Source organism: Henckelia pumila, chromosome 2 (assembly GCF_033568475.1).
Source record: "Henckelia pumila isolate YLH828 chromosome 2, ASM3356847v2, whole genome shotgun sequence".
Taxonomy (NCBI): domain Eukaryota; kingdom Viridiplantae; phylum Streptophyta; class Magnoliopsida; order Lamiales; family Gesneriaceae; genus Henckelia; species Henckelia pumila.
Window position 1 is genome coordinate 33,492,948 of NC_133121.1, and position 72,089 is coordinate 33,565,036.

General features: G+C 36.9%; 2 protein-coding genes and 1 long non-coding RNA gene across 25 annotated transcripts; 2 read left to right on the forward strand and 1 right to left on the reverse strand.

The window, feature by feature from the left end:
* The first annotated feature begins 32,371 nt into the window (after positions 1 to 32,371).
* Positions 32,372 to 39,247, forward strand: LOC140884067 (uncharacterized). Of its 23 annotated transcripts, XR_012150530.1 has the most exons (6): positions 32,372 to 32,706; positions 34,563 to 34,634; positions 35,019 to 35,069; positions 35,157 to 35,209; positions 35,871 to 36,671; positions 37,213 to 39,247. It is a non-coding gene; the product is annotated as an uncharacterized lncRNA (long non-coding RNA). The 23 variants fall into 23 exon arrangements; XR_012150537.1 differs by having other exon boundaries at positions 34,563 to 36,671; positions 37,213 to 37,369; positions 37,788 to 37,854; positions 37,934 to 39,247; XR_012150540.1 differs by having other exon boundaries at positions 34,563 to 36,671; positions 37,213 to 37,369; positions 37,788 to 37,854; positions 39,038 to 39,247.
* Positions 39,248 to 42,373: 3,126 nt separating this feature from the next.
* LOC140883552 (large ribosomal subunit protein eL28z-like) lies at positions 42,374 to 44,251 on the forward strand. The gene is made up of 4 exons (XM_073290072.1): positions 42,374 to 42,432; positions 42,509 to 42,674; positions 43,323 to 43,483; positions 43,998 to 44,251. The coding sequence occupies exons 2-4, from the start codon at positions 42,527 to 42,529 to the stop codon at positions 44,118 to 44,120; spliced, it is 432 nt and encodes a 143-aa protein (XP_073146173.1). The 5' UTR covers positions 42,374 to 42,432; positions 42,509 to 42,526; the 3' UTR covers positions 44,121 to 44,251.
* Positions 44,252 to 58,496: 14,245 nt separating this feature from the next.
* LOC140884433 (anoctamin-like protein At1g73020) lies at positions 58,497 to 63,494 on the reverse strand. The gene is made up of 16 exons (XM_073291184.1): positions 63,138 to 63,494; positions 62,766 to 62,835; positions 62,545 to 62,660; positions 62,287 to 62,413; positions 62,113 to 62,213; positions 61,674 to 61,765; positions 61,469 to 61,573; positions 61,113 to 61,382; positions 60,405 to 60,537; positions 60,215 to 60,328; positions 59,889 to 59,959; positions 59,678 to 59,808; positions 59,491 to 59,573; positions 59,283 to 59,390; positions 58,858 to 59,016; positions 58,497 to 58,777 (listed from the first exon to the last, which is right to left on the reverse strand). The coding sequence occupies exons 1-16, from the start codon at positions 63,315 to 63,317 to the stop codon at positions 58,649 to 58,651; spliced, it is 1,989 nt and encodes a 662-aa protein (XP_073147285.1). The 5' UTR covers positions 63,318 to 63,494; the 3' UTR covers positions 58,497 to 58,648.
* Between the last annotated feature and the right edge of the window lie 8,595 nt (positions 63,495 to 72,089).

The window sequence follows — 72,089 nt, forward strand, 5'->3', positions numbered from 1 at the left end:
ATACTTAAGCTAAAACAACATCTTGAACATATCAATCAAAGAATCATATGATCATATAGTCAATCAAGGATACCAACATATCTGTAAGTACCACATCATATATTGAAAACATATTCAATACAGACCATAATACAAACCAAAGAAGACAAGTAACATTTACATAAATATTCTGAAAATTCAAGAAAATAGCTATCTTGAATAATATATCTCACCTATGTAAACGTAAACAATAACATATATGAAAACATGCATGTATGTGATTTTAGGCAACTCGATACACAGAAACAATCTCGAGTTATTCTGCCCATCTTATTAATGTCTATTCATACCTGTGATCGGGATTCAAACATCTTGAATCATTGCAAAGTCTTGCAAATGCTGATCAATAACAACTTGCCAATTCTGTCATCAAAATCTGCTCATTTCAATCAGTGCTACTTGAAGGTGTTTTTGATTCCACTTCAAACACTTCAAGTCATTCGAACTCGAACTCGTCGATTCGAATTCGATAATCTGTACTTCAAATCTGAAATAGATTACAACATAACTAAACATCAATTTCCAATCTGAATCGATATTTCTTTAAAGCTTATACAGTTCAAATTGTGCTAATACAATCAGAATTCAAACCGATGTCGCAACTATTCGAGTCCGATAAATCTTTTAATTCAAATATCATCATATCTACATTTTAAACTCAATCTCATATTCAATTCATCCACAATAAACTTGAAGATGAGCTCTAGACCTTTAGAATGCATATCAATTCAAAATCTTGAACCGACGACGTAACGGTACGATTTCGGTCTTTCCAAAAGCATAAACATCATCTTGTTAATAATTTAAACTCAATATCATCACCAATTAAATAGCATAATCTCGAAATCATCATCCTCATAAATTCAGAATTTCAAAAAAAAATTTAAAATTTCAAAACATGTCCAAACGACGATCTTTTCTCGATCTGTCTTAGATATGCTATCGTCGTATATGCTAGAACATGTTTATACAATCAAATCTTAATTCTAACAACTTAAAATTCAAACATAGTAGAACTTCATAAAACTTATGTCAAAACGTAGCACTCAGAGCTGTGATCGCAAATATATGGTCAATCGGAAATTCTACCGGGCGGATCAAAAGTTATTGGAGATTGAAAGGGACAAAAATGGTTTAGGGAACGTTGCTGGTTCTCTTCCTTTCCTTTCTGCTGAACACACGTGAAATGCTAGGAATAATGTGCAAGTTCTGATAAATATTAGCCTAATTGCAACTTAGTCCCTGAAATCTTCAATAATTGCAATTTAGTCTCCGGACAAGCGATTTAATTCAATTTCAATCCTAAATAAGAATAATAGAATTTAATTCTAAACTCTAAATATTCTCAAATTAAATATTCTCAAATTAAAATTAAATCATTTCGGACCTTATCGCATTTTAATCCTTGAACTATTCAATATTTGCAAATGAGTCCTTACTCGGATTTCATCCTCAAATTCAATCCTTGATATTTATCATCTTGGACTTCACATCTTAAATTCCCCATAAATATCAATTCAAATATTTTTAATCTTTTAATTTAATAATTTCGGATATTAAAATCTTAAAATTCGAAAATCCTCAAATTAAATATTTCTGACCCGAAATTGAAATCTCTAATTTCTTAACTTCTTCAAATAACTCGTTTCTCATTTTTGGAATTTAAATCTTAAATCCCGTAATTAAGAACTTAATATTTTCGGGCCTTACATATAAGTTGCCCTACATTTCACTAGACACAGTGGTTGTTGTTTCTACCTCGATGGGTCAGTCTGCATCGGCTAAGCGTCTAGTGATGGGTTGCCCTTTAGAGTTCAAAGGGAAAGTCTTGATAGTGAATCTCATGATATTAGCAATGGAGGATTTCGATTGCGTTTTGGGAATTGATGTGTTAACTACATACCGAGCTTCAGTGGATTGTTACCAGAGATTGGTAAAATTTCATCCGGTTGGCGATGATAGCTGGTTCTTTTACGGTGAGGGAGCGCGACCTCAGATGCCATTGGTATCAGCTTTGAAAGCTTGTCGAGCTTTGGAATCTGGCGCGGAAGGCTACCTCATCTATGCAGTTGATAAATTCGCTGGAAGTGTTGGTATATAAGCTATTCCTGTTTTGAATGAATTTCCAGATGTATTTCCAGATGAGATTCCAGTATTTCCTCCAGTGCGCGAAGTTGAGTTTGGCATTGATCTGATCCCAGGGACTTCGCCTATTTCTCGAGCACCGTATTTTCTGGTTCCGTCAGAGATGCGTGAGTTGAAGCAGTAACTTCAGGATCTATTGGACAAGGGTTACATTCATCCCAGTGTTTCTCCATGCGTGAGGAAAAAGGATGGGTCTATGCGACTGTGCATTGACTATCGCTAGTTGAATAGGGTAACAATCAAGAATAAGTATCCTTTGCCACGTATAGATGATCTGTTTGATCATTTTCAGGGTACTTCAGTCTAATCGAAGATTGATTTGAGATCGGGATATCATCAAATGCGAGTTCGAGATCAAGATATATCCAAGACAACATTTAGAACCAGGTACGGGCATTATGAGTTCTTAGTAATTCCATTTGGGTTGACTAATGCACCGGATATATTCATGGATCTGATGAATCGAGTATTCCGAGAATTTTTGGACAAGTTCGTCGTTGCATTTATTGATGATATCTTGATGTATTCACATGATGTGAATGAGCATGCATGTCATTTGAGGCTGGTGTTACAAACTCTGAGGGATAGACAGTTATACGCCAAATTGAGTAAGTGCGAATTTTGGCAAGATCGGGTGGTATTTCTTGGCCACATTATATCCAGGGATGGAGTTTCTGTGGATCCGAGCAAAATTGAGGCTGCAATGAATTGGTCACGTCCGACGACAGTAGCTGAGATCCGTAGTTTTCTGGGTCTAGCAGGATATTATCGTCGTTTTATCGCGAATTTCTAGCAGCTAGCTCGACCTTTGACACAACTTACTCGAAAGGGCGTGAATTTTGAGTGGTCCTCAGAATGTGAAGAGAATTTTTGTGAACTTCGTAGACGGTTGACTTCTGCGCCTGTGTTGGCTTTGCCGTCTGGATCTGGAGGGTATGTAGTGTACACGGATGCTTCTCTTCAGGGACTGGGATGTGTCCTGACTCAAAATGGGCATGTGATTGCATACGCCTCTAGGCAGTTAAAAGTTCACGAAAATAACTATCCAGTGCATGATCTTGAGTTATCAGTCATTGTATTTGCGTTGAAGATATGGCGTCATTATCTTTATGGAGAAAGATTTGAGATCTTCACAGACCACAAAAGTCTCAAGTATTTGTTTACTCAGGCAGAATTGAACATGAGACAGAGACGTTGTATGGATTTGCTTAAGGATTATGACTGTGAAATTAAGTACCATCCAGGAGCTGCTAATCTCACTGCTAATGCTTTAAGTCGCAAGGTGCGAGTGTCTGCACTACAAACTTGTTATGTGACAAGTGCAATTGAAGATTGTTGTTCTTCAGGGTATACCTTCAAGCATAAGAAAGGTATGCAGAGTATCCAGATGTTTGCGATATTATCTGAGCCTGCTTTGTATTCTCGAATTCGAGATGCTCAGATGGCTAATCCGAAGACCCAACATTTGGCTTGTTTAGCCAGGGATGATAGTTCGTCTGGATTCCACTATCAGTCAGATGGTTTTCTTTGTTTATCTGGTCGTATTGTTGTTCCGGAGGATGATACTCTGAGGGAGGAGATTTTATCCCAGGCTCATCGTTCTAAGTTGAGTATTCATCCGGGAAGCAACAAGATGTACAAGGATTTGCGTTCTAGGTTTTGGTGGAAAGGAATGAAAAGGAGTGTGTATCTATATGTTTCTAAATGTTTTGTGTGTCAGCAGGTCAAGGAAGAGAAACGACGACCTGGAGGGTTGCTTCACAGTTTACCTATTCCTAATTGGAAATGGGAGTTGATCATGATGGACTTCGTGACCCATTTACCGGTGAGCTCGAGGAGTTGTGATGCTATCTGGGTTGTGGCAGACCGACTCACCAAGTCAGCATATTTCATTCCTTATAATCGGGACTACAGTTTTGACATGATGGCATGGTTGTACATCTAGGAGATTATTCGATTGCACGGAGTGCCTGTGAGCATTGTCAGTGATAGAGACCCCATGTTTACTTCCAGGTTTTGGGGTAGTCTTCAGTGCGCTATGGGTACTACTCTTAGCTTGAGTACAACATATCACCCAAAGACTGACGGACAGTCAGAGCGCATGATCCGTACTCTTGAAGACATGTTGCGAGCATGTTCTATGGATTTTGGTCCAGCATGGCAAGATCAGTTGTCATTGATTGAGTTCGCGTACAACAATAGTTACCATCGCAGTATTGGGATGGCTCCGTTTGAGGCGTTGTACGGGCGACGATGTCGTACTCCACTATTATGGGAATAAGTGAAGAGCGACAGGTTGAGGTACCAGATTTAGTCCAGCAGGCTGTTGATATTGTTGGAAAGATCAAGAATAGAATTAAGGTTGCGCAAGATCGACAGGCTAGCTATGCGAATGTTAAGCGCAGACCTTTGCAGTTCGAAGTGGGAGAGAAAGTGTTCCTGAAAGTTTCCCCATTTCGCAGGATTTTGAGATTCGGTCTCAAGGGTAAGCTATCTCCTAGGTACATTGGTCCATTCGAGATTCTAGAAATTGTTGGAGATCTGGCTTACAGGTTTGCGTTACCGCCGTATTTGTCAAGTATCCATGACGTGTTCCATGTTTCACTGTTGCGACGATATGTGGCAGATGAGTCTCATATCTTACAGACATCTGAGGTATAGTTGGACTCGGATTTGACCTATGTGGAGAGAACTTTGCGTATCTTAGGTCATAAGGATAAGGTGTTACGCAACAAGACCATTCCTCTTGTTCTAGTTCAGTGGCAATGCCGAGGCACTGAGGAGGCCACTTGGGAACTTGAAAGTCGTATGCGTACAGATTATCCAGAGTTATTTTGAATTGTCGTATTTTCATATTGTAACTTGTAAAATGAATCAGTTTGAATAAAAGATGTTTATTCAGTATTTAACTGCATTCAGTACTTAAGATTGTTTGAGGACGAAATATCTTAAGTAGGGGGAGAATGTAGTAGACCGGTTCCATTTTACAAGATTAAATGATTTTAAACATGTTAGAAAATGACATATAATTTTAAAAGTGTCAAACCATGTTTCAGGAGTCCTTATTTGGTAAAACTGAGTGGAAAATCAGATCCGGAATGTCCAAAAATGGAAGGAAAGGTCCCGGGGGTCTCAGACAGTCCAGAAGCAGCCAAACGAGAACGTTGCATCCGAAGCAGAACATTGCGTCCGATGCCGAATGGACGCAACGAACCACCAACGGGCGCAACGTTCCCTATCAGGGACAAATGTTCGATTTGCATGAAATTGTTGGAGAACGCGGCGATCAGATCAATCAGAATTGATACCCGGTGCAGCGGAAGTTTAAAATTTTTATATGGAACGATTCCATAATGGGTATCAAAACTTAACGATTAAATTGTGTGTGTAAAAATTAAATAACAATTATAAATTTTTACCTCCAATCTCGAATCGAGATTATGGACACCAACAGATTGCTCTGCCCTTGTTGTATATCCCTGGAACTGATGAACGAACTTTTCTTCAATCAGGTCCACGAACGGATAATTAATCCCTCTGATAGATTGCACTAGAAAATCTATCAGAAGTTTCTACGAAGAGAATTAACGAATTTGATCCGTTAAACCAGACTGTAATTCAAAATTCACAGACTGGATTTTCACGAGCAGAGGGGAGGGGGCGGCGGCCACACTAAATAAAATTAGGGTTTTCGAAAATTATTTTGTGACTTATTGTGTGTAATTTCTGTACTGCAATAACTTATTTATAATGTAGGCCGCTAACAGCTTAGGGCCCATTAGTCATAAGTTCAAGCCCGACAAGCAAAGCCCGCATGTTCAGAAATTAATATAAAATTCATCATGACTCCGATTGATAAACCGATTTCACCAATGTGCACAGAAACCATTTCTGCACCTTTTAAAGTCAAGATAAATTTTCCTGAATCCGAATTCAGTGATTTCCAAAAATGCTTATCCCTATGTCATTTTAGGAAATCTTACTCCTCTACTCTTAAATAAGAAGTCCAACTTCTTTGTTCATTAAATTTAACTCTTTAAATTTAACTATCTCAACGGGGATTAAAAATCCATTACTCTGTGTGACCCTCAATGGTTCAGGGATACAGCTAGCCGTGGGCTCACAACTCCTTGTGACTCGGAACAACAATTTCCGACTTGCCCATCGAATCATGGTAAGAGCGCCTAGCAACATCGCCCCATGATTCCCTAGGTATCACTGATAGTGCCTGCAAGAACCAATAGATTTTGGTTAGCGTACAGTACGGTCCCTTCATCCATATATCCCGATCGAATCAACAACCATTGGTAAATCGAGAGTCGTTCGAGATTCGATAACTATGCAATACATCTTGAAGATCAAATAGTGACATCGCATATGCTACTAAGAAACCATTTCTTAAAACACATCATGTACTCTGGCCAGAGATTCGTCACACTAATATCTCCTCAGATCGCATAGGATATCCACACTCGCAAGTATGTGGTGAATCCTTGACAAAAAAGCATCGACTCCTATATGTGTTGTAACTGTACCCAATCCCGACACCTGATGACCCCAATAGAGTCGGTAAACGAGTCAAAGCACAGTACTAGCATATAGAGTCTCAATGATGTTTCAAGTAGTAAGGACTAATGGTGTACAACCAAAACCGCGGACTTTATCCACTCGATAAGTGATAACCACTTGGAAAGTCCGGATAGGGTAGTTCGATCATTCATCATATGAATATCCATTTGCATGCTTCGAACATCTCTATGTTCCTTACCAATGAAACGTAGTACTCTGCATCGCAAATGCTAGTCTCAAACTCGAGCGATCCTTATCCTTATTATCGGACGGCTCAATCGACTAGGAACAGTTTAGAATATACAGTGACTATAAGATGTGTTTCATGATAGACATCCTCATGTTCTACCACATCTTACATACACTATAGTATATTCAAGGTCTTTATCAAAACAACAATAGTATATCACAATATAACAATATGAAGAAAGATAAAGTCATTGCCATTAATAAAAGTGTAAATTATATTTAAACAAAAGATTGTTTATACAAAGAGTCATCAAAGCCCTTAGCCACAAGTTGGCTCACTGGGCACCCACTCTTTCAATCTCCCACTTGCCCTAAAGCCAACTAGTCATACTATGTAGACCCATTGCTTCGCGATGTTTGTCAAATAATGGTCCTGGCAAGGGCTTAGTAAGTGGATCAGCGATATTGTCTGCAGAGGCCACTCTTTCGACAGTGATGTCTCCTCTTTCCACAATCTCCCGGATGATGTGGTATTTCTTCAGTACGTGTTTGGATCTTTGATGAGACCTTGGTTCCTTTGCCTGAGCAATGGCACCCGTGTTGTCACAGTACACCGGGACTGGACCAACAACTTCAGGAATGACGCCCAACTCTTGGACGAAATTCCTCATCCAAACGGCCTCTTTAGCAGCAGCTGATGCTGCAATGTATTCTGCCTCAGTGGTGGAATCCACTGTGGTGTCCTGCTTGGAACTCTTCCAAGAGACAGCACCGCCATTGAGCATGAACACAAATCCAGAGGTTGACTTCGAGTCATCCACGTCACTTTGGAAGCTAGAGTCGGTATAGCCTTCCAATTTTAGTTCTCTTCCTCCATATACCATGAACATATTCTTAGTTCTTCGTAAGTACTTAAGAATGTCCTTCACGGCTTTCCAATGCATTTGACCGGGATTAGCTTGATATCTGCTCGTGACACTCAGAGCAAATGCTACATCCGGTCTGGTAGATATCATCCCATACATGATACTACCTATGGCTAACGCATATGGTACATGTGTCATTTTCTCTATCTCTTCATCAGTCTTGGGACACATAGACTTGGATAGAGAAACTCCATGACACATGGGTAGATGTCCTCTCTTGGACCCATCCATTGAAAACCGTTTCAATATGGTGTCGATGTAGGTTGATTGAGTGAGTCCTATCATTCTCTTAGATCTATCTCTATAGATCTGTATCCCTAGAATATAGGATACCTCACCCAAATCCTTCATCGAGAATCTACCTGATAACCATATCTTTGTTGACTGCAACATCCCTACGTCATTCCCAATGAGTAGGATGTCATCAACATAAAGTACTAAGAATGTCACAGCATCCTTAACTACTTTCTTGTACACGCATGGTTCCTCCGGGTTCTTGATGAAACCAAAATCCTTTATTGTTTCATCAAATTTCTGGTTCCAACTTCTTGATGCTTGTTTTAGACCATATATTGATCTCTGAAGCTTGCATACCTTATGCTCGCTTCCCATGGATGTGTACCCCTCAGGCTGCTTCATATAGATTTCTTCCTTAATGTCTCCATTAAGAAAAGTAGTCTTCACATCCATTTGCCATATCTCATAGTCATACCAAGCAGCTATGGCAATAAGGATTCTTATGGACTTGAACATTGCAACTGGTGAAAAGGTTTCATCATAGTCAACTCCTTGTCTTTGAGTATAACCTTTCGTCACCAATCGCGCCTTGTAGGTCAATACCTTACCATCAGGCCCAAGCTTTCTCTTGTAGATCCATTTACACCCTATTGGAACAATTCCATCGGGAGGATCTACTAAAGACCAAACTTGGTTTGTATGCATCGAATCTATTTCCGACTGCATAGCTTCAAGACATAAATTTGAATCCGCATCAGAAATTGCTTCCTTGAAGTTTCTTGGATCACATCCAACATCGGGTTCATCTTGATCCCCTTCAAGAAGAAGACCATATCGAATAGGAGGTCTAGAAGTCCTCTCGGATCTTCTAGGTACAGGCGTGTCTATCAATGATTCCTGAGGTGTAGGATCGTTATTTTGTATTTTGGGTTCTTCTCGAATTTCTTCGAGTTCCATCATCTCGCCTTTCTTATCCAATAAGAAATCCTTCTCCAAGAAGGTGGCATTCCTTGAAACAAACACCTTTGTTTCAGCAGGATAATAGAAATAATATCCGATTGAATTCTTCGGATACCCTACAAAATAACATAAGGTGGATCGACTATCCAACTTATCTCCCACTGTCTGCTTCACGTAAGCAGGACATCCCCAAATCCTCAAGTACGAATACTTAGGAGCTTTGCCATTCCATAACTCGTATGGTGTTTTGTCCACTGCTTTAGTGTGGACGTTGTTCAACAACAATACCGCCGTTTCAAGCGCATAGCCCCAAAACGAAGGTGGAAGCTCAGTGAAGCTCATCATGGATCGAACCATGTCCAACAAAGTTCGATTACGATGCTCCGATACACCATTCAGCTGAGGTGTCATAGGAGGAGTCCACTACGAGAGAATCCCATTCTCTTTTAGATAGTCCAAAAACTCGGTACTCAAGTATTCTCCACCTCGATCCGATCGAAGTGCTTTAATACTTTTACCTAGCTTGTTTTCTACTTCAGCCTTGAATTCTTTGAACTTTTCAAATGCTTCAGACTTATATTTCATTAAATATAAATACCCATACCTAGAATAATCATCAGTAAAGGTAATGAAGTAGGTGTGGCCATATTGAGTACCAACTCTAAATGGACCACAAACATCTGTATGGATCAAATCCAACAGATTTTGACTACGCTCAGGTTTCCCCTTAAAAGGAGATTTAGTCATTTTTCCTTTTAGGCAGGATTCACAAGTAGGTAGAGAGTTAATATCAAACATATCAAACATGCCCTCTCCCACTAGCTTGTTCATCCTCCTTGAGGAAATATGACCTAGCCTAGCATGCCAAAGGTTTGCCGGGTTTTGGCTATCGATTTTCCTTTTGTTTGTTGTTGCCGGTTTATCAACATAATTTATTGGAACGTCTTTTAGTTTTAAGTTATATAGATCATTTTCAAGTTGTCCATTTCCAATCAAACATTCATTCTTGTAAATATTGCAAATCTCATTCACAAAATTGCAAGAATAACCATCTCTATCAAGCATAGAAACAGAAATAATGTTTTTAATCAAATCTGGAACAAATAAAACATCTCTCAAAAGTAACTTAAAACTGTTCTGCAAAATTAAATAATATCTCCCACAGCTTTAGCTTCAACTCTGGAACCATTTCCGAGCATCAGCTGGGTCTCACCCATTCTAAGCCTGCGACTTCTTGTCATCACCTGCAAATCATTGCAAATGTGAGATCCACATCCGGTATCCAATACCCAAGAAGTAGTATTAAGTGAAACATTTATTTCAATATAGAACATACCTTTCGCAGTTCGCAACTGCTCTAGATATTCCTTGCAGTTACGCTTCCAATGACCGGGCTTCTTGCAGTAATGGCAAACATCCTTGGACTTTTCCATGTTTGAAGCCTTTGTCTTGTACTTCTTCTCGGGTTCGATTTTCTTGGGTGGGGCAGAACGTTTCTTACCCTTTGTACTTGGCCCCTTCTTAGCAGAAGAAGAGGAGCCCACCAAGAAAGCCGGTTTATCCTTCTTTAAAGTGGATTCATATGTCACAAGCATATTGACCATCTCTTCAAGGGAGGCCTTTATCTTGTTCATATTGAAATTCACCACAAATCCGTCAAACGAAGAAGGAAGAGATAGAAGTAGTAAGTCCACGTTGAGTTCATGCTCCAACACCAAATCAAGGGTTACCAACTTCTGTATGAGCCAAATCACTCGTACCCCATGATCACGGACCAAAGTCCCTTCACGCATGCGACACGTCATTAGCTCCTTTACAGTAGCGAACCTTTCAGCCCTCGATTGAGCCCCAAAAAGTTCCTTGAGTTGTACGTGAATGTAAGCAGCATTCACGGTGTCCTCAAATCGCCTCTGGAGTTCATCAGACATCGAGGCTTGCATATAGCATTTGGCCTTGATATCATGGTCCCACCATGTATCAAGTTTGGCTAACTCTTCCGAACTTATGTCAGCTGGTGCTTCCTTCGGAGGAGATTTTTCTAACACGTAGAGCATCTTCTCCGAAGTCAAGACAATCTTCAACTTACGGAACCATTCCGTATAGTTTGCGCCAGTCAATTTATTTTGTTCGAGGATCGAGAAAAGTGGATTACGTGAATTCATCTTTATGAAATACTGAAAAGAAACAAACAAATATCAGTGATTGTTTAAGTAATTTACTAAGACATAAAATAGGCAAAATTTATTTTATGAATCTCACTCCCACTATTTTAACGATTTCACTACCCTCTAGTGAAAACGGGAAACTATTTTCCTTAGTGAGAACATGGAGTCCAATTGACAAACTATGGTCCCGAATAATATCAGCCAACCATAATTTTCAAAAGGTAGAGCCCAATTGCTTCCAAAGCAATCTCCACGTTTTTACCTCATGTCCAACAAGGGCCCAATAATATGACGCCGTTTATTGTGACATGTCAAGATGACCCATCAATATTAAGTTGTGATGGACGGTCGCCATGTGGATCCCCCAATAATATGAGCCGATCCCATGGGAGTTCCACCCAACTTACAACATGTGTCGATCCAATGTACAGCTTTCCGACGAACGGGCCCCCCCAATAATATGAGCCGGACCGTATCCGCGGGTAGCATCTCATACATTGATCGTTAATGGAAGGTAGGAACATTTAAAAAAATTTAAATTTCCTTTATTTATCTTGATATCAATTTTAAATCATATTTAAAATGAGGGATTTTAATTTTGAAAATTTGTCTCATCATTTTTAAAATTTTGTATGCTTGCCGGATTCACACAATTTTGTCTAAAACATGCATACAACAATAATATCACATATTATATAGGATGATCGATTCCATTTCTAATCGACCCGTGGTTGCCAATCACGAGTCTTAGTCCAATCCTAGGTAATATGCAGTATGCAATGCAATCCTATTACATTGAGCTTCCAATTTACATTTCTTCTGTCTTTATTGTCTGCTGGGCCCACCACCGTCTTCAAATCTTCATCTCCCACTAAATCTAATGTATTTACAATAAATAACAATGACAAGTAGGGGATACATTTTTAAGGGGTGGGAACGGGCCATAAACCAAGCTCACTTTTATTACATATGACAATTCATATTGGGCCATAAACCAGGCCCATTAATAAATCCAACAACAATAAAAACAAATGTAAATTCCTAACATACACCTACAAAATTGGTCATGGCAATCGATCATCCTTATCCAATAACATTTAATTCAAAATTAATTTATTGGATAAAATGAAATGGCAATTTAAATTTAAAAGGATAAAATCATATTTCATATATAAAATCTTATTTTACATACAAAATCATATTTTATCTTTTTATCAAATAAAATCATATTTTATCTATAAAATCCAATTTTATACATAAAATCATATTTTACTCAATATATCCATAAGATCATATCTTATCATCAATTGTACCAAAAATAATTAATTTCAAAATTCAATTTAATGGATAAAATATTTAAATTTTCAAAAAATTCAAATTTATCCAAAAATCAATTTTAAAATTTTTGGACTCGAACAATTTGATCCGACGCCTCGTGGACCAATCAAAAACAATTTTCGATCGGACCAAAAATAGAATTTTAACATATTAAAATTTTAATTTAAAAATTAAAAATAATTTTTCGCGGGCCGCCCGGGACACTCCCGGGCTGCCCGCGCCCCAAAGGGGCTCGGGCCGGGCAGCGACCATCGCTGCCCCCCCGGGCAGCGATCCAATCGCTGCCCTGGATCGCTGCCTAGGTTTTGCCCGAAAAAAAAAAAATTTATTTTTAAAATATTTATTTTGTTTCAAAAACCGAGGCATAAAAATTTTTGTACAATCGATTAATTTAATCGCTTGATCTGAGCAACCTGGCTCTGATACCACTGTTGGAGAACGCGGCGATCAGATCAATCAGAATTGATACCCGGTGCAGCGGAAGTTTAAAATTTTTATATGGAACGATTCCATAATGGGTATCAAAACTTAACGATTAAATTGTGTGTGTAAAAATTAAATAACAATTATAAATTTTTACCTCCAATCTCGAATCGAGATTATGGACACCAACAGATTGCTCTGCTCTTGTTGTATATCCCTGGAACTGATGGACGAACTGTTCTTCAATCAGGTCCACGAACGGATAATTAATCCCTCTGATAGATTGCACTAGAAAATCTATCAGAAGTTTCTACGAAGAGAATTAACGAATTTGATCCGTTAAACCAGACTGTAATTCAAAATTCACAGACTGGATTTTCACGAGCAGAGGGGAGAGGGCGGCGGCCACACTAAATAAAATTAGGGTTTTCGAAAATTATTTTGTGACCTGTTGTGTGTAATTTCTGTACTGCAATAACTTATTTATAATGTAGGCCGCTAACAGCTTAGGGCCCATTAGTCATAAGTTCAAGCCCGACAAGCAAAGCCCGCATGTTCAGAAATTAATATAAAATTCATCATGACTCCGATTGATAAACCGATTTCACCAATGTGCACAGAAACCATTTCTGCACCTTTTAAAGTCAAGATAAATTTTCCTGAATCCGAATTCAGTGATTTCCAAAAATGCTTATCCCTATGTCATTTTAGGAAATCTTACTCCTCTACTCTTAAATAAGAAGTCCAACTTCTTTGTTCATTAAATTTAACTCTTTAAATTTAACTATCTCAACGGGGATTAAAAATCCATTACTCTGTGTGACCCTCAATGGTTCAGGGATACAGCTAGCCGTGGGCTCACAACTCCTTGTGACTCGGAACAACAATTTCCGACTTTCCCATCGAATCATGGTAAGAGCGCCTAGCAACATCGCCCCATGATTTCCTAGGTATCACTGATAGTGCCTGCAAGAACCAATAGATTTTGGTTAGCGTACAGTACGGTCCCTTCATCCATATATCCCGATCGAATCAACAACCATTGGTAAATCGAGAGTCGTTCAAGATTCGATAACTATGCAATACATCTTGAAGATCAAATAGTGACATCGCATGTGCTACTAAGAAACCATTTCTTAAAACACATCATGTACTCTGGCCAGAGATTCGTCACACTAATATCTCCTCAGATCGCATAGGATATCCACACTCACAAGTATGTGGTGAATCCTTGACAACAAAGCATCGACTCCTATATGTGTTGTAACTGTACCCAATCCCGACACCTGATGACCCCAATAGAGTCGGTAAACAAGTCAAAGCACAGTACTAGCATATAGAGTCTGTTGGAAAACTGGCGTTCAGATCAATCACGATTGATACCCGGTGCAGCGGAAGTTTAAAAATTTTATTATGGAACAATTCCATAGTGTAGGTATCAACCGTTTAACGATTAAATTATAAGTATGTGTAAAATTAAATAACTATTATTAAATTTTACCTTCAATCTCGAAGCGAGATTATTGGACACCACACAGATTTCTCTGCGCTTCTTGTATCTCCCTGGAACTGATGAACAAGCTTTCCTTCAATCAGGTCCACGAATAGAGGTTTAATCCCTCTGATAGATTGCACTAGAAAATCTATCAGAAGTTTTCTACGAAGAGAATAAACGAATTTGATTCGCTATTCCAGACTGCAATTCAAAATCACAGACCGGAATTTCTCACGCAGAGAAGGGAGGGGCGGCCGAATTTGAGAGAGAGGAGGCTAGGGTTTTCGAAAAAACTGTCTCAAATTATGACCTGTTGTGTGTAATTTCTGTACTGTAATAACTTATTTATAATGCAGGCCACTAACACCTTAGGGCCCATTAGTCATAAGTTGAGGCCCGACAAGCAAAGCCCGCATGTTCAGAAATTAATATAAAATTTATCGTGACTCCGATTGATAAACCGATTTTACCAATGTGCACAGAAACCATTTCTGCACATTTGAAAGTCAAGATAAATTTTCCTGAATCTGAATTCAGTGGTTTCCAAAAATGTACATCCCTATGTCATTTTAGGAAATCCTACTCCCTTACTCTTATTTAAGAAGTCCAACTTCTTTATTCATTAAATTTAACTCTTTAAATTTAACTATCTCAACGGGGATTAAAACTCCATTACACTGTGTGACCCTCAATGGTTCAGGGATACAGCTAGCCGTGGGCTCACAACTCCTTGTGACTCGGAACAACGATTTCCGACTTGCCCAACGAATCATGGTAAAGCGCCTAGCAACATCGCCCCATGATTCCCTAGGTATCACTGATAGTGCCTACAAGAACCAGTAGATTTTGGTTAGCGTACAGTACAGTCCCTTCATCCATATATCCCGATCGAATCAACAACCATTGGTATATCGAGAGTCGCTCAAGATTCGATAACTATGCAATACATCTTGAAGATCAAATTAGTGACATCGCATGTGCTACTAAGAAACCATTTCTTAAATCACATCAAGTACTCTGGCCAGAGATTTGTCACACTAATATCTCCTCAGATCGCATAGGATATCCACACTCGCAAGTATGTGGTGAATCCTTGACAACAATGCATCGACTTCTATATGTGTTGTAACTGTACCCAATCCCGACACCTGATGACCCCCATAGAGTCGGTAAACGAGTCAAAGCACAGTACTAGCATATAGAGTCTCCATGATGTTTCAAGTAGTAAGGACTAATGGTGTACAACCAAAAACCGCGGACTTTATCCACTCGATAAGTGATAACCACTTGGAAAGTCCGGATAGGGTAGTTCGATTATTCATCCTATGAATATCCATTTGCATGCTTCGAACATCTCCATGTTCCCTACCAATGAAACGTGGTACTCCGCATCGCAAATGCTAGTCTCAAACTCGAGCGATCCTTATCCTTATTCTCGGACGGCTCAATCGACTAGGAACAGTTTAGAATATACAGTGACTATAAGATGTATTTCATGATAGACATCCCCATGTTCTACCACATCTTACATACACTATAGTATATTCAAGGTTTTTATCAAAACAACAATAGTATATCACAATATAACAATATGAAGAAAGATAAAGTCATTGCCATTAATAAAAGTGTAAATTACATTAAACAAAAGATCGTTTGTACAAAGAGTCATCAAAGCCCATAGCCACAAGTTGGCTCACTGGGCACCCACTCTTTCAGAGTCTCAATGATGTTTCAAGTAGTAAGGACTAATGGTGTACAACCAAAACCGCGGACTTTATCCACTCGATAAGTGATAACCACTTGGAAAGTCCGGATAGGGTAGTTCGATTATTCATCCTATGAATATCCATTTGCATGCTTCGAACATCTCCATGTTCTCTACCAATGAAACGTGGTACTCCGCATCGCAAATGCTAGTCTCAAACTCGAGCGATCCTTATCCTTATTCTCGGACGGCTCAATCGACTAGGAACAGTTTAGAATATACAGTGACTATAAGATGTATTTCATGATAGACATCCCCATGTTCTACCACATCTTACATACACTATAGTATATTCAAGGTCTTTATCAAAACAACAATAGTATATCACAATATAACAATATGAAGAAAGATAAAGTCATTGCCATTAATAAAAGTGTAAATTACATTAAACAAAAGATCGTTTGTACAAAGAGTCATCAAAGCCCATAGCCACAAGTTGGCTCACTGGGCACCCACTCTTTCAGAGTCTCAATGATGTTTCAAGTAGTAAGGACTAATGGTGTACAACCAAAACCGCGGACTTTATCCACTCGATAAGTGATAACCACTTGGAAAGTCCGGATAGGGTAGTTCGATCATTCATCATATGAATATCCATTTGCATGCTTCGAACATCTCTATGTTCCTTACCAATGAAACGTGGTACTCTGCATCGCAAATGCTAGTCTCAAACTCGAGCGATCCTTATCCTTATTATCGGACGGCTCAATCGACTAGGAACAGTTTAGAATATACAGTGACTATAAGATGTGTTTCATGATAGACATCCCCATGTTCTACCACATCTTACATACACTATAGTATATTCAAGGTCTTTATCAAAACAACAATAGTATATCACAATATAACAATATGAAGAAAGATAAAGTCATTGCCATTAATAAAAGTGTAAATTATATTTAAACAAAAGATTGTTTATACAAAGAGTCATCAAAGCCCTTAGCCACAAGTTGGCTCACTGGGCACCCACTCTTTCAGAAATTGGATCGACATGTGGCAGGACAGGTGGAGAACGGATGCAACGTTCCTAGAACGGACGCAACGTTCTCCGTCTATAAATAGGGGTTCCGAGAGCCACATTTTCACACCAAAATCATCTCCTCTCTCTCGGTTTCTACTTAGTTTTAGGAGTTTTGGAGTGTTTCCAGCCTTCCTAGGCTTTGTCCGGAGGTTGGCCAGGTGCTCTGGGGTTGCGGCGGAGCAATGCCCAAGTTCTGGGGCAGTCGTCATCAGCGGGCTGACGACGAACGCAGGTATAGCTCTGGCTCCTTATGGTAAATAGGGAGTATGCTATAGCATAGTTAAGGCTTTTAGAATAAGGTTATTGAAACGACCCTAACTACTAGACTAAAAATAATTTAAATGAAAATTTGCGGATTTTTAAAAATTTTTGCCATGACTTGTTTGCAAAGCAAACAAGCCATCTTAACCCAGTCAACAATTCAAATAAGGAAAGAAAAACTGACTTAAAAACTCAAGTGCGCTAATCATAAACATGCATAGGTGTAGACATACTACAAATTCATCAACTGTAGCACAGGGAATGCACATCCTGGCTATAAATACTGAAAGTACTCAAATAACTCTTCATTATTACATAACAGAGTAATGTGCGGAAAAACATAAACATCAAGAAGCAACGGTCACTGGGCCTTGCACCGCCGATGGCCTCATCCCAGTAGATCATGCCCCTCCATCTCAACAACAGTCTCCTCACCTGCAAACATTCAAGCATAGTGAGTCTAAAGACTCAACAAGTATAAACAGTGTAATAACAAGGGTTTAAAATACGTTATGCAATAGCTCAACTTTAACTGTAATATGCATGAAACTAGAAGGTATAGAAAACATGCACTAATGAACTCACGCTATAAAAGACTTTCAACTTTCTTAACATCAACATCATACTTTACTTAACCTCATGCATGACTGACTGACATCAACGTAAGACGAGTCAACTGAAATAATGAAACTTTAACTTTTAAACTTTTCTTTTCCTTTTCTTTTTCCTCATAGAAATCAGTTCCTTGATTTGTGACCCTCTGTTTCGATCTTGATCATGGCTGCAGTGCACTATGCCGGCAAGATGACGAGATTTCTCCCGACGAACTTAACCCCTCTGTGGCAAGGAGACCGAGATAACTCCCGATCCCACATTGCCCCTCTGTGGCAAGGAGACCGAGATTACTCCCGATCCCACATTGCCCTCCGTGGCAAGGATAAACAAGATGTCTCTTGCTCCCTACCTAAACCTCTATAACCTCTTGGTGAGTAGACCGAGGCATCCCCCGGCCTAGCAACACCCCTCTTTGTAACAAACAAATCACTTCATTCAAAAACATTTACTTTCTTTTCCTTTTCATTCATTAAGACTCGACTCACACCTCTTTATAGCATGCAAAACAAAAAAACTTCCTTTCACTTTATGAAACTCAAGAACATGTCATATGCACAAGAATAGGCAACCTTTAAGACATGAGACTCAACTCAAAAATGTGGGTGTAAGGTGGATGAGTGGCTGCCCCTAAGACAAAAGAAACACTTCACTCAACAATTTCCCTCAAACTTGACTTAGCCCGAGCAAGAGAACCGTAAGACCCTAAACTTTGTCATGCCTTAACCAAAACCCGTCCCGCTTGAACCGAAACTTAACAAACACTTCAAATTACCCTTAGGAATAGGTGGTAACATCAATATTCAAACGAGCTAATTGACAAGACAAGAAAATCGGACAGCCCCTTTTTACAAAGAAAAATCTGCACCTTCACCTCCAACTTAAAAGACTCATAACTTGGTCCAAACTTATCCGAAATAAGCCCATTTTATACCGACACGACCACAACATCATGAACTTTACTATGGTACAGCCCTAACACTGCCCAGACCTCAGCCAAGACCTGCCCTGACCCGTGAACAGTACTGCCCTGCACACTCAACAACACCCAACTTACCTCTAACTCAAAAATTCAACCCCATAACCCTCTTTCCTCAACTTTTCTCCATACCAAACATCAATACACCTCAAATAACATCACTTAGGACTTTTCCCAAGCACTTGGACAACACCCAACCACACTTTCACCTCACATTTTGAAAACTTCAAATTTTAAGCATCAAAAGCCTCAAAATATTGGGTAATCAATCAAGACTCATGCAAATCAATTAAATGCCTCAACATCATTTCAATTCCAGCCCTTACACATGCAAAACTTCAAAATTTAGGGCACCTCACTTCTGAATTTTCGAAATTATGCAAACCCAATCATAAAAATCCATGCCATAGCTTCTAAATTCATCATTTAATCACATAAACACAACTCAAATGCAATACTTAAAAAAAACAGCCCTACCTCCACTAAATCATGCAAAAACCAAACCCTACATACATATACATCATGCATTTCGAAATTTTGCAAAAGAAACTTAAGGGTGGGGATAGATATTACTTGAATGAAAGCCCAAGAACAATTTATACTTGCCTTCCAACCTTTACCAACAAGAAAATCGAAAACAAGGGGGAGGAAAGGGCTGGACACTAGCCAAACACCAAGCTATGCTTCTTGTGGAGTTCCTCCGATGGTGGGGACGGCGGTGGTTGGCGGCGGCGGCAGCTAGGAGGCGAGGGGGAGGAGTCGGCCGAAGTGAAACCTCAAGGGGAAGGGGGGGTGGCGGCTCTTGAGTCAAAAAGGGGCTAGGGTTTTGATTTAGGTTGTAAATGTGTATTTTAGAGGGAAATAAATGAGAGTGTATTGTGTGTAGTGTTTTAAAGTTACTATTGTACTTGTAAAAGTGCTACTAGCACTATTATAACTCTTTACCTCAAAACTTTTGCACCTTTAAAACTTCTAAGTTTAAAATTTCAACTCTCAATATTTTAATTGAAATTACACTAGCCCGGATTTAATAAAATCCTATTTTATGAAAAGTTTAGAAAATAATCCAAGAAAATGATAAAATTGCTTTTTGACCCCTTAAAAGTTCAAAATTCACATTTTTGGCCAAAATCCCCTTTTTCCTCTAACTTAAAATCTTAAAAACGAAAGTCTTGAAAATATACCACCAAAGCCCACCATCGTCGCCTGCCGGAATAGAAACTCACTAACTAAACAATTCAAGGCATTTAATTCAAATAAGTCAAGCAATGCTATCTTTAACTGAAACTTAAACAATTAACTTCAAGAAATTAAAAATATAAATACTGAAAATAATTTTAGGCATGATATTCAAATTTTAAAAGTTCTTGGTGTTACAGTTATAATGCATGATTACTTTGCATTGTAGTGCGGATTATAGGCTTGGACATAGTGCTAGTCTAGCTTGCCTAGTTTATGAGGTACAGAAGTATTATTTGAGATATCCAGATTGAGTATGCATGTATTATGTGTTTGCATGGATTATGTGATTGCATGTTTTATATGCCTTTATATACAGCATGTCATGACTGTATGTTGCATACATGAGCATATTGAGCCTTTACCTTAGAGGTATCCTGTAGTAGAGCGCACACCCTGCGAGTTTGTGGATGGTTGGATACATAAGTTTTCTGTTAGGTCACCTTTATGGTTGGACACATGTACTAGTATCAGGTCAATATTATCCACTGGGTATATGAGCCACCTCCTGATACGACGGCGCAGCATGCTATATACCCTGGGCCCAGTCTTTGAGCTTGTTTCATGACCTGAGAGTCTTGGTACCCAGTTCACATGCATACATGCACACATAACACCGTATACTCATACTCTCGTACTGAGCTTATCATGCTCGTATCCTGTACTTTGTTGTATCTGGACACCCTATTCCATGGGGCAAGTCTGCGGCAGGATGAGGCGGATGGTTCTAGGAGAGCTTAGGCGATGGAGGACCAGCAGGGTTTTTGTCTAGACTTTTGTTTCAGTTGTATTTGGGTTAATACACTGGATTTTATTCGATATGGTTGTGAACAATATTTTGTTGATATTTAAGTTTTTCGCTGTTTAATTTCATATTTATTTAATTAAGTTAAATGCATGCTTAAACTTTTGATTAATAGGTGATCACGGTGCGGGTCACTACAAGTTGTCAGCGAGTTTCCTGATGTATTCCCTGATGAGATTCGTGATTTTCCTCCGGTTCGAGAGGTTTAATTTAGTATTGATCTAATACCAATAACAATGCCTATTTCCCGAGCACCGTATCGTCTGGCACCATCAAAGATGACGGAATTGAAACAGCAGTTGCATGATCTGCTTGATAAGGGATATATTTGTCCGAGTGTTTCTCCGTGGGGCGCACCTGTGTTGTTCATCAAGAAGAAGGATGGATTATGCGATTATGTATTGATTACAGACAGCTGAATCATGTCACCATCAAGAATAAGTATCCTTTTCCACGAATTGATGATCTGTTCGATCAATTACAGGGTACTTCTGTGTACTCTATGATAGATCTTAGATCTGGATACCATCAAATGAGGGTAAGCAACTCAGATATTTCTACGACTGCTTTTAGGACCAGATACATGCATTATGAATTTTTGGTGATGCCATTTGGTTTGACGAATGCACCGGCAGTCTTTATGAATCTGATGAATAATGTATTTCGAGAATATCTGGATAGATTCATCATCGTCTTCATTGATGATATTCTTGTCTATTCTCATGACAAGGATGAGCATGTACAACATCTGATAATTGTATTGAAGACACTACGAGAGAAGTAGTTGTATCAAAATTTAGAAAGTGCGAATTTTGGCTTAATCGGTTAGTGTTTCTCGATCATGTGATTTCTAGTGAAGGAATATCTGTTGATCCAAGTAAGATAGAGGCAGTGCTGAACTGGTCTCGTCCGACGACGGTTGCTGAGATTCGAAGTTTTTTGGGTCTAGCTGGTTATTACCATCGGTTCATCAAGAATTTTGCACATTTGGCCAGGCCTTTGACTCAGCTTACACGAAAAGATGTTACCTTCATATGGTCCTGGGATTGTGAGGAGTCATTTCACGAGCTGCGTAGACATCTTACTACTTCACCTATAATAGCTCTACCTTGTGGATCAGGAGGTTATATTGTCTATACTGATGCCTTTGGTCAGGGTTTAGGATGTGTATTGACACAGCATGGACAAGTTATCGCCTATGCTTCTAGGCAGTTGAAGATGCATGAGGTGAATTATCCAGTGCATGATCTCGAGTTAGCCTCCATTGTATTTGCGCTCAAGATTTGGAGGCATTATCTTTATGGCGAGAAATTTGAGATATTCACGGATCACAAGAGTCTGAAATATTTATTTACTCAGGTGGAGTTGAATATGCAACAGAGACGCTAGATGGATTTGCTGAAAGATTATGACTGTGAGATCAAATATCATCCAGGTTCTGCTAATCTCACTGCTGATGCCTTGAGTCAGAAGGTGAGACTTTCTTCACTTCAGACTAGTGAATTATCTCGTATGATTCAGGAATGTTGTTCAATGAGTTTTACGCTCAAGCACAAGAAAGGAAGAAATGAGATTCGTTTGTATACTATTTTATCTGAGCCGGCTTTGTATTCTCGGATTAGGGACGCTCAGATATCTGATGTTAAGACTCAGCGTTTGGCACGTCTAGCCAATGGAGTTAATACATCTGGATTCCATTATCAGACAGATGATTTATTGTGCTTATCAAATCGAGTGGTTGTACCTGATGATGCGAAGCTCGGGAATGATATTCTTTTGATAAGTGTATTTTATACACTTAATTTATATATGATTTTAATTGTTAAATATTAGTTTCGAGCAGATTTATGTGGGTGTTTTGTTGTTTTTGTGTTTGCATAGAATTATTGAATTATTGTGAAAAAGAAAAGAAAAATGAATTAAAGAGAATTTAGAAGAGAAAAGAAAAGGAAAAGAAAAGAAGAAAGAAGAAAAGAAAAGGAAACAACGTACAGATCAAGAGAAGGAACAAAGTGGGCTTTCTTAATGGGCTAAGAAAGTTTAGCGCTTCTCTTTAGCGCTATCTCAAGTGCAAACGCGCAATGCTATGTTTATGAGAGAATCGAGATTTCGAGACTAAGGCGCGCCTGCCCCATGGCTGTTAATTGGAAATTTTATTATTTCGGGTAATTAATTCTTGGGCTTGGTTTTGTGGGCTTTTGTACGCAATATAAAAATGAATTCTTATCAGAGGAGAAAAGGGGGGAGCCGCCACACACTTAAACACTACACATCAGAGATTCGATCGTGAGATTTCTGAAGATTTCTGAAAGATTTTGTGCTTTACTTGAAGAACGAAGACGGAGATCGATAGACCGGACACGGCGTCGACGAAAGATTTGTTTCTTTTATCTTTATTTATTTAATTCTGAATATATGTTTGGATTTTTGAAGATGTTTTATTTTATTCAGAATTTTATTATGAACTAAATTTTTATAGTCTAGAGGTCGGATGGAACCTGGTGTAGACGCTTTCATGAATTCTTGATTTTATTGGATTGAGTTTCTTCTAGATTAATTGTTTTTTCTAGAATTGATTGTCTTTTCAATTATCTGATCAATAATTGATTTGTTATATTTATTTGAAATCATTGCTCGAGAGAGGGGATTTTGAATAGGACATTAGAACTACACTGTTAATTATTTATACAGCTCGGGAGAGTGTATGATTTTAACAGAGCTTTTAAAAAGAACATTGTTTTGTGATAGATCACTGCAATAAATTCTTAATAGGGATATTGGAATTTAATTGTAGTTGATAAACATTATTTGTTGCTCGGGAGAGGGAAATAATATACGTAAGTGTTCTTGGCTATTAATTGATTGGAATTCATGAAGATTAATTAATTAGGATTGACTGTAGTTGAAACCAGGTGAAATCTATACCTCTAGACCATTTTTCTCTGATTGATTTTTCCTGAAAATTGTGTGTGTGCTATCAAAACTTCACTGATTATTTATTTTTCTGCAAAATTCTCAAAGTTTGATTTTCTAGATAAAGTTTAGACTATTTTAATTACAAGCACTGAATATTTTCATTTTACTCCCTATGGGATCGATATCTGATTTAATCACTATATTAAAACTTGACACTCGTACGCTTGCGAGGAATTTTCACAACATCTTTCTCAAGCTCACAGGATTCGATTGTCAGTTCATCCTGGAAGTATGAAAATGTATAAGGACTTGCGAACTAGATTCTGGTGGAATGGGATGAAGCGGAGTGTGTATCAATTTGTTTCTAGATGTCTTGTTTGTCAATAGGTCAAGGCTGAACACCGACGACCAGGTGGATTACTGCAGAATCTTGAGATTCCTGAATGGAAGTGGGAGCACATGGCTATGGATTTTGTTACCCACTTGCCTATGACTTCACATCAGTGTGATGATATCTGGGTCGTTGTTGACCGTTTGACAAAATCAACACACTTTATTCCTTACAACAGGAAGTATTCTTATGATCGCATGACACGCTTATATATCCAGGAGATAGTGCGATTGCATAGGATTCCAGTGAGCATAGTCAGTGATAGAGATCCGCGATTTACCTCACGTTTCTGGGGTAGTTTTAAACAGGCGTTGGGTACCACTGTGAGTTTGAGCACTACATATCATCCGGAGACTGATGGGCAGTCAGAGCAGACGATTCGTACGCTGGAGGATATGCTACGTTCTTCTGTCATGGATTTTGGTTTCTATTGGCAGGATCAGTTACCTTTGATCGAGTTTGCCTACAATAACAGTTATCATCGCAGTATTGATATGGAACATTTCGAGGCATTATATGTGTTCTTACGAGTGTCACCTTTCAGAAAGGTGATGAGGTTTGGGCTGAAAGGACAATTATCACCTCGATATATTGGGCCTTTCCAAATACTGGAAAAGATCAGATATGTTGCATATCGTTTGGCGTTACCGCCATATCTTTCCAGTATACATGATGTTTTTCATGTTTCGTTACTTCGACAGTACATAGCTGATGAATCTTATATTATCCAGTCTACTGATGTTCAGCTAGAGTCAGATCTGTCATATGTTGAACAACCACTCCGTATCCTAGACAGGAAGGAGAAAGTTCTTCGGAACAAGACTATACCACTTGTGATGGTATAGTGGCAGCGCCGAGGGGTCAAATAAGGAACTTGGAAAACAGAGAGTCGTATGCAATCAAAATATCCCGAGTTGTTTGCTTTGTACTTTTGATTACCACGTAAAGATGTAATTACAGTTGTTGTAATAAAACATGGTTTGATGTTTCATATTGGTATCTTGATTTGTTTTTAGATTTTATTTTGCGGACAAAATATCTAAAGTTGGGGAGAATGTAGTAACTCAGAATCCATTTTAAGATAATAATATGTTAAACATAATTAAGGGTTAGTAATTAACCAATTCCGGGGCATTATTGAACTTCAAAATTAAGAATTGGGCTTCCAATGTTAGGGCCAGTTCAGACGGTATGAATAGGATTTCGGACGATCCGAACTCAGCAATCCGGGGGCTCCGAAGAGGGCTTGTTGACTTCGGAGTTAAGGTACGTTCGGACGATCCGAACCATGATCGGACGGCCCAAACTCCCTTATGCCAAGCAGGCAGGATTACTCAGCCATGGATTTTGACAAGTATCATGCATAGGACACTTTGGATGACCCGAAGTGGCAATAGGACGGTCCGAACTCGACGTGTTCTGCATACAGACATTGAGCTGGATCGGACGATCCGAACCCGAGTTCGGAGGATCCGAACTCGACCGAATTTGGGGTCTATAAATAGGGCTCATTCGAATTCATTTTTAAATACAAATTCCGAGTTTTCTTCTTCAGTTATATAGTGTGAGATATACACTTGAGGGCCCTATCTGTTATTATAGAAGTTTTGGAATAACCAATGTGTGGTTATAATCATCCGGGAGTAGCGACTCCAAAGGGCTTACTACGGACGAAGGTATGGCCCGGGAATCTATTTAAGTTTTGGGAGTACTTATTGGCTTAGTTAAGTCTTATAGAACTTGTGTAGTGATACAGTAAACTTTTGAATATAGGCTTGGAACCTAGGATCCTACTAGACTTGAACTAGCCTAGAGGTACGTACACATTGACTAAGATTGCCAGCGAGTATACATGTTTATGTGTTGCATTTATTTGGCATTATTATATGGCGTGATATATGATTTACCGCTTTTCATATTCATATGTCATGTGCATATACACGTTGAGCCTATACCTTATTATACCTGATTATAGAGCCGCTCAACTCTATACTTGTTAGTCTGTCACTCAGAGTACCGCGATGGCGGGGACATGTATGTCTGACTACTTTGGTGTACTAGACGAGTGTGGTTGTACCCAGAGGTTGATTCGTGATGTTATAGCACTCATGTGATGCCTGTACTGACCATGATTTATCAGATGACCCTTTACCAGTCATCACGGTTGCATGCATCAAATACATATGTTTACTCATGTTTATATACTGGGTGTTAGCGCTCACGTCCTAGTTGTTATCTTGGACACCCTATTCCATGGGACAGGTCGCAGGATGGACGGAGTCGGTGGTTCGAGGCAGGATTAGGGAGCCGGAGCTTTTCAGGGAATTTTATACATCAGGATTTGTTTAGCTGTATAATGTTTTAGACAGTCGTATTTTAAGCTTTTCGATATGGTTGTATCACTACTATAATAAGCCTTAATATGTTTTACTAAGCTGATATGTAAATTATGGGTTATGTTTCCGCACGTTTTACTCTGTTTAGCAATTTTTCTTTATTAAGATTAATGCATGTTATTAGTTTTCAGTTAGTAGGTGATTCATTGCTGGGTCACTACAATTACTATGTATCTACTTGTATATATTGATGATCTGATTCTCACAGGGAATGATTCTGGTGCTCTCCAGACTTTCATAGATCGCTTAAGCAGTCATTTTTCTGTCAAGGATATGGGTTCCTTCTCTTATTTTCTAGGTGTTGAGGTTGATTCTTATGCAGGGGGCCTTTGTCTGTCGCAGAAAAGTATCTTCTTGATGTTCTCACTAAGACAAAAATGGCTGACTCCAACCCTGTTCAATCTCCTCTCTCTGTGTTTAATTGGACCATGTTTGTGTTAACTATAATTTTTTAAGGTTGGTTTTTTCTAAGCTAAGTGTGATATTGAATTATTGATGCCTCTTCATGTAATTTTTATTCTTGAAGAAAATCACACAAACAATACACCTTTCTGATATAAAACATATTCACCTTGTAACATATCTCTTTTTAAACCATCATCGTCAGCAGGCACTGGTAATTTCCTTCTTGTTTCTGATTCTTTTTATGTTTGCTTTTGCTTTCGTAAGTTTAGATATTGCTAATGTATTTTGGGCATGATAGAGCGTAAATTATGAAGAATGAGTAATTTATGGATGTAATTGTGTGATCTCGTAATCACATTTGTATAAGTTTTAAAAAGGAAACATTTTTTATTCATATTAGTACATGGCATCTTGGACTATTCATATTTGAATTGTGTTTATTTTTGTTTCTTATTAATAATTTAAAGTTTGAAGATACAAATTAAAGGAAAAGAGATTGTTGCGACTTTTATGAAAGGCTCGAGTCAAGAAAATATAGTTATGAAATCAACACTAGTTCGAGATTTTAACATGTGACGAGGGGAGGATTTCAAGTTTATCAAGATTAATTTATAGTTTTTTTCTAGTGTTCATCGAATTAGAATTAGATTATTTTTTATATTTTAATGATTTATAATACTAGAGGATTGTATATTAAATTTTAATTTCGAAATTTTGAAATTTTAATGATTTATAATACTAAAAATGTATGTATTAAATTCTTTTTTTTTTTGTTTTTTATTTGGAAAAAGACAAAATATTTTTTAAGTTGTGGTAAGGGGTTAAAACAGTTGTTGAATATCATGTTGTAAAAGTTACGCTCAAAGACAATAGTTAAAAACTGTTGTCTTTGAAAAAAAAGACAATAATTTTACACTGTTGTAAAACTGTTGTCTTTTGTTTCAAAGACAACATTTTTTAACTGTTGTCTTTGAGCGTGACTTTTTACAACAGAACCTTCAGCAACATTTTTAAACCCCCTACCACAACTGAAAAAAATGTTGTCTTTAGGAGTATTTCTTGTAGTGTGTATCGCCAAACAATGGGGAGTCTGTAGTACTTGTCGTTTACTCGGCCTGATATTGCCTTTGTTGTTAACAAGTTGTCTCAGTTCATGCACTCTCCTTCTTCTCTACATTGGGGCGCTGTCAAACGTATCCTGCGTTATTTAAATGGTACACACTTCTATGGTATTCTTCTTCGATGGCACAGTTCTCCATCCCTGCATGCCTATTGTGATGCGGATTGCGCCGGTGATCTTGATGATCGCACTTCCACTGGTGCCTATATTGTGTTCTTGGGTCCCAATCCTATCTCGTGGAGCTCCAAAAAGCAGGGCTCTGTTGCTCGCTCTTCCACTGAGGCATAATATCGTGTCATTGCCTCTATGGCTGCTGAACTGCAATGGGTTCGATCCCTACTTACTGAACTTGGAGTTGCTGTTGGATCTTCCCCAGTATCTATCTACTGTGACAATATTGGGGCCACATATCTATGTGCTAATCCTGTTTTTCATTCTCGCATGAAACATATGAAAGAGTGGGTGACCGGTGAGCCAACTTGTGGCTAAGGGTTTTGATGACTCTTTGTATAAACAATCTTTTGTTTAATATAATTTACACTTTTATTAATGGCAATGACTTTATCTTTCTTCATATTGTTATATTGTGATATACTATTGTTGTTTTGATAAAGACCTTGAATATACTATAGTGTATGTAAGATGTGGTAGCACATGGGGATGGCTATCATGAAACACATCTTATAGTCACTGTATATTCTAAACTGTTCCTAGTCGATTGAGCCGTCCGATAATAAGGATAAGGATCGCTCGAGTTTGAGACTAGCATTTGCGATGCAGAGTACCACGTTTCATTGGTAAGGAACATAGAGATGTTCGAAGCATGCAAAGGGATATTCATACGATGAATGATCAAACTACCCTATCCGGACTTTTCAAGTGGTTATCACTTATCGAGTGGATAAAGTCCGCGGTTTTGGTTGTACACCATTAGTCCTTACTACTTGAAACATCATTGAGACTCTATATGCTAGTACTGTGCTTTGACTCATTTACCGACTCTATTGGGGTCATCAGGTGTCGGGATTGGGTACAGTTACAACACATATAGGAGTCGATGTTTTGTTGTCAAGGATTCACCACATACTTGCGAGTGTGGATATCCTATGCGATCTGAGGAGATATTAGTGTGACGAATCTCTGGCCAGAGTACATGATGTGTTTTAAGAAATGGTTTCTTAGTAACACATGCGATGTCACTATTTGATCTTCAAGATGTATTGCATAGTTATCGAATCTCGAACGACTCTCGATATACCAATGGTTGTTGATTCGATCGGGATATATGGATGAAGGGACCGTACTGTACGCTAACCAAAATCTATTGGTTCTTGCAGGCACTATCAGTGATACCTAGGGAATCATGGGGCGATGTTGCTAGGCGCTCTTACCATGATTCGATGGGCAAGTCGGAAATTGTTGTTTCGAGTCACAAGGAGTTGTGAGCCCACGGCTAGTTGTATCCCTGAACCATTGAGGGTCACACAGAGTAATGGATTTTTAATCCCCGTTGAGATAGTTAAATTTAAAGAGTTAAATTTAATGAACAAAGAAGTTGGACTTCTTATTTAAGAGTAAAGGAGTAAGATTTCCTAAAATGACATAGGGATGGGCATTTTTTGGAAATCACTGAATTCGGATTCAAAAAAATTTATCTTGACTTTAAAAGGTGCAGAAATGATTTCTGTGAACATTTGTAAAATCGGTTTATCAATCAGAGTCACGATGAATTTTATATTAATTTTTGAACATGCGGGCTTTGCTTGTCGGGCTTGAACTTATGACTAATGGGCCCTAAGTTGTTAGCGGCCTACATTATAAATAAGTTATTGCAGTACAGAAATTAAAAATAACAGGGTCACAATTTTCGAAAACCTAGCTGATTTTCTCTCAAAGTGGCCGCCCCCCTTCCCTCTCTGCTCGGAAAAATCCAGTCTGTGAATTTTGAATTACAGTCTGGTTTAACGGATCAAATTCGTTAATTCTCTTCGTAGAAACTTCTGATAGATTTTCTAGTGCAATCTATCAGAGGGATTAAATATCCGTTCGTGGACCTGATTGAAGAAAAGTTCGTTCATCAGTTCCAGGGATATACAACAAGAGCAGAGCAATCTGTTGGTGTCCATAATCTCGATTCGAGATTGGAGGTAAAAATTTATAATTGTTATTTAATTTTTATACACACAATTTAATCGTAAAGTTTTGATACCCATTATGGAATCGTTCCATATAAAATTTTTAAACTTCCGCTGCACCGGGTATCAATTCTGATTGATCTGATCGCCGCGTTCTCCAACAACATATTGCTCTAGATTATCACTTTGTTTGTGAGCTGGTTCAGAGTCACCAAATTCGAGTATCTCATGTTTCCTCTTGCGACCAGCTGGCTGATGCTTTGACAAAGCCACTCTCTAGTGCTCGTTTGCGTCTATTTTGTTCCAAGATTGATGTCTCTATGAGTGCACCATCTTGAGGGGGCTATTGGAATATATTCTATATTATCTTTTGTATATTTTGTATATTGTATTTCCTTTTATTCTTCTTAGGTTTCTAGTTCTATATAAACTCTTCTTGTATTTATTATTGGGAATATATCAAATAATATTATTCCATAAGTTTCTACAGTGCAAACCCTTTTGTTTGAGAATTAAAGAATGAATATGATCTTTGACAAACTCACAAACATATTAGAACTAGGCATAAGTATGTGCGTTGCACATGAAAAATCAAATATTTCATATTAATAATTAGGGAAAAAAAAATTTTAGTCTTGTATGTTTGTCATTTTGCGAATTCGGTCCTTTATATTTTTAGATTTCATTTTCAGTCCGCTATCTTTAATTTTTTGGCAATTTTAGTCTTTTTTTTGATGTGGCGCTGATGTGACACCAATTCAGTGTTGATGTGGAGCTGACGTGTACAGTGCCACGTAAGCATTTTCGAAGAAAAAAACAGAAATTGCCAAAAATCAAAACATGTAGGACTAAAACTGAAATATGAAAATATAGAGGACCGAAGTCACAAAGTGACAAAAATATAGGACTAAAATTGCAGTTTTTCCTTAATAATTATATTATATGTTAAAATAAATAAATCGGTCAACTCTGTGTTGAATTCAGCTGAAAAAGACAAGAGTTAAATTTAGGCAAAAAAAATTAAAAATAATAGAACAAAAATGATATGAGCATTTATTTTATAAACGAGACATGTGTTAACGTTTCTCCTGTATCAAGCAGCAGCAGGTTTCTTGTTATATGACGCAGTATTTTTTTTAATAATTTTTTTGCCCCAGACTTTGTGAAGTCGCTTAATTGAATTTATCGTTCTTCTTTTTGTCAAAACTTATAGCACACCAAACAGAAAATCGAATATTAATTTAAAAAGATAATAATATTTATAAATTATAATAAATGTGTTAACCTCTCAATATACTGTACAAATTACTTAAAACAAGGTTCTAAAAAGCGTGAATTGTGATGAAACATCACGAAATTTTAGTAGATTAAATAATATATAAACTTAAAATTGAGCATGGAAATTTTTTTTGGTTTTATTATAATTCTAATTATATCAAGTAATTATATATATATATATATATATATATAATCGATAATAAATAATAGATCAAAAATAATAATTACTACAACAAAAATACTCAAACACAATACTTAAATTACCAAAAGCGTTGTTTTTTTTAAATTACAACGCTTTTAAGGAAAAGCGTTGTCGTTATTTTTATTAAATTCATAAAAAACAATGCTTTTTTTAAAAAGCGTTCTTTGTAAGCGTTTTTTTAGGTCTAAAAAGCGTTGTCTTTGAGCATTATTTTTTATATGTACTACAACACTTTTTAAAAAGTGTTGTAGATAAACCATTTTTTTAATTTTAAATAATAAATAAAAATTGAAATTACTTATGTTTTTTGCCTTAACATAAAAAACCCAAAAATTTCCAAACCCTTCATCGCGTCCCTCTTTAAACATCTGAAAAATTAACCCTAAATCCCCAAGCCCTTCCATCGCGATTCCCTTTCTTGTTGAGCTCTTTCAATTCCAATTTGACAAACCGTTAATGGTGATTTCTCCCTCTTCTTCTACTTTTTCCATCATTCATCAATTGTTTTTGTTCTTGTAGAGAGCTTGCGAAGACTTCGGATCTATCTTGCTCTGTTTAAACTTGGGCGACGAGGGGGGGAAAGTGGCGGCTTGCTCGATCTGTTTAAACTCATGACGAGCTGTAGGGGCTGGGCGTAAAAGCTGTAGGGGCTGGATTTACGCCTTGCAAATCATGGGGAGTTGACACGGCTCAGTGTACGTATTTTTATTCTAAGAAATATGGACCCATTACTTTCTGCTAATCTTCTATTTTCATCAATTCACCTGAAAACGAGTGATCGAATTAGTTCAGCATATGGTAGATATATATTTCCAGTTCCAACGTTCAGCTGCATCTTTGTTTTTCCTGTCAAATTTCAAGCATCCTTCACTCATTTACACTGTTTTTGTAAAATATTTGTGTACTCTAAGCATTCTCGTCAAAGTTAATTGGAAATTGTTCACTGTATTATTTATTTAGTTGTGTATCAGTGTACCTCATTAGTTTTAGCCTTAGTTCATTGGAGATTTCGTTAAAAGAATATGGCTGGTGTTCTCTCTCATTTCCACCAGTTCATTTAAAAAGATCCATTCGAAAGGATTTGTTTACATTCTATTTCATTACTTGGAGTTGACTTTACTTTCAACCTTGTTTTTCCATTGCACTGGTCATTTTTTCTCATGTTGTTTATTTATTGTGCTATATGTATATACTGGTTCTTGATTTCCAACAGTGGATTGCTTTTGAAATTGTGAAAGTGGTATTGAATTTGCTACGTGCAATTGTGCATCTCATTAGTTGCTTTCATTCTCGAATCACGGTTCTTCATTATGTTAAACTGGTAGCCATTGTTCTTCTTGGTACGAAATAAGACAAATAGCATGATCAATGCCTGTCCCAAGAGTGCAGCAAATGTGACAGGACCTAAGTATTGATAAAGTATAACTACAGCCACAGTAATCTATAATGGCATTAGCCACAAAAAGTGAAGCTGCAGCATCATATCCGAGAGTTGTCGAGCATCCACAGCCATGTAGTTTACAATTTGACCAACCCCATGTGCTTGTCTTGCGGAACCTGATAGCCTTAATCCCTTCTTGAATAAAGAAGTAATAAGTGTTGATCGAATAAGCATACCAAGATTTTGGGTATGGAAGTTAAATTGGTGAGAACTCAAAACTTCCAAGAACTTCGCAACCAGTAGGATACCCACAAGGTAATATCCTTCAAGATAAGAACTCCTCTCCCCTGCTGTGAAATCCACAAGCTGCTGTATGAGTACCGGACCAACATACATGACACAAAGCCTTACAACTGCAAGAAAAGCAGTGAAAAAGAATTGTTTCCAGATGCATCGAATTAGTGTTCTAATAACAGGGTGCTTCGAGTTTTCCTCATGCTTAGGCCAATTTCTCGCAAAGAGCTCCGACATTCGTTCGGCTCTGTGTTCCGGTAAAAGGGAAGGTATGTCCTCAACCTTGAGAGGTGATTCGTAACCTTTCTTTAGAAGGGGATTCATCCAAAACCAAAAAGCTTTAGAAACAATAGAAGCCAAAGCATATACAAAAATGTTTGGTTTGTTCGCAAGGGTTTCATACAGTTTCCCATCTGCATCCGTAATTGGATCGGAGTCCTCCACTACGATGACCCTAGTGGACCCTTTAACTCCTACACTAATAAGAACAATAGACAAAGGGAACACAACTATTGAACCAATGTCGTCCAATCTGAAGTTAGAACCAGCTTCACTATAAGAAATCATACGCAAAAGCCCAGCAGCAAAGAAAAGTTGAAAGACAGCGCACTACCCAATAATAAAGAGACATAGCCTTGAACCTCAAAAAATGTTGTGTAAAACATATCCACGAATTTTATTTTAGCATTTTGCGCCTCTGTTTTCCATAATTGATCGTTTTCAGTATTTGCTTGAGCTCTAATACTCACCAAGATTTCAGCCCAGCAAATTTGTTTGATGTAATATAGATTGTGATGGCCTTTTCTTTTCTTGTCGCCAATTTTATAAAATATAGATTGATATCTATACTGTGACAACGAGCTTGCTTTCTTGCAGGCCTTGTATGCGATGCACTATCTGTTGACCCATTGTCTCGCTGTTGCACAGGAAAAGGAGATCAATTTTCTTGTCAGTGAGTTGTCTCTTTAAGTCTTATAATAGACAATTTCTACTCCGTCTCATTGTCATTATTATCTTGTTTGTTTTGGACATTCTTGACGTATTCCCCGCACATTTTAGCTTGTAAAACAAAGAACATAAACAACTTACATAGAAATGGCAGGACCATTTTCCTTGATTTCTTGTTTGATTGTGTTTATTGAGTCTTCTAAAACTAGTGTTTCCAAATAGAATGCGTATGTCTTGTTTATTGTTCTTGAAGAAACAATTAAATTGAAATAACATGTTTATGGTTATCTCAAATGGGCACCATCTTCATTTTCTTGAAGCTTTTTATAATGTTCTATTTCTCTCTTCTTCTGAATAAGCAGTGAATGCAATCTTGTTTCACAGTGTTGCAACTCATACGAGTATTGTGTTTCATGCTGCTTGAATCCAGCCTTGGTACTTTCACTCTTTTTTTTTATTTTACTCTGCTTTTGTAACATGCTTTTATAAAAATGGTAATTTGCATTCTACTTGTTGCTTCAGACTGATAAAGAATTGGCACAAAAAAGTCAAAATAGCCAAGCCTGTGACTGCTGGTAAATCTTAATTCAGATTGACATTAACTATCAAGTATTAGTTGAGATGTTAAATCAGCTGCTCTTTTCACGATTTACTTTAGGTTAATAAAATTTTTTGAGTTAACTTTCATACCTTTTGGAATATTCTCAATTGTGTGAGCCTTGGCTCATATTGATTCACATTCATTCTGAATGGACCTAAAGTCAGGTATTGCTGTCCTTTGACCATGTGATGCATTGTTGTAACGAACATTGCAGGCTTCTTATTGTGTGTATAAATTATTATCTTTTTTTTTAAATTGAGTTATGAGAAGATTTTTACTTTGATTTATGCCTCACAGGATTATATGGAAGTGTTTTTTTACTTTTGTGCTAGGAGATGTTGCCATAATTCTGAGAGTGTGGTATGTGTTCATTTGTGATTGTTTGGGCTAGTTAACCATGTTGACTTTCCTGAAAGCAGTGATCTTTGTATTGTGCGATAATAGTTACACTAAAAAGTGTGATCCCTTTGAATCTTGATGTTTTGTTCCACGCAAAATGTATATTTTTTCAATTCACACAGGCTGCTTCCTTTATTTTATACTTTTGGACAGTTAATTCACCAATTCGTTCTTCATTTATAAGAATGCATCTAATCAGTTTCAAATAGCATTTGATATCTCTTATGATATTTCAGGTGCATGAAAATGCTTATTGGGTGAATATCATCCTTATTTTACCATACCATCAAATTCATCAGGTTTGTGGATAAATAGTTTAGCATATTATAAGGAATTAAGTTTACAAGTTCCTCTTTCTGATGGTTGTTAATTAATTTTGCATGTAAGTTCATAATGCAATATTTACATCAATATAAATCGAGATATTGTATTCTACTCACTAGTTTAATTTTAGTTTAGTTCCATATTTACTGATATGCTATTGATATGTCTTTTAGAACAAAGCAGGAGAGATGATTTCGAATCTCTTGGATATGTCCTAATGTATTTTTTAAGGGGAAGGTAACTATTGTTTCAGGACTTCATAATTTTTGCTCCTAATTATGTGGAAATTTGTTTTTCCATTGAATTTGGAGTGTGTGAAGTTGAAGAAATATGAGATGGGAAAACAGTGGTAATCCTGGGGTACGTATGTAAATATATTTGTGTTTTACAGTCAATATGCATCCTTGTTTGTTTGCACTAATTCTTAGTTTGAATTCATTGCATCAATCGACTCATATTTAGATCAATTCTTTATGATCGCTCGTCGTCACTTTATCAATAATTAAAGGATCCATCCAACCACACCACAAATAAAGAAGCAACCAATATCATGCCGTGTTTCTGGAGGGTGGCCTAGCTAGCACTTGGTGCAGCAACAGCAACCCTACACGGTTTTATTAATCCGGTCACTGTCTCTTCCATTTGGGGCGGTTTGTTGTTTGGTTGGTCGATGTCTGGACTATGCACAACCACTGTAAGAGATCCAACTCGAGGTGAAATATTTGATTTTGGTTTTCGCTTTTTAATTGCTTATGGTTGATCTAGTACTGCATGTCAAACGTACTGATTTTGGTTGCGTATATTTGATTTTGGTTAATTGCTTTTTAATTTCTTATGGTTGCTTATATTTGATTTTGGTTTTCGCTTTTGTTTTGGTTGGTTGATTGATTTGTTTTATTCTTTTTGTTTGTGGGTTCTAATTTTGAGACAAAAATATAGCAATTTTGGTTTCAAGAACTTGGATCGTAGCTTACAGTTTATGTTGGTCCATGGGGGGAATATGATTGAATGAGCTTAATAGATCATCGGTCATGAAATTTCTTTTCATGAATCTGATGTGGGGTTTCTATTAATCACTACAACAAAAATAGTAATTCACAACTTTATTAATGTCTATTTTGTCTAATGTTCCCCTGCTCGTTTCTTATTACCCATGTTGGTGTCTACTCAATTTGAACAAAGAATATAGGTTGGCAGAACTACTATTCATTGCAATATTAGACTTCTCTAACCAACTTTCACGGTTTTGTGCAGGTTATGGAGATATATAATGAAGAACACAACATAGTTAATGAAGAATTTTCTTCTTTGTATTCATCCAGAACGACTATAAGGGTCACTAGATTTCTCATGTCTCATCTGTTTCTTTGAAGCTATATAAACTTAGGATGTTTGTGTTTTATTTCACGAGGTGAGAAAGGTATAGCTAAATTGAAGATGTTTGTTTTTTATACTTTAATTTCTTCTTAGTTCAGGTAAGGAAGCAGTAGATAATCTCCTGTGCATATGGGAAGAAGGCCAGATTATGTGGCTCTGCCTTTTGTGTTTTGTGTTTTATATTTTGTTTGAGATAGATTTTTCAGTGTTTATGTCTATTCTTTATGCAAATGGAAATGAAAGCAGTAGCTAATCTCCTGTGCATATATATATAAATTGAAGATGTTTATGTTTTATATTTTGTTTGAGATTGATTTTTCAATGTTTATGTCTATTATTTATGCATATGGAAATGGAATACATTCTTGGAAGCATGATTTTGTATGCGTCTTTAGCTTTGATTTTGTTAATTAAGTAATCTTCTGATTCACTTATATCCACTGCGTGATCAGGACATGGAAAGTAATCCCACCATCCCTGTCGATAGAATACTGTGGAACCCTGATGATACACCATTTGGTATGCACATTATCCCCTAAAATTAGCTGTTAATTTCTATTTTTCTGTTGACCTAGATGGCTTCATGTTCAAACAACAGGGATCGTATAATAAGAGCGCATGATATGGTTGTATTTGTATCATAAAATGGCAACTATGCGGAGAACCAACTAGAGAGAGTTTTTCTAAGCTTTTCATTGTTTGTAGTAATAGTAAATCATTTATTTCTATGGCATGAGCTATATGTGCTAAATTAAATTCTCCGACCAATCTTATAATCTTTTGTCAGGTATGTAAAAAGATCGAAAATTTCTCCAATAAGGCCAATATCTTAGAGTGTCTTTGAAGGAGTTAGCGTGTATTACAATTATACTGGATCAGTTGAGTGCTTTGAGTGCTTAGAGTGTCTTTGAGGGAATTGATATTTGTTTATGATATATTTTTCTTTCAACATGATTCTTGGTGCATATTTGATTGGCAACATTACGGCCTTGATCGTCAAAGGATCAAACCAAAATTTGGAAATTGTGAGTTATTTAAAACTTTAGCATTTCCTATTAGTGCATTGGTAGTTCCAAGAAACGTACGATGCACATGCTACATATATTATCATAGTTGAAAATATAGTTTTTTTAAGTTACAAATTCATACATTTTTTGCAGATATCTCAAACTCTGTACAAGTCATATGTTGAGAATGTTCCTTTTTCCAAGGACAACTCCTTAGAATTCATCAACCAAATTTAAAGTTGATCTCTTGACTAATTTTTTCACATTTTAATGTAATTAAACATTTTTGTTTTTAATGTTATATGTTGAAAATTCTACTACGCATGTTTGATCTCTTTTTAAAGTGTTTCCTAAAATAAAATAAAAATTATTTCGGTGATCTAAATCAACTAAAAAGTCTGATTCGAGCTAGGAGATTATGATGGAAGATGAGCCTTGGTAAGGAAATAATTTGGTACAAATAATTCTTGAATTTCTGCTGATCAGTTTGGATTAGGAATGTGCTTGTAGGTAGTAGAAGGCACATTTACTGAGAAACCTGGATCTGGTGCGTGGCAATTATTGGTTTTTCTCATGAGTTTTTGTGTTATTTCTTGGTTATGTTATTATTGTATTTTCCCGTGGGATAGAATAAATAATTTGATGTTTGATTTATTGTGTCATTCATAACCATGACTTTAAAATTTTATTCTTAGTTGCTGCTATTGTTCAGCACATTTCCAGTCCTCCAAATGGATTTAGAATTCTGAGAGTTGGTCTGATCGTCGACCAGAAAGCATAGCGCACATGGTCAATATGAACCTGAAGAATTCAATTATTTGTTATATTTGAATGATTTTTGTTATATTTGAATGATTTATAATATTGAAATATTGTATATTAGATTTAATTTTCAAAAATTTTGAATATTGAGTGATTTATAATATTGAAAATTTGTGAATTAAATTTTATTTTTTTTTGTTTTTTATTTGAAAAAAGACAACGCTTTTTAAACGTTGTCGTAGGTGGTTTAAGCGTTGTCTTTGCAAAACACAACGCTTTTAAAAACGTTGTGAAAAAGCGTTGTAAATGGCCGTGTTGTAAAAAGTTCGCTGAAAGACAACGCATAAAAAGCGTTATCGTTGCTAAAAAAGATAACGCGGAAAAAGCGTTGTCTTTTTCAAATATCACAACGCTTTTTATGCGTTGGCTTTACTCAAAACGACAACGTTTTTTTCGCGTTGTCTTTGACCGCGGTCTTTCACAACACTGGCTACGACAACACTTTTTTTTGTGTCAATAACAACGCGGAAAAAGCGTTGTCGTTTGCCGTTTTTCTTGTAGTGAATAATGTGTAAAAGACTGTTGTGGTGCAATAATTGTCCTTGTTTGGTAGAGCAATTGAACCGCATCACGGTTGGGCTGCTGTGCGATATTTTAAAGGATTTATAATGTCAAAAGTTTATTATTATGCATCTTAATATCGAAAAATTCACTAAAAATATATTGATTTATATTGTAACTCTCATGTTAGACAATCTAGTTTTGATGGTTTGATGACTTCAAGAATATCAGTAGACAGTAGTAAATGCAACATAATATTTTCCCAACAGAATATGTCAGACGACCTTTAAAAGAAAATTAATAGTCATTAACAAATATTCATCGGTTACAAAAGATTAAGAATAAATTCAGTAGACTACTTTGCTTATAACCTGTGTATTATTTGTTATATAATGTTCCTAGTTACGAGTCAATTTATTTTTTCATTACAATCATTCATTGGATCGTACAGAAGAATTTATTGTCATCACCATTTTTGAAATAAATCATCTTCAAAGACTCAAACATTTATTGTTTATCTCAAGTCTTGGATCCATCATGCAAAGAAAGTTTGATCAAATTCAGAATATTTCTTGTGCTACTGTTTTTTTATAAATAATTATTGTATTTTTTGTAAAGTTTGAAAAAGTTTTTATATGAGAAAATAATCTTTTCCAAAATTTTCAATATTGATTATCATAGTGTGTTGCTTGCTAGGAGCTTTAATAGTCAAAGATAAGATTGTTGAAGTAGATTTGTATATCGTCTGTGCTTATCAATTTATATATTGAAAACCAAAACACATGAATATGATATAGTTGATATTTTTATTGAAATATATAATTTAAACATATAATTTATGGTTAGAACTACAAGTAGAATAAAGAAATTAGAAAATTAGAAGATCAGAAAAAGACATAAAATTTTATTTAAACATATAATTTGTGGCTAATTGCCACGAGTAGAATAAAGAGACTACTTTTTGTACGGTTTAAAATATTTAAGTAGCACAATTACCATCAGCTATAGTTTTTGATAAAGAGACAAGCGTTCGGTTTTATGATTATCTTGTAATATTAACAGAAAAATAGTGTGCAATAAATGATTAAATATATTTGTAGGAAAAATAAATCAAATAAAAAAAGAGAAAATAATAAATATCAAATAAGAAAAAGAGAAAATAATAAATTTTAGATGCAAAAATATGAAAGTGTACAATAGAAAAATAGTTTATAAAAAATAAAAATATTTAATTTAATTCACAATTGTTACTCATATGTTTATAGTAGTAATAAAATAGATATTAGATAGATTGTAAAAATTAAAATAAAATAGATATTAGATAGATTAAAAAAATTAAAGTGCACTATACAATTTTTTATTTTAAGAATTCATATACTATATTATAAGAGTATTATTAGTATTCCATGTACTTGTTCATATTTGAATTATAATATCGAATAAAATAAATTAGAAAGTATGGTAAAAAAATTGAAGATAATATTAATATTTTTCTATATTTGAAAGAATGCATGATATAATTTTTAAATAAATAAGTGTATGATATACTTTTTAAATAAATTAGTTAAATGAGAGGCACATAAATAAATTATTAAAAGAGAAAAACACATTAGTTATTTAATATTAATGAGAAAATGGTAGTCAAGTAAATTCACAAATTAACTTACATATTTATGTATGTGTAATAATATAATAATAAATAGTAGATGCAAAAATATGAAAGTTTATAACAGAAAAATAATGTGTAAAAAATAAAAATATTTAAGTTAATTCACAATTTTTATTCATATGTTAGTAATAATAATAAAGTAGATATTAGATAGATTAGAAAAATTAAAGTACATTATGCAACTTTTTTATTTTAAGTATTCATATACAATCTTATAAGAGTTTTATTAGTAATCCATGTACTTGTTAATATGTGAATTATAGAATCGAATAAAATAAATTAGAAAGTATAGTAAAATTTTTTAAGAGAATATTAATAGTATTTTTTTTATATTTGAAAGAGCGCATGATATACTTTTTAAATAAATTAGTTAAATAAAGATTTACATAAATAAATTATTGAAAGAAAAAAACACATTAATTATTTAATAATGGAAAAATGATAGTTAAGTAAATTCACAAATGAACTCACATATTTATATATATATATATGTAATATGTAATAGAAACGTATGAATAAATTCACAATTCAACTCACATTATAAATATAATAGATTATATAATGGACAATTTGCTCAAAAATCCCCAAATACAAACATGTTTCGTTTTGGGGTCCCTAGTCATAAAATGTGATTCAAAACAATACAAGATGTGGTACAAAACCATACAAGATGTGGTACAAATTAACAAAAAATGTGGTACAAAAAATGGCTAGGGAGTGCAGAGCAAAACATGTTTGCATTGGAGATTTTTGAGCAATTTGCACTTATATAATACTATACATACTGTATATCCAAAAATAACGGAAAAAACAAAATTTCAGTATCTGTGATTATATAATATTAAATTCATAGTGATTGCTCTAGAGCAAAAACAAAACAAACAAACAAATTGTCAGATTATATAATAAATTAAATTCAAAGCAATAAATATTATTAGGACCAAAATGTAAATAAGGGCATAGGGCTAGTTTCGTCATTGCATGTATCTACTTTATTAGGGTTTAAATTCATGTATTTATTCGGTGACTCCATTTTCCTTCCAAAGTGAGAATCTGGGAGCCGTCTCAGTTAAACCCTAGAACCAATTCTCTCGGGAGGTAAATCTCAGCTCCCATGAACTTTTTTGTTCTTTTACATGTATGCGCGTAATTCATGTTTTTCTGTTTGATTTAGGATTTCTCCGTGTTAGAAATGACGACAGTTCCTAGCCAGCTGATATGGGAGATCGTGAAAAAGAATAACTGTTTCCTGGTAAAGGAATTTGGGAATGGAACGGCTGGCGTGAAATTTAGCAAGGAGCCCAATAATCTGTTCAATGTTCACTCCTACAAATACTCTGGTTAGTTTTTGATTTTTTTTTAAAAAAAAAACTATTTTCAGTATTAGATTGCGGCTTTTTCTAGCTTTGTTCTATTCGAATTGTTATTCAGTTTAGTTGCAGAAATGTGTTTTCTGATCTGGGAAAATGTTGAGAAAAATTCAATTTTTTCCCATGTTCCTGCAAATACCTTTTTGTGGTCAATTTGGTGGCTTCTGTTTAGTAGATGAATTGGAATCCTTTTTGCAACTTTTGTAGTCTGTAAAGTGTAAGTGAGATGAACGGACAACTGAGATTATTTTTATTGTCTCCTTATAACTCTGATACATATATCTGCGGGTATGCTGGATTTCATTTTCATTTTCTGTTTCTGTTTCTTTTCTTTCTTTTTTTTTTTGTGTGTGGTTTCAAGGTTTTATTCTGTCTAGGTTGATTTTTGGTGGAAGAATGTATTATAATGTAGTTTCTTGGTTACTTTGTCAAAGATCTTGCTTTTGAACTTTTAAATTCTCTCTTTTTCCGTTTCTGAAATTTACAACTTGGTTATGTTGTGGTTCTTAACCATACAGTTGACTGGGTTATCATCTTGAGAACTGTTTTATTGATGCATTTATATTTTGATGATTATACTTGGATTTTCTCCCCTTTAGACATTTTTATAATTTGTAGGGTTGGCGAATAAGAAAACCGTGACCATTCAACCAGGCAAGGATCAATCGGTGTTGTTTGCAACTACGAAGACTAAGAAACACAACAAGCCTGCACGTTTGCTTAACAAGTCTCTCATGAAGAAAGAATTCAGCCGCATGGCCAAGGCTGTATCGAATCAGGTATCCCACTGCTGTTGTGCTCTTTTCTGGATGCAGTTTTAATAATTGTTTTTTTCTGTTTCTGATTTTCCAAGTATCTGTCATGGAAAAATACTATGGAGTGCATTCAAAATTTTCAGCATTCCACTAGTCAAATAGATAGGTTAATCTCTGCTTTACTATGTATTATATTGCAATTTGCAGAAGTGCGTGACGACCAAGTATAGCCCTTGATTTTTTGGTATTACACAAGTTAATGGGTGTGTTATTATCTCTGCATAACCCTTTTCTGGGTCTACGCATTATTCGGCAGCGGAAATCCTCGTATATTTTAGTACATGACTGAATTATGTTAGCCACTGATTCTATTTTGGCGACCATTGGGGAATTTAATCAAATAAGAGCTGCCTAGATTAGATATATGATGGCCATGATCTAACAAAAATGTTCATAATGCTGTGTTACCAAGGTTTACATAAATACGAAATCATGAATTCAACCCCTGGTTGTATAGTAATTGAATCTCTTACTACAGGTGGCAGATAACCATTACCGGCCTGATCTAAAGAAGGCTGCCCTTGCAAGATTGAGTGTGGTGAGCAGAAGCCTTAAGGTTGCCAAGTCTGGAGTCAAGAAGAGGAACAGACAAGCTGCTTAGGCCTAACTAGGAAAAACTTTGTTCTATTTTACTTCTCCACACCCAAAAAAAGGATACTGAAGTTTTTCGTGGATTTCAAATTGATGTTTTTGTCCTGGCTATTTATGACAACTTAATTGTTTGTTTTTTTATGTACTTGAATTTCGGACCTTTTTCTAAGTCCTGGTTTTACTTGGGACAATATACACATACAAGCGCTGGTGTTTCCAGCTCGATGTCTAAATTAGGAAGGGGTTCAAATGAACTGAATAAAGCGGAATAATAGTAAAAAATAAGGGCTTGAGTTTGGTTCAAATTAAGTATATTGAAGTTCGATTTGAAGTTTGAAAATTTTAAATATCGGGTTCGAGCTCGATTCGAAATGAAGTTCAAGTTTGACTCGAAATATTCGTATCTATTCGAACTATTGTTTAGATATCAAAATTCAAAAACTTTGTTCAAAAGCTAAAAATGTCTGAATTTTTTTAAAATGTACATATATTTATTATATCATTATTAATAAAATATTAAGGTTCACAAACAATTTGCGAATTATCGAACAAAATAATTGATTCAAGTTCAGCTTGGAAAAAGGTTCGAACATGTGGGTTTAGCTTAAGTTCGATAAGTTCGAATACGAATCAAATATTTATAAAGCCGGCTCGATTTGTTTACACCCCTACTGTATGGTTTGAGTGATAAGATAAATAATACAAATATAAGTAATATAATATAATAAAAAAATAAATTATAAATGATAGTTGATATAATATTTATTTTGATTGATAGATTATAATTTTTTTGATGTGATTGATTAAATTTTAGAAAAAATGATAAATTACCATTTTTGTCTTTTTAACAATTAATAAAATATAAATAATATTATTTATAAAGGTTAATATAGTAATTTAAATTTAATGATTTGATTGATGTAAGATAAATAATTAATAGATTGATAAATAATATGACAAGAAGAACATAAGATTGGATAAGATAAGTTATACATTGATTAATAATATATGAAACCAAATGGTATGTATATTATTCTACTAGTTTTATGGATCTAGTTCTGTAAGACGGATCGATCGGCCTACATTTATAATGAAAATTAATACTTTTAATATAAAAATAATATTATTTCGTGTCAAACAAGATATTAATATCACAAAATTGATGTTTGAGGAGTTTTTGTGTTATTCTAGTGGTGACCCTAATTTATTTTTACCAACTTACAATGCTATTGTACTCGGAGAACTAGCTATGCCGTGTTTTGCCAAGACCCTTGTAATAACAAGTCAAACGGGAATTCATCAAATACAAACACTTTTATAATATTGTCACCGAGAGTGATTTTGTGAGATGAATTTTCAACATAATTTGATTCAGAAAAAAATATTATCTTTTTATGTTGAAATTATTAATTTTTTTTTGCAAATGATCGAATTAATCGCATATCACAAGAGATATACTCTACCAAAAATTAGGAGAACCTCGAATTGTAGGGACAATTTCTAAATATATTCCTGTATCTTTTTCATTTTCCGTATTATATCCCTTTCACTTTTCATGTTCCAAATATATCCCTGATTCATTAAATAGTTTCTTGAATTTGTCCTAAACTAAATAATGTACATTCTACCCTTTATTTTCCTATTTAGAATTTAAAGGCTTAATCCCATCATGCTTCCGTCAGTAAATTAAAGCAGAATACCTCTTTGACCACACTGTTTTCGGGTTATATCCACCGAGTTTTACAGGTTGTTCCTCACAACCAAACCACGCGATCGCAACCGATTTTTTCTGACACAGACTCCTTCAGCAGCAGCTAGCACAACCCTATTTCGTTTTCTACCTTAGGGCGTATAGTAAAAGCTTAATTTTTTAAATAAAATAACATGATAGAAAGAGCTTCGGAAATTTATTCAGACAACATATTATTACATAAATCAACCTCCTTTGAAGAGGAGGAGATAACTAGTTTAGCTACTCATAGTAGCCTTGTTCTTGAAATACATAAAAGTAAAACTTAATACAATAGAAAGAGAAATATTACAACGTTTTATTTGTAAGAAAACTGAAGGAAATGATCGATGTCTTCAGCTTCCTTAAAATCCTATATTTATAGCCGAAGTTCCACTCGTTTCACCGAGAAACTTTAGGGAATCTTACAGCTGTCTTGAATTTTTTATGTCATTATTGATGACATCTTTTGCTAGTGGGAGTCACATGCCCGATGACATCTTTTACTAGTGGAGGAGTCACATGCTTGACTTTTTCTTTTGGATTTATTCTCCTCACATGCCTTCTTTATTGTTGTCGGGGCATCTTTTGCTTTTGCAGTGGGCCCCTGGGAAAACGCGGTTTTGGTGGTCCCTGTCCACCTTTGTTTGTCTCGGAAAAATCTTTTCGATCCGTTCGGGGTTTGAAGGTTTTTTCGAATTCTGGCTCCTTCTGGTTTGGACATTCTGGGCAGATATTCTCTGACTATCTTCCGATATGAGCCATGTTACAAAATTTTCGGCAATTTTCTTTACTCCCCGGCAGCTTGTTGTTCCACAAAAAGTTTCGCTTCTTTTCGAAGAGTTCTTCCTCAAAAGCCGTAGTTTTTCCTGTCATTGTGTTTAACAGGAATGATCCGTTCACATAATTTTGATAAAATTTGAACGGAAACTTGATCTTATCCATCTCGGTGAGACAAACCCAAATACCTCATGCCCTTCTGGTTGAAATTTCATTTTCTCCAAAGGTGTACACCAATGGTATTTCTTCAGATATAGGATCCTTGATAAATCTTTGATTATTCATGTCAGGTCTCCTTAGCTTGATGAAATGAAAGGGCTCGTGTGATCCTTTCCATGTTGGTTCTGGAGCAGCACTAAAGAAGTATAACTCGAGTACATCTCCTCTGGACAAATGATCATTATTTGCCCATGTTTCTTGGACTGCTTCCTGAATCCATTTTGGTAGTTGTGATATTTCTTGGAAGCCTGGTGAAGTTGTATAAACTGAGGCTAGAGCCCCAAATTCATACCATAGCTTTACATCCTTAGGATTGACATTGTTTTTTAGTCAAACCCTTGGATATATTCCTGCAACATCAACCCTGCAAGTGATCGGGTTGATTTCACTTCTTGTACTTAATTTCTCCCATCTTTGTTGATAAACCTAAAATGGAGAAATTACAGCTGGGTTAGTATCAATCTTAGATTTTCTCTTGTCAGTGTGGGGCCTAAGATTGATCTCTTCCTCTTTTACGCCAGAGGCGGAGGGTTGACTTGATGAGTTATCCTCATCAATTGTTGTTTTATCTAGATCATCAAAAGCTGATGATAGATTAGCGCTTGTTTCTTGAGTATTAGAATCCTCAACATATTATTTTACAACCGGTGGCTGTATTTCTTGTTTTTGAGAAACCAGTAGTTTTTCTATGACACGCATAATTGGCCCTTGAATAGCAGCCCATAGTTGAGTTTGAGCTTGCATACATCCTGTGATTCGATTGGATACTTTGATCCGATCAGCTTGTTATAACATACCCGCCATATCGGCACTTATGATAAGCTGGTTGAACTCGATTTGAAGCAACCCAAGGTAGACCTGGCCAAGGGCCGGGTTGGGCCCGGACCCGGCCCGGAAACGGCCCGTGGTCAATGGGCCGGTTAACCGGGTCAACGGGCCCGACCCAGAACCGGGACCGAACTGGCCACTAGGCGGTCCGGTCCCGATTTTCCCTTAGGAAAATCGGCAAACCGGCGGGTTGGACACGTGGCGCCCATCGGGGCGCCAGATGATCCAACGGCCACTAGCAAGTGGCCGTTGGATCTCTCAACGGCCACGATTTCGTGGCCGTTGAGATCAACGGCCACGATTTTGTGGCCGTTGAAACCCGCCCGACCCGGCGGGTCGGCCCGCCGGACCCGCCGGGTCAACCGGATTTTTTTTTTATTTTTTAAAACCTATTTGTGATCTATAAATACCCCCAACCTCCTTTCATTTTGTTTACACAATTCTCTCTATTCTCAATTCCTTTTAATTTCTTGAATTATCAAAAATATCAAGTTTCGATTATTGGTTTATTTTCATATTTATACAATTACAAATGTTCGGAGCGGGATCAAGTCGTAGGGGTGACAAAGGAAAAGGAAAAAAAGAGAGCATCATACTACCCGAGGTCGAGTATCCTCAATTCAATGTCGATGGATTTGATCTTGAATATTCCGATGATGAAATTCAAGAAATTCGACAAGAGGCGCAACAAAGACAAGAAGTTGAACAACCACCACCACCACCACGTCATCATGCAAGTCAAGAAAGTATGAACGATCCGGCGGCCTCTCAAAGACAAACTCGAGCGGTGCCTCGCCCGACATCCGATATCTTCACCAAACACTTCGACAAGGTGACGCTTCCCTCCGGTGATTTGCAAGCCAAATGCAAATATTGTTCAAAATGTTACAAATTTAAACAAGGAGGTGGTTATGAAACTTTGACGCGGCATATCGAGAAAAATCATCCGGTGGAAATTGGTATTGATCGTGGTCAAACTCAAATTCCGGCATTCTCTTCTCAATCGGGTAATGAACTCAACTATTTAAATATAACGAAGCTAGATTTAGAGAAGAAACGGCTAAATTTTGTGCGGTTGAACAACTTTCTTTTAGTTTTAGCGATAAATTATCTTTTGAAAATTGGCTTTCTACAAGTGCAAATCCTTCTATTAGACGTATTCCAAGAAATGGTCTCAAACGCACAATGAAAAAGTTAGTCGTTGATCAAAAGAAAGAATTAATTAAGGAATTTTATAGTTTGAATAATAAAGTTTCTTTGTGTTCCGATATTTGGAGTGATCATTGGCAAAGTTGTTCATATATGGGTATTACATGTCATTGGATTGATAATAATTGGAACATTCAAAAAAGGTTGCTTGCATATAGATGTTTCAACGAATCACACACGGCACAAAATATTTCGCAACTTATATTTGTTATTTTAAAAGAATATGGTCTAACTACCAATGTTTTTTCAATGTCTTTTGATAATGCTAGTGCAAATACTTCTAGTATTAGTGAGCTTATTGAAATATGTAAACCATCACTAGGTGGCAAATTTTTTCATATTAGATGCACATGTCATATTTTAAATTTGTGTGTTCAAGATGGGCTAAAAAATTTAGGCACACATATTCAACCAATTAGAAACGCTATTCATTATTTATGGACGCACCCCCAAGTTATGAAGCTATGGGAAAAATTTTGTAGAGTAAATGGTATGAAGCCTAAGCGGTTTGCACGAGACGTTCCAACTCGTTGGAATTCAACATATAAATTGTTATTATCTTCTTTTGAATATAAAGATTTATTATGTACATTTTTTCATCAATTTGTTCAAGCTCGTGATATTTATTTGTTTTCAAATCAATGGAACATATGCACTAGTATTTGTGAAATTTTAAAAGTTTTTAATGATGCTAATGACCAATTATCCGGTGTTTATTACCCTACTTCGCATTTAGTTTTAACACATTGTTGCAACATTGCTTTTATTTTTCATGAACATGTTAATTCTAATGATAGTGCTTTATCTCAGTGTATTCTCGTCATGAAAGCAAAATGGGAAAAATATTTTTTGCTCATTCCTGAAATTTTTTTATGTGCTTTTGTTTTAGATCCTAGACTTAAATTAGATGGCTTAAGCGACATGTTAACATTATATTATGAATCTTTGGAGCCTATTGCGGAAACGATTCCTTCTATCTCATTGATTTTGTTTAATATTAAAACTCATTTACTTGATATTTATAATGAATATAACATCAAATATGGTGGACAAATTGTTTCACATGAAACACAATCCACTACAACTAGTAATGTTACTTCTAAACTTACTAAAGCACAACTTTTATTAAGGGAACGGACGAAACGTCCACGAGGATCCTCAAGTTCCAGTCAGGAACTTGAGAATTATTTTACCACTACTTTTGATTTTAGTGATACAGATGAGAAAAACTTCGACATTTTGAGATGGTGGTCGCAAAAAACACAAATATATCCAATTTTGGCTATAATGGCAAAAGAAATTCTAGCTTGTCCGGTTTCAACAGTTGCAGTGGAGCAAGCATTTAGTATTGGAGGAAATACATTGGACGAGAGACGTTCTAGCTTAAGGCCAGAAAATTTGAAAGCCCAATGTTTGCTCAATGATTGGTCAAAAGCCGCTACTCGAACACAACATATTCAAAGTGGTGAAGAAGACCAAGATGATACCGAAGGAACATCCGGAACTATGACGGGAGGAAATGCGAGTGAAGTAGAATAAAATGTAATAGATTTGTAATATTAAGTCATAAGATATTAAGATGTTGAAATTCTAATATATTGTTTATTTAATAAATGTAATAAATTTTTATTATGGAGATATGAAATATTTGATTGAGATTATTTAATGAATATGTCTTATTAAAAATCTGTTTAAAAATTTTAAAAAAATTAAATTTCGAAGGTGCAGCGCCCTAGCACTGCATTGGCAGCGCTGGGGCGCTTCCCCTTCGAATTTAATTCAAAGGTTTAGTGCCCCAGCGCTTCCAATGCAGCGCTGGGGCGTAGCAATTATTATTATTATTTTTTAAAATAGCCCGGGTTAGCTCAGATCCTGAACCGGTGGTTAACCGGACCCGAACCCGGACCCGAACCGCCGGTTCACCGACCCGGACTCGAACCGGCCATTGGCGGGCCGGTTAAGGGTTGGCTAAAGCCAATCGGATCCGGCGGGTCCGACCCGGACCCGGACCCGGACCGTGGCCAGGTCTAACCCAAGGTGTTCCCTGAAATGTCTTTGCATTTTCATGATGGAATCTACGTCACTGCCTTCCATCACTTGTTAAGAAATCTTCAAGAATATTTTCATGATATTTAATAATAACAATATCAAAAATATAATTTTGACATAAAGCTTGTCATCTTAATAACCTAGCCTTCTGAGGCTTAGATTCAATCTTATTCCTTAGGAAATCTTTTACCTGAGTGTTATCAACCTTCAAAGTGAATTTTTTAGCAAGTAAAAATAATGGCCATTTTTCGAAAGCCCTTTTAACTGCATAAAATTTCTTTTCGTTGATATGCCATCTGATAGCCTCAGATTTAGAAAAAAGACCGCTACAGTATCTGCATGGTATTTCTCCATCCGGAGTGATCTTAGTAACAACTGTTGCCCACCATTCGTCACTGGCGTCTGTAAATAACACCAGATCATCTTCATCCACGTGTATAGCAATTTTTGGAAGATTCTTACATATCTCCTTTAATTGGTTCACCCCTTTAGTATGTTCATCGGTCCATATAAACCTTGCATTCTTTTTTAACAAAGGACTAAACACCTTTCTATACATTGCCAGATTTTTTATGAGCATCCCTGCAAAATTAACTACTCCTAGAAAACTTTGGAGTTGGTTTACATATTTGAGTTTATCTGGAAAATTCTTTACCTTTTCCACAATATGAGGTTGTAGAATTATTCCAGTTTCATCAATCTCAATTCCAAGGAATTCAATTTTCCTTGTTGCTATGACTGCTTTCTTTTCAGATAAAACCAGTCCTTCTTGTGTACAAATTTTAGAGAAAATCTCTAAATGTTTAATATGTTCATCTATGTTTTTTGATGCTATAAGAATATCATCAATATAAACAAACATGAAGTTGAAATAATCTTTAAAAAGATTATCCATCTTTCTTTGAAATATTTGGGGTGCATTAGCCAATCTCATAGGCATAACTTCCCAGATATAATGTCCTTGTGGTGTAGAGAAGGCTGTGAATTTCTTACTGCCTTCTTCCATTCGAATCTGGTAAAATCCAGACTTACAATCAAATTTTGAGAACACTCTAGCATTTTGTACACAGTTAATTAGATGTTCTCTACTGGGTATGAATTACCCACAAATTCCAGGATTTTATTAATACCTTGGTAGTTAATAACTAACCTGGGTTTTCCTCTTTTTATTTCACCATGATTTCTGACCAGAAAACCTGGGTTACTATATGATAAAACTCCTTCTTTGATTAGACCAAGGTCCAAATGTTCCTTGATAATCATTCTCATATCCCTTTGATCTGTTATGTTTATTGGGATAGGCTTATATCTGACGAATTCATACTCTTTGCCATCCTTTAGAGTAAGACTGGCTTTGAGTTGATTTCTATCCCACCATGCCAAAGGATGCTCGTTGTAACTTTCTTTGAGCCTCTTTTTGACATCTTCAAGGGATACTTTATTTTCTAACTCTATATCTCTGTGATTTAGAGTTACTTTGAGAAGCTCCATATCCTCTGTTTGGAGTTCTTGTTCTGTTGTTAATTTCAACATGGTTTCTCCAAACCTTCTTGGATCTTTCATTTTTGGGTGAAAAAGTTGTCCTTTATCACCACGCTGGCTGCGAAATATTATCGGTATTTGTCGATAAAAAGCAACCCTGAGTCGTTGAACGATAATTTTATGATCACAAATTGTAGTGAACATAAGTCTTCTTGACTCATTGTCTTGTGTGTACTTCTTAAACATTTGCAAGAAGTTATTTTCTAACAGGATATCAGCTCCTGTATCATGGAAATAGATTGGTGGTGTCTTTACCTTGTACCAAGGTGTTTGACTTGCTCCTCCTATAAGGATCTCTGCTTGTTTTATTCCTTTGCAAAGAATTAAAATTCTTCGAGAGAAATCTCGTCTAGCAATTTTTGGCAATTCTTCTTCACATTCTTCAGGGAAGACTCCTCTTTTTGCTGTACAAATTCCTGCTCCCGAGTCAATATAAGCTGCAAAATATTCAGCCTTATATTGTTCATACAACATCCCTATTGGAATGTATATGGAGAAAGGACTTGTTGTCATTTTTTAAAGGGATTATTAAATGGCCCCGCCATTTTTAACAGACTGTGTTGTAACTCAGTAATCCGATTAAGACTATTTACCTTTAGTTTTCCTAAGGCCTCAGAAGGTAGAGTATGGTTACTCATTTCTACTTCTTCAATGCGTTCTAGTAAATCATGTTCATGACTTACTAATTTCAACAATTGCTGCTTCCTCTGTTTGTAAACAGAGTTTTCGAATCTGATTAAGGGATAGTTCCTTATCCAATTCTCTTAGTTTTCCATCTCGTAGAATTCTTATTGAATCCTCCAAGTCTTTTCTTTTGCCATAAACTCTATTCCTTTTTCAAGGCATTTCCATGGTTTATGGTACTCCAGAAACTCTAGGCCAAGAATGAGCTGATCCACTTCTTTTCCTGGAATTCCACAGATTTGAACTTCTAATTCTCCAATATTTATTAATCCTTGGTAAGTTCCTGTTACCTACTGCTCTAAATAGTAAATCGAGTTACAAGAAAATTGGTTCCTGTGACTTATAATTTCGAATACTATTTTGACTTCTTTCCATCCTTCTGGAGATCTAAGTTTTCCTATTATTGAAAACTCCTTTTCTTCTGGTGAAATTTCCTGAATAGGAGATTTTTCCCACCTTCGACTTGTCATTCGGTCACCTTGGAAAGATAACCTTCGGGGTTCTATTTTTAGATCTCTGTATAGAACCGGTTTATCTTGTATTTGAATGTCTGTTTCCTGAATTAAAGGAAACTCGATTCTTTCCGCGTATATTGCTTGAGCAACTTTTCCAAAGATTTCTGGAATTTCAATAAACTCATTTCTAATAAATAATTCAGAATGGTGCGTATTAAAAAGAGCATATGAAATTTGATAAGTAATAGAATATGGTCTATTACCTTCCTTCATTAATCTTTTTTTTTGAAGTTTTGATGCAACGTCAAGGCTCGACTAAAGTCTCTGTCAGCTAAATTGTAGGCTATTCTTGGATAAATAACTCCTACAATTTTTCCTGCACATAGATTTCCTGAGATCGTACCCAGAACAGCATCTTGGATATTCCCCATTCTTTTATCGCATACTATGATATCTATGGGTGAATCTATTCCTTCTTTAAAAGTAGCCTTGATCATTATTTGGATTGCTCCAATATGAATTCAAGACATCGTTCTTGCTACCTCACATTTCAGCTTTTGCAATTCCTCTCTTACTTCTTCAAAAGGAATTAACTGCATCTCTATTTGATTACTTGTTAACTCCATCGGGATTGCCATTTCCCTTCTGGATACTTTGTAAATCAAATGATGTCTTCTTTGTCTTAGCCCTAGGTTGCCTAAGACCCTCTCTACTTGTCCTGCCGAAAATCCTTGGTACTTCTGTAATGTTGGATTTTCTCAAATAATCATTTGGACCATATTATGAGATATCGTGGTTTGACTAAAAAATCCAGCCAAACTCTCTTGTGTTTCGTGTCGAAACACTTCTTCTTTATTCTGATTCTGATTCTGATTCATCTTCAGATTCATCTTGGCTAAACAATATCTCTTCTTCGTATATACTTTCATCTGAGGGGATATCTTCAAATTGATATGCTTGGACTAGATCTTGAAAGAATACCGCATCATCCATATCTGGCGTTGCTTCAAAAAGTTTAACTCCCTTTTTCTCGTTTTCTGGACAGTTTGTAGATATATGTCCTCTTGCTCCACATGTCCAGCAGTTGCAATCTTTGAAACTTTTACTTGCTCTCGTATGAGTTCTTCTGAAAGTTCTTCTAGAGGGTGTTCTTCCCCTGCCTTGTGATGAGTTTGTTGCTGGGGATGTTCTTGTAGGTCCACTTTTTCTACCTGATCTATAAGATCTGACCTTTTTTTTGGACCAAAATGTTCTTGGTTTCCAAGAACTTTTCATTCTTTTATTGTAGGGATTATTTTCTGAATTTTTTCCTTTTAAATCCCTGTGATTTATTCCCTATAACCGTAGGGAGATCATTTTCTCTACAACATAGAGGAGTATGCTTGTTAATACCCCTTATTTTCTTGTAGTTCTTCTGTAATGCTGCCATATGACACCATTCCGCCAATTTTTCTTTCAAAAAAGAGGCGCGTCTTGTCAAAGTATCAAGATTACCTGGAACGTATTCTTTTATCAGCATTTCTCTCCAGGGGCTTGGCATTTTTGCGAAAAATAGCTGAATGGCTACATTTTCTTCAACTCCCGAATTTCATCTGTATTTGGTGAATAACATAATATATTCATCAACTAAACAGATATCATGTAACTCGAGGCTATACAGAGCTTGAGTATATCTTCTCTTTTTCTCTGTATCTTGATTATTGAAATAGTCTACTCCTATGAATTGTGCTTTAAAAAGGGTGGCCATTCTTCCTCCAATCTCGCTAAGTGATTCTTCTACTAAGATTGATTCCTTGGTTTCTGGCATGGTCATTTCCCAAGCTATCTTGACAGATCCCATTAGACTCATTTCCAGAAGTTTGATAAATCCTTCTATATTGAGATCTAAAGTTCCTGCTGCTATTCTCATGGCTGATGTCCAATCATCTATGAGATCTTCTCTGTTTTTGAAGTCCAGAACATCCAGGTTTAACATAACCCCATAAGGATGTATCGGGTCTAAAACGGGTTTTCCATAATAAGTTTGATGTATTGGTATATTACTCCTTCTTGATCTGCTTTCTGCTGGATGTGAATTTTCTCCAACATGGAACTCACTATGTGGTTCTTCTGTTTTAACCACATATCTCGGGGGATTCCCTATGGGTTGTTCACCCTCAGGAGAATTCATTTTTAGATCTACTACTTTAAGATTCGAAAAAGAATCCGCAAGATCTTGTAGATCCTTGAGATTTAATCTTTTTAAAGTAGTCATCAGATAGTGTTTTTCTCTGATACTGTCTTTATAAGATTAATCATCAATTCATCATCAGTTAAAGGTTTTTGAACCATTTTGGTTTTACCTTTCTGATGTAACAGAGGTTCGGTACCAAACGAGAGTGGTAACCTTCCTCCTGTATTTCCCTTTCTAGAACCAGAAGTATGTTTTAGATTTATAATTTTAGTTTGAAGATCCTTTAGAGTTACAAGAATTTCTTCTTGTTTTTTAAGGATTTCTCCAATCTGCCGAGGTATTTCATATAGCTGATTACTGTAATATTGTACCGTCTTTTGAATTTCTCTAAGATCTCCGGAGAGTTTAGAGGAATCTGGTGTGATCTTTAGAAATTGAGAATTAGAAAATATATTTCTTAATATCTTCAGAGAGTATAAAAGACTAGGGGTGGAATAGGGTCGGGACCCGTCCCGTAAACCCCCTACCCAACTCCCGTCCCGAAATGAATCGGGACACTTTTTTTTCTCCCGATCCCGTACCCGAAACATTTCGGAACCCGACTATTCGGGATCCCGAATGTTCGGGATCCCGTCGGGTAGGGAGAGAAAATCTCGAAATTTTTTTTCATGTTCAAGATTTCGTTCAAAAAATAAAAAATGTTATAATTTTATTAAATATACTATTTAAAAACTTATATTTATAAATAAAAATAAATATTCAACTTAAAACATAAAATATTAAAATATTTCGGATAATGTTTGAAAGTTTTGTTAAGAGAAAAAATGTATCGTATAATTATTAATAAAATGTTCGGATACAATTACTAAATAAATTTTGTTAAATAGATTGTCAAATTAATCTCTTGAGTATTGTTCTACATATTTGTTCTAATTAGATAATTATAAATATGAATTAATTAAATTATTAATTTAATTTTTTAAAAAAATACACAAAAATAAAATGGCATTTCATGATTTTACAATTTGATCGTCCCAACAATAAAAATTATACGAATTAATTCCACAATTAAGTGTTATATGAGTTGAAACCTAATAATATTTAGCTTATTATATCAATAAAATATATTATTATATTATTTCGGGACGGGTCGGGAATCCCGTCGGGATAAGGTTTTATTCCCGATCCCACTTTCGATATTAATCGGGATGGGAAAAATCCCGAAAGTTCGGATCGGAAAAATTTCGGGTTGGGATTTTTTCGGGACGGGAAAGGGATGGGATTCGGGAAGGGTCGGGATTTCGGGAATTTTTTCCACCCCTATAAAAGACCTAAGTCTCTTTAAGTTCTGTTGTAAAGAATCTATTTTAAATAGATTCACTTGTTTATGGGATTTCATATAAATGAAATCCTTCTGGTTCAAACTCTCGTTTGAATCCATGGTTTGTTGAAAATCTCTTCCTCAACAAAAAAAAGTATGATTTAATGAATAATATAAAGTCTGAATAAAATTACCTAGGCTCTGATACCATTTTTTGAGCCCAGAGGAAATATTAATTATAATACACAATTTTTTGAGCCCAGAGGAAATATTAATTATAATTGTTAGAATAAGGGTATTATAGCAATTTTTAGTTTGAGGGACATATTAAGGAAACTATTTGTTAAATAAGGGATATAATTAGGAACGAATAAAGTGTTAGTATATTTTTGGGAAAGTTAGAAAATTTTAAGGACGTATTTGGGTTTTATCCCCGAATTGAAAGTTAGGAAACTTTAAGGACGTATTTGGGTTTTATCCCCAAATTGTATTAGCATAATGACATGTTAGAGAGCAAGAATTTAAAATTTTAAAATCTTGTACCTGGTCCATGGATCCTCCTCTCCTTGCCAAACACAAGTCTGAAAATAAAACAAGATATTAGTCTCGCGCTAATCATTACAAGTGACAACGATGTGAATAACAATAAAATTTTTGTCAGCACTAGACAAACTCGTTTTAAGGGGTGTGAATTCTGATTATTATTCCTTGGCTGCAAAGTACTCTGAACAAGTCCAAAGTCAAAAATCATGTCCCCAAACCAATATTCTAGTATTTAAACCTTATATCTTACAATAATTTGTATTTCACCTAACCAATACGATTGAACTGTTCCATCAAATGAAGGAAGAAAACTCCGCAGGCAAGTCTGCTTCTTTCGGAAGCACCACCAACAAGATTTACGACACAAATGCAAAGAGAAGGCGTATGAACGGGTGTCTATCCTTTGCGGAAATCTCCATCGATCCTGGAGTGAAGTCCCTTAAGCATTTGGATTCACAGAAGTTGAAAGATGAGATCAAGAAATGGGCTAAAGCCGTTGTGAATTATGCCCGACAGATGAGCCAGAAACTAGCGAACCCGAGAAATTCAGAGCGCAAGGCATGAAATGTGAACTGACTCATTTCTGATGGTTTGAACTTTGAAGACATATTCTCGAGACAGTTTTTGTTTGTGAGATGGATGACACACTGTATATATGCAATGTTGTAGTTTTCTTTGCCATATTCAAACTCTATCTTGTTAGTTTTATAGAAAAGGGTAAAATGAGTTGATGGGATATTGATTTGGGAGCAAAGATCCAGAGCCTTGAAAGACAAAACCACAAGGTACAATGTACACATTATTCATTCATCACGTGAATGTTACCAAGAAAATATCATCTCATCACACACAACTCGTACAAACTACTGTCTCCACACAAATAAAACTTCAGCCAATAATTGCATATTTACAAGTAGAAAAGAGCCCTGATGAGGGATCTTGGACTTGTGAAAGCAAAGAAAGTGATCACCTAACCCAACTGGCTCAACAATCGAAATGTTGGCTTTTAATCATGTTTCTTCATGTCCCTAAAGGTGTTCTCATCGGCCGAAATGCTCCTCAAGAGTTGTTTAGAACACATTTGTTCTGCCCGAGTCACATTCTTCTTCCGAGCGGCTCTCACCCACTCCGGCTCCTGCAATTTGCAAAATATAAGAATGACACAAGGTTTTCTATTGAATTGTTCAAGTATCTCGAAGAAATATTTGGCCATACATCGGGAACAATGCGCGAGAATCCAAACTTAATGAACAAAAGCACGTGTTCCATGACGAGGATGGCACCCAATCCAGGAGATAAATTCCAGTTCCCTTCCTGATCATATAAGCATACTAGGAGTGCACTATTTGTACAAATGGACGCCACGATGAGAAGCTGATAAATATCAATAGCAACTCAGAGCTTTATAAATCAGAAAGTACTTGCAAAGTAGGAAAAAAGAAGGAAATCCTATCCGATTCCTTAAAGAATGGGTGCGGAACCTACCGAGGAGGTTCTCACCATATTTAAATTTTTTTAAGTAAAAAAACCAGATTTGTGTGTTATTTCGACTCTTAAAAAGTATTGCTCCCCCTGAAACATATATCATCATCGCGCGTAAATAACTTTTGGGGTCCTCCCTCGTAAGAGTATGTGCTTACCTGAAAGATATTTAACCAAGCTCCAATCGTCGCATCAGCACGAGGTATGGGCCTTCTCATCATGGCAAGCAATTTTAAGGCATCAGTCCGAATTTCTGTAATATTGTTCTGCAAGTCAACATCAAAATATAAGACACCAAATTAATGTCAAATTTTCAGAAAGGGATGTGATGTTTATATTCAATGGAAGGGAAAAATCCATCACTACCACTGCTGCAAAGGCGAATGCAAGGGGGAATGCGCACGCAAACATCATGATCATCCCGAATTGCAACACTAGCTCCAGAAAATCTGTCAGTAGTCGGATTTTTATAAGTCTAAACATGACAATATAACTTCAAAACATGGACTCTCCCGTATAGTTGTGATTTATTTATATTAATATCGTATATTACCGTCAAAAAGTCCATCTTCAAGTTCTTGCCCAATACTTGCAGCATAGGTAGCTTTTAGATATTCCTTCTCGACTCGTGGCATGGACCGAAGTTTAACCTTTGATTGTCCTTTTTCACGCTTTCTCTTGTTCCTTCAATGGAGCAATTTATTTCTTTCATATTAAAATAAAAATAATTGAAGCTGTCCACAAATTAATGAAAAGAAATATACCTGATGGCCCCGAATTTCTTGAAGCTGTACGACAAATACGGTATAGAATTTTCGAATATATTCCCGATCACCTGAGATACATTTCCACGTATAAGCACAAGAGACAACAGGAGTTTCGGCCGGGGAGGGCGAGATGAAAAGATGGCGTGAAATGAAATGACTGATGGATTTTCGGGGAGGCCGAGCTAGCTGATTCAGAAAATTAAACAAGATTCTTTTTGCCCGAGAGTGTGATAGCACTGCACTCTCTGGCTGCAGCTGGGTTCGTCCCAAGATAAGATAATTAGAAAAAAAGAAATGGAAGGAAAGAAGTGACGTGTTTTTACCTCAGTAGCGATTAGACGTTGGGTTAAAACTTGTCGAAGGGTCGTGAGGTTGCGGTGCAAAAGAGCATGATAGAACAAACCAATATATGACTGCATAAAGTAAACACCAAACACCTGCGAAAACCAATATGCGATTACGAAGAAGCTAAATTTTGTAATCGCAAACATGTCACCCAACTTTCTTGCTTACCTTGTATACTAAGCTGTTTGCACTGTACTCTACATTTTCGTTATTTTCATATCTAACAAGCTTCACTGATAGCTTGGCCCCCATTCTTGTGAAATACTGAATGGCGACAATGTAAACTACCGTCAAACAAAACCTGTGACAAAAAGGAAGTTTAAAGAAAGTTACCAAAGTGAAGTTATACTTATAATGAAAGAGCACCTAAGAAGTCTCTTATAAACCATTTTGGCTTCCTATCCATTTTCATTTCAATTTAGAATTGTATTTTATTTATTTATTTTTCCAATAAGAACTTCTACTACAGGCAATGAAGGAGTTTTAGCCCCCTCAGTTTGTATACAACAGAACAAAATGTCCAATACAAAACTATCTTTGGCCATGACTTTACAAACTAGGCTTCTAGTTTAGTATAAATTAAACTTGACCTTTCATCAACAAAATATATCTTGACCAAATAACGAGAGAAAGAAGAAATTTTTGTCTGCTAGTATTTAATTCTACATGCACGAGGTGAAGAAAATGATAGGTTTTCCAAGTTTTTGCGAAGATCACTTGGAACAGAGGACAATCAGTAGAAGATCCATGCCAAGAAAACAATGACCGATGAATGTGAATGTATTAGCATACATGGCAGCAAAAGTAAAATCAATATTTGAAACAAAGTTTCGTGCCAACAATTTATAATGGAAAAAAAGACAATACAATACTTACTTTAGAAATTCGGACCCTATAACCTCGTAAAGATGAGCATAAGCCAATTCAAAAGGGAGCTGGAGACAAATGATACCCATTATAACAAAGACATCATTTCTTAGCCTCATCAGCCATCTAAACCATTCTTCTCTTTGGAATGCCTTTTTCTCTTTCAATTTATTTGTCTCTTGTTTCTTCATGTGCTCTGTAGGAGATGACGAAGAGCTCTGATCTGTATGCCAGAATTTATATTCACATTCTGCAGCACCTGAATCGTAAATGTGCCATCTGCAGCATCCATGACATAATCAAGACAAGATACGAATATGAGAAGGGCAAAGGAAATTTGTGTTCGAAAAAGGATTGTATAATACCTGTTTGACAGGGCAGAGCTTTTACGTTTCCAGAACTGGAAAAACAAGACAGCCCATGATATCAGACAAATGAAGAAAAATGGGAGAACCAGCAATTGCAAGGACCTGGATGATGAACAAAAATCACTCGTGAGTCTTAAATTCAGTGTCTACAGTACAAACTATCGAAAATGCATCTCGACGAATGGGGCGAAAAATTATTTACCCGAAATCAACGAAGTGCACAATAAGTCCCAATGTAGCTGGAAACAGCATCCATTTTGTGTACATTCCGAGGAATGCAAAATACGTAGCAATCTACAGAAAACAGTGTATTCTTGTTAGAAAAAATATTTGAGAATGTTGTTTATATTGATGAAAATCAAAACCAGGCATTTGGTCTCAATGAACAGCTTTATAATAATTTGTGCTACATACACACAGCATCAAACTTAAAACTCTTCAATCACAGAGGTCTTATGTGAGCACGGGCAGATCCAAAAAATCAGAAGAAGAATTTGGAGAGGTGAATCTTTAAACTTTAGAAATATTACAAGCTAAAAAAACCAGTGGCCATGCTGTTAGTTCCCACCTACATGCTTGGCTCACAAGATTTAATGGGCATCAAGACATTTAGTGGATATCTGGTGCAGCAAAATTATTACCTTTACCCCGTAGTACGAACAAATGTCATCAACCGGCTGTGTTGTGAAGTCCAACCAATTCATAGCCCAACTTCTCATAAGCTGCCTCCGTTTGCTTTCATCTAAAAACCATATTGACAATGTGTTTTAATGACTGATTTTGAGAACAATGTGGGTTATAGGACCAAGTAGTACCATGCAATGGAAATACTTCTTTCAAAATGCCCAATGATTCCAATTTCCCAAGTAAAGACTCTCCCGGATTCCACTCTACCTCCTGACTCTTGGATTTCATTACTATAGCCGTTGTTCCTGTATTGACCTGCAAATTTTCTTACTTAATCAGTGATCACGTTCCAAGTAAATCCTTCATCTCTTATTGGTATACGATTATTCGAATTTACTGCATTTTGGAATAAAGTATTAAGGGAGACAAACACACAACTGACTCACAATTCCATTCAAGATGTGATTGTAGCAACGGAATCGTTCACCCCAACCAAACAACGAACCATCGGGATGCCTAACAAAAGCCTCAGCCTCATCCCACTCAAATGGAAAATTCATCCCTGGAAACATCATGGGTGGTTCATGATCAAGGGAAAAATAGCACATTACACCGCTGGATAAGGTACTGGGTGGATTTCTGGGCGAGAAAAATACATATAACTTACCAATACGGGTCCGTTTCCGAAACTGCAACTCAGCAGCAACTTTTCCTAATACCTCCAATGGTGCAAGGAACTGCAAAGATGTAAAGCAATATATTCCTCAGTCGAATTTAATTTAATCCAATCATACCCATACTCAGAGAGTTAACAATCACGCAGAGAATTCATTAAATACATATAACAACGCCGCATAAACTCTGGACACATAATATAGAACTATCTAAGTTTAGGAATCTCGAATGTAGAGATCAAGAAAACATGAAAAATTATGGTAAAAAAAAAAAAAATCATAAACAAAAAGGATCAAAACCAGAAAACATTTACAGGAAAAGGGCACCTCAAAACTCGGATAAAACAATATGACTTACTAAATACCTTGATGAATTCATTTTGAAGGCCAGAGACTCTTTCAACAATCAGCCCTTTCTTCCTGAGCTCGTCAGAAAGAATCTCGACACAATCATCGATGTCTTCTCCTTTGTTAATCTCACCCCATTTAGGAACCACCAGTGCTAACTCGAAACCACCCCCTTCTTCCCTCTCATTCCCACTCATTTTCAGCCCGAGAAATTGTTCCGCCTGACACCAAGAGTTTCTCCGTATTTCAAATTTGAAGATACAACCGTGAGTAAAGATCGAAACTTTTCGTCAAAGTCCTCAAAATATAAGAATATAAAAGAAGGATCAAGAAGTGAGTAGCTCAAAAATGAAAAACATAGATGCGAAGCGCGCGGAAGAGATACACTTGGAAGTGACACACAGGTCTGGGAGGCAAAGAACTAACGCGTGGCACCTCTAACATTTGTTTATTTATTTTTATTTAATTAAAAAGGACAGATCGATGGAGAAAAATTATATTTCAATATTCGCAGCATGCATGCATTCTGCATATTTGCAACGATTCAACACACAGCAATGCAGTTCTAGAAGTCATTTCATTATTCTATAATCTCTTTCAAATTTTTTTTTTTACCGTAACGAGATTTAATTTTTTTTAATCAACTTCAACATAATTTAATCATCATTAAGTAATAGGAAAACTGTATCTTTTGTTTTGTAATTTTGTCACTTCATGATTTTTATCTTTTATGTCATCAAATTTTAGTTTTATATATATTACGTCTTAGACGCATACAAATCTCGTAAATAAGATTAATGTTTTTAATGTGATAACTTATCTTTTTTTGATAATTACAAAACTAGGTTAATTGTTACTAATGATTTAATATGAGAAAATTGCAGATATAAATTTTTCATGTTTAAAACTCGAAGATCAAAACTCGTGTAACAAAATCGAAAGAACAAATTTGAAGCAAGAAATTTTCAAACTGCCAGGATCGGACGCTCCGATTGATGATCGGACGGTCCGATGAATTTCTGAATTGTTTATTGATCGGAGACCAGTTCGGAAGGTACGATGTGCAAGATCAGACGCTCCGTTGGCATGATCGAACGGTCCGATCTCATTACGGCTGTGATAAGATTTGTCCGGAAACTTTTTCACGACAATGTATTAAATGATGACGATCGGACGCTCCGATGGCTGACCAGACCCTCCGAACAGTGCTAAGGCCGAAAAATGTTGACTTTTGAAGACTAAAGAACGGACGCTCCGATCTAACCCGATTCAGCACTATAAATAGAGGCATTCCGATGCCATTTCAATCACAACTCACCATCCGACTATCTCAAGCATTCAAGCATCTTTTGAGAGATTATTCAAGCATTCCAAGCCCATTTCAAATTCCCTCAATATATATTTGTGTATCGAGTTGTATAAGTGCTTGAAAATCGTTGTGTATACTCGTGTGTGAAGCCGAGTTTATCGAGTTGTTGTGGCTATCCTTGGAGCCCTTAAGGCCAAGTGTTTCGAGTTGTTGTGAGGCTCTCCTTGGAGCCCTCAAGGCCAAGAGACGCGGTGATCATGTTATTGTTGTATCAGCTAATTTGGAGCCATCAAGGCCATGACGAAGTGCTAGCTAGTGATACCTTGGTTAATCGATCTTAACCAAGAAGGGGAGACGTAGACGATTTATCGTCGAACTTCCATAAACACATCCTCTCTTATTTATCGCTTTATTTACTTTCCATCATTTACTTTATTTACTTACTGCATTTATATTTGACTGCCCTAAGTCTTCCGCTTGCGTTCTTGCAAAATCATTTTAAATTGCTAAAATTGCCAATAGAACCTAATCCCCCCATTAGGTTCCAACAAGTGGTATCAGAGCCATATTTTGAAAATATTTTTCAAAAGGCTCTATGGAAAATCTAGCGAGTGATTATGCTCAAGGGCAATCAACTAATCGTACTCCTCTTTTCAACGGCATAAATTACGGTTATTGGAAAAATAGAATGTATTTATATATCCAATTCGTAGACTATGACCTTTGGAAAGTGACGGTGAAAGGTCCCTACGTACCTATGAAAATAGTGGATGGTATCAAAGTTTCGAAAGGAATGGACGACTTTTCAAAAGAGGATATGCGATTAATTTCTCAAAATGCTAATGTAGTGACCCTGCATGGAATCACCTACTAACTGGCAACTAATAGCATGCATTAAACTTAATACAGCAAAATACTTAACAGAGTAAAAACGTGCGGAAACATAATATCAGCTTAGTAATATAATCCAGACTTAAATCTGTAGTGATACAACCAAATCGAAATCTTAAACAGTAAACATTATACAGCTATATCGAATCCTGCTGTATAATAAAATCCTCAAGGCTCCTGCTCCCTAGTCCTGCCTTGAACTACCAGCTCCGTCCATCCTGCGACCTGCCCCATGGAATAGGGTGTCCAAGATAACAACTAGGACGTGAGCGCTACGCCCAGTTCATAGACATGAGTAAACATATGTATATAATGCAACATGATGTCTGGTAAAAGATCATCTGAAAAGTCATGCTCAGAACCGGCGCCATATGAGTGCTGCCACCGCACGGATCAACCTCTGGGTGCAACCACACTCGTCTAGTACACCAGAGTAGACAGACATAAATGCCCCCGCCGTCGCGGTACTCTCAGTGACAGACTATCGAGTATAGAGCTGAGCGGCTCTATAATCAGGTATAACAAGATATAGGCTCAATGTGTATATGCACATGACATATGAGTATAGAAAATGATAAATCATACATCATGCCATATAATAATGCCAAATAAATGCAACATATAAACATGTATACTCGCTGGCAATCTCAGTCAATGTGTACGTACCTCTAGGCTAGTTCAAGTAAAGTAGATCCTAGGTTCCAAGCCTATATTCAAAAGTTCACCGTATCACTACACAAGTTCTATAAGCCTTAACTAAGCTAATAAGTACTCCCAAAACTTAAATAGATTCCCGGACCATACCTTCGTCCGTTGATAGCCCTTTGAAGTCGCTAGTCCCGGATGACTATAACCACACCTTGGTTATTCCAGAACCTCTATTATAACCGATAGGGCCCTCAAGTGTATAACTCACACTATATAACTGAAGAAGGAAACTCGGGAATTCGTAATTCAGAAATGAACTCTGAACGGCCCTATTTATAGCCAAATTTCTCGGCTAGGATCGGAACTTCCGATTTCGGGATCGGAGCTTCCGATCCAGCTCATTGCGTGCATGTATGCCACGCCAGGATCGGAACTTCCGATCTATGATCGGAGCTTCCAATCTGCTCTATGACCGACACTTGTCAAAACTCGCGACTGAGTCATCGATCATTTTTGACAGCTGGGGATCGGAACTTCCGTTCCAGGATCGGAGCTTCCGTTCCAGGATCGGAGCTTCCGTTCCGATCGGAGCTTACTATCCGGGATCGGAGCTTACTATCCGGGATCGGAACTTACTATCCGGCCCAAAATGAAAAAGCCCAAATTTTACTTCTGAAGTCCAATAACACTCCGAAATTGGTTAAATACCAACCCTTAATCATGTTTAACATATTATTATCTTAAAATGGTATCTGGGTTACTACATTCTCCCCACCTTTAGATATTTCGTCCGCGAAATAACATCTAAAGATAAATCAAGATAACAATATGAAACATCAAACCATGTCTTATTACAACAACGGTAATTACATCTTATATGGTAATCAAAAATACAAAGCAAACAACTCAGGATATTCTGCTCGCATACGACTCTCAGTTTCCCAAGTTGCTTCTTCAACACCTCGGCGCTGCCACTGTACCATCACAAGTGGTATAGTCTTGTTCCGAAGAACTTTCTCCTTCCTGTCTAGGATACGAATTGGTCGTTCAACAAAAGACAGATCTGGCTCTAGCTGAATATCAGTAGACTGAATCACATGAGATTCATCAGCTATGTACTGTCGAAGCAACGACACATGAAAAACATTGTGTATACTGGAAAGAGATGGCGGTAAAGCCAAACGATAAGCAACATCTCCGATCTTCTCCAGTATCTGGAAAGGCCCAATGTAACGAGGAGACAACTTGCCTTTCACACCAAATCTCATCACCTTCCTGAAAGGTGATACTCGCAGAAAAACATATTCACCAGGCTCAAACTGAAGTGGCCTGCGGCGAATATTCGCATAACTGGCTTGTCTATCTTGAGCAACTTTGATCCTATGCTTGATCAAATCTACCTTGTCTACAATCTGCTGCACCAATTCAGGACCCTCGACTTGCCGTTACCCGACTTCATCCCAGAATAACGGAGTACGACACCGTCGACCATACAATGCCTCGAAAGGTGCCATATCAATACTACGATGATAACTGTTATTGTAGGCAAATTCAATCAAAGGTAACTGATCCTGCCAAGATAAACCAAAGTCCATGATAGAAGAACGTAGCATATCCTTCAGCGTACGTATAGTGCGCTCTGACTGCCCATCAGTCTCCGGATGATATGCAGTGCTCAAACTCAGAGTGGTACCCAACGCTTGCTGAAAACTACCCCAAAAACGTGAAGTAAATCGCGGATCTCTATCACTAACGATACTCACTGGAATCCCATGTAATCGCACAATCTCCTGGATATATAAGCGTGCCATGCGATCATAAGAATACTCCCGGTTATAAGGAATGAAATGTGCTGATTTTGTCAAACGGTCAACGACAACCCAGATAGCATCACACTGACGTGAAGTCATAGGCAAGTGGGTAACAAAATCCATAGTCACGTGCTCCCACTTCCATTCGGGAATCTCAAGATTCTGCAGTAATCCACCTGGTCGTCGATGTTCAGCCTTGACCTGTTGACAAACCAAACATCTCGAAACAAATTGATACACACTTCGCTTCATCCCCTTCCACCAGAATCTAGTTCGCAAGTCCTTATACATTTTCATACTTCCAGGATGAACTGATAATCGACTCCTGTGAGCTTGAGATAGAATATCATTCCTGAGCTCCGCAACATTAGGTACAACCACTCTATTGAATATGCACAATAAACCATCTGCCTGAAAATGGAATCCAGATGTATTAACTCCATTGGCTAGACATGCCAATTGCTGAGTCTTAACATCAGATATCTGAGCATCTCTGATCCGAGAATACAATGCTGGCTCAGATAGAATAGTATACAAACGAATCTCATTCCTCCCTTTCTTATGCTTGAGCGTAAAACTCAATGAACAGCACTCTTGAATCATATGAGATATTTCATTAGTCTGAAGTGCAGACAGTCTCACCTGCCGACTCAAGGCATCAGCAGTAAGATTAGCAGAACCTGGATGATATTTGATTTCACAATCATAATCCTTCAAGAGATCCATCCAGCGTCTCTGTCGCATATTCAACTCTGCCTGAGTGAATAAATACTTCAAACTCTTGTGATCCGTAAATATCTCAAATTTCTCGCCATAAAGATAATGTCTCCAAATCTTGAGCGCAAATACAATGGCGGCTAACTCGAGATCATGCACTGGATAGTTATTCTCATGCGTCTTCAACTGTCAAGAAGCATAGGCAATAACATGTCCATGTTGTGTCAACACACATCCCAACCCTGACCAGAGGCATCAGTATAAACAACATAACCTCCTGATCCAGAAGGTAGAGCTAGCACAGGTGCAGTAGTAAGACGTCTACGCAGCTCGTGAAACGACTCCTCACAATCCGAGGACCAAATGAAGGTAACATCTTTCCGAGTAAGCTGAGTCAAAGGCCTGGCCAACTGTGAAAAATTCTCGATGAACCGACGGTAATATCCAGCTAGACCCAAGAAACTACGAATCTCAGCAACCGTCATCGGACGAGACCAGTTCAGCACTGCCTCTATCTTACTAGGATCAACAGATATCCCTTCATTAGAAATCACATGACCGAGAAATACTACCCGATCAAGCCAGAATTCACACTTGCTCAATTTCGCATATAGCTGCTTATCTCGTAACGTCTGTAGAACAATCCTCAAATGCTGTGCATGCTCATCCTTGTCATGAGAATAGACAAGAATATCATCTATGAAGACGATGACAAATCTATCCAGATAATCTCGAAATACCTGATTCATCAGATTCATAAAGACTGCCGGTGCATTCGTCAAACCGAATGGCATTACCAGAAACTCATAATGCCCGTATCTGGTCCTGAAAGCAGTCGTAGATATATCTGAGTCTCGTACCCGCATCTGATGGTATCCAGATCTCAGATCTATCTTCGAATAAACAGAAGTACCCTGTAGTTGATCGAACAGATCATCAATCCGCGGCAAAGGATACTTATTCTTGATGGTGACACGATTCAACTGCCTGTAATCAATACATAATCGCATCGATCCATCCTTTTTCTTGACAAACAAAACAGGTGCTCCCCACGGAGAAACACTCGGACGAATATAGCCCTTATCAAGCAGATCTTGCAACTGCTGTTTCAATTCCCTCATCTCTGACGGTGCCAGACGATAAGGTGCTCGGGATATAGGCGTAGTTCCTGGTACTAGATCAATACCAAATTCAACCTCTCGAACCGGAGGAAAACCAAGAATCTCATTAGGGAATACGTCAGGAAACTCGCTGACAACCGGTAGCTGATCAATACCCGTACTACTCATGGACATATCAACTTCATAGATGAGGTAGCCCTCCCCACCTGATTCCAAGACATGACATGCCTTCAGAGCCGAAACAAGTGGCATCGGAGGTCGCGCACCCTCACCATAAAAGTACCAGCTATCACCCTCAACGGGATGAAACTGTACCAGACGCTGATAACAATCCACAGTAGCATGATACAAAGTCAGCATATCTATTCCCAAGATACAGTCAAAATCCGTCATCGCTAATATCATCAAATTAGCCGATAACACATTACCCTCAAACTCCAGAAGGCAACCCATCACTAGACGCTTAGTTACTATCTCTTGCTCCAACGGAGTAGATACAACTAAATCCATATCTAATGATACATAAGGTAATCTATGTCTCTTAACGAAGCGACTAGAAATAAAGGAATGCGATGCTCCAGTATCAATTAATACAAGTGCAGGAATACCACATAACAAGAAGTTACCTGCCAACATGCGATCACTTCCCTCAGTAGCCTGCTCCTGAGACATAGCAAACACCTGTCCTTGAGTCTGGGAACGATAACCAGAAGAACTCTGTGGTGCTGGCTGCTGACGTGGAACAATAGAAGCCTGAGATCCAACTTGTGATCCCGATCCACTAGCAGAACCCATGCGCTGAGGAAAATCTCTCCGCAAATGTCCCTGCTGACCACAAATATAACAAGCACCAGTAGCTCTCCGACATGAAGCTGCAGGATGCTTCCCTCCACAATGGCTACAAAACTCCTCCTTCTTCTTCTTCTTCCCAAAACGGAACATACCTCGTGAACCACGAGATCCAGATGAAGTAGTAGGAGTAGAAGAAGACGTAGGTTCGGATTGCACAACAGATTGAGCTCGAGGCTCAAAAGATCCACTAGGCTGTGCTGGCATCATCAATTGTGCACGCCTGTTGCTAGTCTCCACAAGACGGCAACGGTTCACCAAAGTCTCAAAAGATACCGGGTCATCACAGACGACAACCTGAGAGTAGATATCTTGGTTCAAACCTTGTAAAAAGATATCTTACTACGATGCATCACTCTCATTAATATGAGGACTGAAAGGTAGCAGATCAAGAAATCGTTGCTGATATTGATCAATAGTCATTGATCCTTGCCTCAGAGTAAGCAACTCCATAGATCGTGCTTGGTGAACAGCCGGAGGAAAATACAATTTCTGAAACTCCCGACAGAAATCCCCCCAAGTCACCTGTCCTCTCTCAGTACGTGCCTGAGCAACCTTGGCATCCCACCAAAAACGTGCTCTATCCTCTAGAACGAATTCTAGAACTTCCAATTTCTGATCCTCAGTACACTCAAAAGCTTGGAACGTGCTCTCAAGTTTAGACATCCAGCTTCTAGCTTGTTCAGGATTCTCGCCTCCCACTAAGGGTTTCGGTCCTACTTGCATGAACTTATTGATAGAGTAGCGACGTCTACCCTCATGATGACGATGTTGATCATCATGATGGCGGTGATGACGATGATGATGACCACCTCCCTGGCCAACACTACCGTGACTCTCGTCAGCCATATCCTGAAAAGAATTGCACATTAAAACCCCAAATGCGCAAGAATTACTCAAGACTAAACTAAATCCCAAGTACTAATCCCAAAATCTATGCATGCTCTGATACCAAAAATGTAGTGACCCTGCATGGAATCACCTACTAACTGGCAACTAATAGCATGCATTAAACTTAATACAGCAAAATACTTAACAGAGTAAAAACGTGCGGAAACATAATATCAGCTTAGTAATATAATCCAGACTTAAATCTGTAGTGATACAACCAAATTGAAATCTTAAACAGTAAACATTATACAGCTGCTGTATAATAAAATCCTCAAGGCTCCTGCTCCCTAGTCCTGCCTTGAACTACCAGCTCCGTCCATCCTGCGACCTGCCCCATGGAATAGGGTGTCCAAGATAACAACTAGGACGTGAGCGCTACGCCCAGTACATAGACATGAGTAAACATATGTATATAATGCAACATGATGTCTGGTAAAAGATCATCTGAAAAGTCATGCTCAGAACCGGCGCCATATGAGTGCTGCCACCGCACGGATCAACCTCTGGGTGCAACCACACTCGTCTAGTACACCAGAGTAGACAGACATAAATGCCCCCGCCGTCGTGGTACTCTCAGTGACAGACTATCGAGTATAGAGCTGAGCGGCTCTATAATCAGGTATAACAAGGTATAGGCTCAACGTGTATATGCACATGACATATGAGTATAGAAAACGGTAAATCATACATCATGCCATATAATAATGCCAAATAAATGCAACATATAAACAT

What these genes read in the sequence shown, in the direction of transcription:
- LOC140884433 (XM_073291184.1), bottom strand. Translation starts at nt 63,317, where the DNA reads ATGAGTGGGAATGAGAGGGAAGAAGGGGGTGGTTTCGAGTTAGCACTG. An exon ending in AGCTCTGCCCTGTCAAACAG is followed by an intron (nt 61,383 to 61,468) that starts GTATTATACAAT and finishes TGGATGCTGCAG; the next exon opens with ATGGCACATTTACGATTCAG. An exon ending in ATAGGGTCCGAATTTCTAAA is followed by an intron (nt 60,538 to 61,112) that starts GTAAGTATTGTA and finishes TTTTTGTCACAG; the next exon opens with GTTTTGTTTGACGGTAGTTT.
- LOC140883552 (XM_073290072.1), top strand. Translation starts at nt 42,527, where the DNA reads ATGACGACAGTTCCTAGCCAGCTGATATGGGAGATCGTGAAAAAGAAT. An exon ending in TCACTCCTACAAATACTCTG is followed by an intron (nt 42,675 to 43,322) that starts GTTAGTTTTTGA and finishes TATAATTTGTAG; the next exon opens with GGTTGGCGAATAAGAAAACC. An exon ending in CCAAGGCTGTATCGAATCAG is followed by an intron (nt 43,484 to 43,997) that starts GTATCCCACTGC and finishes CTCTTACTACAG; the next exon opens with GTGGCAGATAACCATTACCG.